The sequence below is a fragment of the Coregonus clupeaformis genome, chromosome 27 (genome assembly GCF_020615455.1).
Source record: "Coregonus clupeaformis isolate EN_2021a chromosome 27, ASM2061545v1, whole genome shotgun sequence".
NCBI lineage: Eukaryota > Metazoa > Chordata > Actinopteri > Salmoniformes > Salmonidae > Coregonus > Coregonus clupeaformis.
Window position 1 is genome coordinate 51,745,863 of NC_059218.1, and position 72,089 is coordinate 51,817,951.

The window sequence follows — 72,089 nt, forward strand, 5'->3', positions numbered from 1 at the left end:
TTCCCCACTGTATACAGGCCCGTCTGACGTTTGCCAATGAACATCTGAATGATTCAGAGGAGAACTGGGTGAAAGTGTTGTGGTCAGATGAGACCAAAATCGAGCTCTTTGGCATCAACTCAACTCGCCGTGTTTGGAGGAGGAGGAATGCTGCCTATGACCCCAAGAACACCATCCCCACCGTCAAACATGGAGGTGGAAACATTATGCTTTGGGGGTGTTTTTCTGCTAAGGGGACAGAACAACTTCACCGCATCAGAGGGGCGATGGACGGGGCCATGTACCGTCAAATCTTGGTTGAGAACATCCTTCCCTCAGCCAGGGCATTGAAAATGGGTCGTGGATGGGTATTCCAGCATGACAATGACCCAAAACACACGGTCAAGGCAACAAAGGAGTGGCTCAAGAAGAAGCACATTAAGGTCCTGGAGTGGCCTAGCCAGAGGCTGCCGGATTCTTCCGTGAAAACCGTCCAGGGCACATAGTCATATGACGCCACAGCCAACTAGCATGCCTGGCACAACCCCCCTGGCACAACCTACCCCACCTGCATAGTTTACCTTCCCCAAAACATTTACCAAGAAAAAAAACATACAAAATAATGTATCTTTCGTCTCTGTGTGGCTGAATCGATTCAGTGGCTAGCTTTGCACCTGGCTAGCTAACAGTAGCTGCTAGGGGTAAGTTATAACCTACATTTGTGTTTTGATTTTACATACTGGTAGCCAGAGTCGTTCAAGGGAATTCGGGACATGGGTGACTAGTTAACGTTAGCTTGGCTCTCTCTGTGTGTTCGTGCCGTGGGAGGACGAGTTTCTTCGTTGGCAGAAAGCAATGGCTAGCTAGTATGCAAACTATTCTAGCTAACTAACTGGCTGAATAAGTTGACGACGGACTTGCTCAAGCTGTCGGGACTAACCCACAATGTTAGACACGGACACGAATGATCTGCTTGGCATGTTGACACACTGGTGGTTTGTTGTGGCCAAGTATTGGTGCTAAACCGTGTTGTTAGAGCCAGGCATGCTAGTTGGCTGTGGCGTCATATGACTAGGTGCCCTGGACGGTTTTCACGGAAGAATACTGTACCAAGTTAGCTAGCTGAATAAACTAAGTTAGTCTATTCCTAGAAAACGTTGAACCGCTGTAGTTTACAACAATTATAGATTCTGACGTGGAAGTTGGAAGAGTTGTATTTGGGTGTTTAAGTGAAACGTAAGTGAGGGAGGCCCCGCTCTCTCACTTTCCCAGATGTTTAGTTAATTTCATTCCGATCTCCTTTGCATTATTGTAGCCATTTTCTGTAGCCTGTCAACTATGCCTCTGTCTATCCCTGTTCTCTCCTCTCCGCACAGGCTATACAAACGCCTCACACCGCGTGGCTGCTGCCTCTCTAACCTGGTGGTCCCTGCACGCATGACCCATGTGGAGTTCCAGGTCTCCGGCAGCCTCTGGAACTGCCATTCTGCGGCCAACAAGGCAGAGTTCATCTCAGCCTATGCTACCCTACAGTCCCTCGACTTCTTGGCGCTGACGGAAACATGGATTAACACTGAAAACACTGCTACTCCTACTGCTCTCTCCTCGTCTGACCATGTGTTCTCGCATACCCCGAGAGCATCTGGTCAGCGGGGTGGTGGCACAGGAATCCTCATCTCTCCCAAGTGGACATTCTCTCTTTTTCCCCTGACCCATCTGTCTATCTCCTCATTTGAATTCCATGCTGTCACAGTCACTAGCCGATTCAAGCTTAACATCCTTGTCATTTATCGCCCTCCAGGTTCCCTTGGAGAGTTCATCAATGAGCTTGACGCCTTGATAAGTTCCTTTCCTGAGGATGGCTCACCCCTCACAGTTCTGGGTGACTTCAACCTCCCTACGTCTACCTTTGAATCATTTCTCTCTGCCTCCTTCTTTCCACTCCTCTCCTCTTTTGACCTCACCCTCTCACCGTCCCCCCCTACTCACAAGGCAGGCAATACGCTTGACCTCATCTTTACTAGATGCTGTTCTTCTACTAATCTCACTGCAACTCCCCTCCAAGTCTCCGACCACTACTTTGTATCCTTTTCTCCCTCCAATCTCCTGATTCTGCCTCCTCAACCCCCCTCTCCTCCCTTTCTGCATCCTTTGACTCTCTATGTCCCCTATCCTCCCGGTCGGCTCCTGCTCCGTGGCTTGACGACTCATTGCGAGCTCACAGAACAGGGCTCCGGGCAGCCGAGCGGAAATGGAGGAAAACTAGACTCCCTGCGGACCTGGCATCTTTTCATTCCCTCCTCTCTACATTTTCTTCATCTGTTTCTGCTGCTTAAGCCACTTTCTACCACTCTAAATTCCAAGCATCTGCCTCTAACCCTAGGAAGCTCTTTGCCACCTTCTCCTCCCTGCTGAATCCTCCTCCCCCCCATGGATGGTGATAGGTATTTGGACTTGTGGGTTTATTTATTCTCCGTACTGGCCAATGATTATAATGCCGATTCTGTTTCAACCATAAATTCATACATTGTGCCCCTGCCCTGAGAGGATGGGAGTTCAACATGTAGCTAGATGTAGTAGGTTAATGTTAACTAGCTGAGTGCATAGTTCTGCATCAGTTCCCCCACACAGCAAAGTTCAAAGGTCAAACCTATTTACTGTAATGTGTTCCTATAATGACCAGCGGTTCAGTTAATGGCTAAATAACTACAACCATTCTCTCCTTTAATCTCTACTGTGTGTGTGTGTGCGACATCAAACACAGACTGACCCAAAGCCTGTGTGTATATTATTAGAGTATGGGAGCTACAGTATGGGAGAGCAATTAAACAACACACACACACACACACACACACACACACACACACACACACTGGAAACCAGCTATGTAATTTGAATGACTAATTCTAACTGTTTGGGGACTTGTTTTCCATTGACCGTGTGTGAGACCACAAGTTCTTCTTTTCATAGTTCTGAGTGGTTCTTCTGAGCCATTCTGTGTTCTAATTCATAAGTACCATGGTTTGTGGCTGCAGGCTGTATGTACAGACATTATTAGTCTGTTAGCAGCTCTGAGACAGACCCTCTCTGTTTCCCCTTTGTAATGCCTGAGGGAGACATGAAAAAAGAGAGGCCTGCTTGGCGCAGTGTGTCTGTGTGTGTTCGCCTGTGGGTGTGTGTGTGTATTTGTGTGTGTGTGTGTGCGTGCATGCAAGCATGCGCATGTTCGTGTGTATGCGTGTGTTAATTGTCCCATATTAAAACAGTAGATTTGACAGGGGTTAGGGGACAGAGCCCATGCACACACTACGCTAGTTTCCTGTGAGGGGTTTGTGGGGCCTGATCTGCAATAGCTATGGCTATAGATTAACCATGGCATAAAGGCAACTTAATCTGAGTGTTGCCAATAGTTTCTTTTAAATGGCTTTTTACAGTTTTGAAAAAAGTATGCAAACATAAAAAGGAATACTTTTTATTCAAAGATTACATTTTACTCAACAATATACAGTTTAACATTGAAATGACGTTACATCAGAGGAAATGGCTCATGTGAAAAGATCTGGAGACATTATACATTCTAGCTCCTTCATATGAACTTTGTGTGTTTGACGTATTAAACTACAAAAATACAATTTTTTTAGAATATTTGTTTTTACCCAAAATGAAAATGTGATGTATCTCATGCTTAAGATTGTTATATAAAAAAGTAAAGTAAAAGTAAAGTATTATACCACAAAAGACAATACAAAAATAAGTAGTAGTAGACCAAGAGTGTGGATCAAATTCTTGTTCTCATTATAACATTCTAAACTTACGTATTGTTGATGAATGAATATGTTGGATGTAAAGTGCATCGGTATCCAAAATAACATACAGTATATGACATTAATAGGCAGTCAAGCCAATCTATTCCACTAGATCTACTATTACTACTTCTACTATTACTATTACTATGCTGCTACTAACACTAGCACACTTAAACTGGTGATAGACTTCTGATTTGCTTTTCATAGTGTGTGGTTAGCTAAATATGATACTTTATAAATTCCATAATGTTTCATGACACATTGACATGGTAGTCTGTCTGACAACAAATGTAATTTTGTTAACCCACTGCATGCGTTGTCTGGGATTTTAGTTCATACGGTACGGGACTAGTCAATGTCAGAATTAAAGGGAAACCTGAACTACAAAGTTGGCAAGCCGTGGATTGTTAGTTATCTGACTGAACCTTCCCTTTATGGTAGTCTGGGTTAACTGTTTCTTTAATTAAATCTGGACGTACTACCTTTAATGTTTCCAGAACCGTGACGGGGCTATGGACCACTACTTTCCTATTGGTCGCTCAATAAGCAGAGTTCTGACTCCAAATGTTCTAGAATTCTCAGAAAGACCAAAATACAACATACCATTCCACATTCTCTGTCATTGACTGTGTTCCCCTAACATCTAACAGCTAACACACACACGCACATCCACAAACACACAGTTCTTAAAATACCTCAGAGTGGCCGGGTTGTACAGGGTCTCACTACCAGTCACAGTTCTACAGAGATAAACCAACTGTTGGCACCAAACTGGCAACCAGCGTTCCATGACAACAACATTGTAATTAGCATTTCAACTTGAGTCATTATCTTGGAACTTTCGTGCCAACGTGGCGCTGACTGAAATTCTATACCAAAGCTGCTCAGAGAATAACATCACAGACTATGTTTCACATTAAGACTGTTTATATAAAATACTTCAACATCCAACATGGCTGGATACAAAACAAAAAGTATTGGTTGATTAGGTACTAGACAGGGATGTCCATTCACTCCTGTGTGTTCTTAAGCAGACACAGTGTGTTCTAGTGGTGCTGCCCTGCACACGTGAACACCCCCATGCCTCTTGGATCTTTTTTTTTGTTGCATTGTTGAACCTTGTACACTCCCAGGACAAGCTGATAGAGTTGGATTGTGACGTGTGAATCCTGTCATGAATCCTCCCTCCCTCATTATCTCTTCCTTTCCTTCCTCTCCCAATCAATACCTACCTAAAGCACTGTCCTAATTCCTAAATGACAGAGAAGCAAAGGGCCAAAACAACTCCAAAAATAGCTCCTTACTAATCAAATAGGAAAGGAAAAAAGGTATATACACATCATAGATAAAAACATACACGCACAGATATAATTGCACTTGGCATTAACAGGGGTGGATTCTATAAGGGGTGCAGGTGGTTATGGTAACATAGGTAACAGAGATGGTGGTTTTGGCAAGCCGTGGGTTGGATGGTTCCGTGATGGACAGGATAAGTGCTGTTCAGCATGCGTGCCTGGAGAGTACATGTTACACGCTATTCGCCTCACGTTACACACAGCCGCTAGTGAAAGTCTACACACCCCTTCACAATTTGCTGCCTTAAAATTACATCTAAAAAGGGATTACATTAGATTTGTTTCCTATTGATCTACACAAACTACTCCACATTTTAAAAGTGAAAGAAAAATGATATAACATTTTCCAAATTACTGAGAAACACAAAATGAGGATGTATTGATGGCGTGTGTCTTCACACCTCAAAGTAAATACTTGGTGGAAGCACCTTTGGTAGCGATTACAGCTGTGAATAATTTTGAATAAGAATCTAGAAACATTTAACACCTCTTAGAAAGCCTGTGTCTTTGGCATAAATAAATGGTGTAATTATCCCACAGAAAAAGAAAACTATCCAAGGATTTGTTTTTCAGAAGACCGAGTCGGGTTTTCCTCTAACATTTTACCTGGGCTTTGCTCCTTTCATATTTCTTTAGATCCTGACAAGCTCTACAGTCCCTGCCGGTGACAAGCATACCCATAACACGATGCTGCCACCACAATACTTGAAAAGGGATCAACAGCATTGCATTCACTCCACATTACTGGCCTGTATGACAAAGTGAAAAGTAGGAATCCTGTGTTAAAAAATCCACTCCAAATCATTCATTCGGTTTGCAACAAGGCCGTTAAGTAATACTGCAAGACAACACAAAAAAAATGTATGCACGCATGACTGTAAGTCGCTTTGGATAAAAGCGTCTGCAAAATGGCATATCATATTATTATTATTATGAACACAGCAAAGCCATTAACTTTTTGGTCTAAATTAAAGACTACAGTTTTGGGTCAGATCCAATACAACACAACACAGAGTGAAACCCTCTGTATTTTCCAGTATTGTGGTGGCAACATCATGTTACGGTTATCCTTGTTACTGGCAAGGACTGGGGAGTTTATCAGGATCAAAACAAACATGAAAGGAGCAAACCCCAGGTAAAAAGTAAAAGGAAAACCCGCCTCAATCTTCTGAAAACCTAACCCTGGGATAGAGTTTTATTTTTCAGAAAGACAATTACAACTTATTTTATGGCAAAGACACACCAGAATTGCTTTCCAAATGGTGTTGAGTGTCCTGACTTTTGACATTTTCTTGAAAATCATAGACAATGTTTGAATATTGATGTCCATCAATGATTCACAACCAAATGTACTGAGTTAGAGCTATTTTGACAAAAACAATGGACATACAGTATGTTGTGCTACGAGTTGTGCAAACTTGGTAGAATATTATTCAATCTGATTCACAGCTGTAATAGCTTCCAAAGGCGCTTCCACCAAGTATCATCTCTGGGGTGTGAAGACATCTTCAATTTTTTTCTACAACTTTCTTTCACTTTGAAAATGAAGGTTGTGTAGATCTGTAGGGGAAAAAATCTAATATGATCCCTTTTTAGATCAAATATTAAGTAAAATGTGAAGACTGTGCAAGAGGTGTGTAGACTTTCACTAGACACTGTCTCTGTTGGGAGGTCTTCCTGAAGGCTCTCTAGTTGGTCTGCTTGGCTTTCTTCATCCTGAAACAGAGAAAAACACCCAGTATGAATATAAGACAGTTAACAGAGACATATGGATTCGTCCTTGTGTGTTCAGGTCAACCACTTGACTGTTGCGCCAGCAAAAAGTGCACTTAGATTAAACACCGTATTTAGATGAATGACTATTTGTTTTAGTCTGAGTCTCTGCCGCCCAGTTAGAGAACCAGGAAGGTACTACCTCTCTCTACCAAACCTCCTCTGTGATAACTACTGCTGCTGGGGTCCACAGCGAAACACTCCTCCCGTGTGTGTGTGTGTGTGTCCTGTATTAATACTCTCTGTATTCTCCAGACAGTTGTAGCTGTTAGTAACACAGGGGTCAATTAGACTAATGGTGCAGAACACATTCAACACAATGATTATCCCTCTTAAGTCTCTCTATCAGGACCAGTAGCGCGTATTCAGGGATGCCAAGGGAAGCGAGGTGACCCCTCGCAAGAGGCTGAATGTATCTCACCAGAGAAAGCATCCGAGCGAGCGAAACAGCGCCCCTCTGTCTCTGTATGTGTAGCCCATCTATCTGATGCTGTCTGGTCAAAAAGAGTATGACATTGTTGCCACCTGTAGCATTGAATGCAAGGGAAGCCAGTGAGTATTTGGCCTACCTTGATAATAAAATAAAATAGCAAAACAGTGTTGAGCAAAACTGAGTGAGCGAAACTGTGAATGGTCCTGGCGCACCCAAATACATTTACATTTTAGTCATTTAGCAGACACTCTTATCCAGAGCAACTTACAGTTAGTGAGTGCATACATGTTTAGTTTTTTTCATAAAGGCCCCCCGTGGGAAACGAACGCAAAACCCTGGCGTTGCAAGCGCCATGCTCTACCAACTGAGCTACACGGGACTAATAAATAAAGTGTGAAGGGAAGCCAGTTTGGATTTGGCTTCAAATCAAATCAAATCAAATCAAATCAAATTTTATTGGTCACATGCGCCGAATACAACAAGTGCAGACATTACAGTGAAATGCTTACTTACAGCCCTTAACCAACAGTGCGTTTATTTTAAACAAAAAAAGTAAGAATAAAACAACAACAACAAAAAAAAAGTGTTGAGAAAAACAAAGAGCAGAAGTAAAATAAAGTGACAGTAGGGAGGCTATATATACAGGGGGGTAACGGTGCAGAGTCAATGTGCGGGGGCACCGGCTAGTTGAGGTAGTTGAGGTAATATGTACATGTGGGTAGAGTTAAAGTGACTATGCATAAATACTTAACAGAGTAGCAGCAGCGTAAAAGGATGGGGTGGGGGGGCAGTGCAAATAGTCCGGGTAGCCATGATTAGCTGTTCAGGAGTCTTATGGCTTGTGGGTAGAAGCTGTTGAGAAGTCTTTTGGACCTAGACTTGGCACTCCGGTACCGCTTGCCGTGCGGTAGCAGAGAGAACAGTCTATGACTAGGGTGGCTGGAGTCTTTGACAATTTTGAGGGCCTTCCTCTGACACCGCCTGGTATAGAGGTCTTGGATGGCAGGGAGCTTTGCCCCAGTGATGTACTGGGCCGTACGCACTACCCTCTGTAGTGCCTTGCGGTCAGAGGCCAAGCAGTTGCCATACCAGGCGGTGATGCAACCAGTCAGGATGCTCTCGATGGTGCAGCTGTAGAATTTTTGAGGATCTGAGGACCCATGCCAAATCTTTTTAGTCTCCTGAGGGGGAATAGGCTTTGTCGTGCCCTCTTCACGACTGTCTTGGTGTGCTTGGACCATGATAGTTCGTTGGTGATGTGGACACCAAGGAACTTGAAGCTCTCAACCTGTTCCACTACAGCCCCGTCGATGAGAATGGGGGCGTGCTCAGTCCTCTTTTTTTTTCCTGTAGTCCACAATCATCTCCTTTGTCTTGGTCACGTTGAGGGAGAGGTTGTTGTCCTGGCACCACACGGCCAGATCTCTGACCTCCTCCCTATAGGCTGTCTCATCGTTGTCGGTGATCAGGCCTACCACTGTTGTGTCGTCGGCAAACTTAATGATGGTGTTGGAGTCGTGCCTGGCCATGCAGTCATGGGTGAACAGAGAGTACAGGAGGGGACTGAGCACGCACCCCTGAGGGGCCCCCGTGTTGAGGATCAGTGTGGCAGATGTGTTGTTACCTACCCTTACCACCTGGGGGCGGCCCGTCAGGAAGTCCAGGATCCAGTTGCAGAGGGAGGTGTTTAGTCCCAGGATCCTTAGCTTAGTGATGAGCTTAGAGGGCACTATGGTGTTGAATGCTGAGCTGTAGTCAATGAATAGCATTCTCACGTAGGTGTTCCTCTTGTCCAGGTGGGAAAGGGCAGTGTGGAGTGCGATAGAGATTGCATCATCTGTGGATCTGTTGGGGGCGGTATGCAAATTGGAGTGGGTCTAGGGTTTCTGGGATTATGCTGTTGATGTGAGCCATGACCAGTCTTTCAAAGCACTTCATGGCTACAGACGTCAGTGCCACGGGTCGGTAGTCATTTAGGCAGGTTATCTTAGAGTTCTTGGGCACGGGGACTATGGTGGTCTGCTTGAAACATGTTGGTATTACAGACTCGGTCAGGGACATGTTGAAAATGTCAGTGAAGACACTTGCCAGTTGGTCAGCACATGCTCGGAGTACACGCCCTGGTAATCCGTCTGGCCCAGCGGCCTTGTGAATGTTGACTTGCTTAAAAGTCTTACTCACATCGGCTACGGAGAGCGTGATCACATAGTCGTCCGGAACAGCTGGTGCTCTCATGCATGCTTCAGTGTTGCTTGCCTCGAAGCGAGCATAGAAGTGGTTTAGCTCGTCTGGTAGGCTTGTGTCACTGGGCAGCTCGCGGCTGTGCTTCCCTTTGTAGTCTGTAATAGTTTTCAAGCCCTGCCACATCCGACGAGCGTCAGAGCCAGTGTAGTATGATTCAATCTTAGACCTGTATTGACTCTTTGCCTGTTTGATGGTTCGTCGGAGGTCATAGCGGGATTTCTTATAAGCTTCCGGGTTAGAGTCCCGTTCCTTGAAAGCGGCAGCTCTACCCTTTAGCTCAGTGCGGATGTTGCCTGTAATCCATGGCTTCTGGTTGGGGTATGTACGTACGGTCACTGTGGGGACGACATCATCGATGCACTTATTGATGAAGCCAGTGACTGATGTGGTGTACTCCTCACACCAATCACATCACATATCGTTGTGTTGTTGTCATCAGGTGGCTAGCTAGCTAGCAAAAATTGTCCTTCTCCTATATTAGCCATGGATGGCGATACGGATTTGGACTTGTGGTTTTACTTAATTCTCCATACTGGCCAATGATTATAATGGCGATTCTGATCCAACCATAAATTCATACATTGTGCTCCTTGCCTGAGAGGATGGAAGTTCAATATGTAGCTAGATGTAGTAGGCTAATGTTAACTAGCTGGCTCATCGTTGCCCATGAAAGGAAGTTAGGCTAGCGACCAAGCATTTTAGCCAGGTAGCATAGGACAACAAAAACTAAAAGCGTGTACGGTATGGCAGAGTCATACACCGTTTCGGCAACATGAAAGAGAGGCGGATGGTATTGGCGGTTCTCTACAAGTAGGATGAGTCAACATGTTACTTGCACGCGCACACACAGAAATCAGTACCATGGACAGCCACATAATATTTAGCTTACGTTGATTGGACTAAATTGTTTTTGGCATCTTTTAGTTGTCACTGTATTAGACTAAGTAAAGCAGGGGTGTCAAACGTCCGGCCCGCGGGCCGGATCAGGCCCGCAAACGGGTTTAATCCGGCCCGCGAGATGATTTTGTAAAGTATAAAAATGAGCTGCAATTTTTCAATAAAAGAAACTGCTGTTCCAATTGTGTCCACTGGATGGCGCAATAGCAATTGTGTTAAGCAAGCAAACTGTTTATACCGGGGCAGAGCAAATAGGTCAAGCAAGTGCAGCCAGTCCGGATGAGCTACTTTGTTTTGCCCGCGATATTTATTACGGCTTCTACTTTTAACATTATGTGCTTTGGCACCCTCATTGCCCCAATATGTCTCTGTCAAAAAAGAGAAAAGTGGACGCAGAGTGCAGAGTGTTCCAAGACAAATTGTCATCCTTCTATTTATTCACGGAATTGAATGGGAAAGCTGTATGTTGCAGTGCTGAAAGAATATAACCTTCGTCGCCACTATGTGAGTCTTCATGCCGACAAATATGACAACTTTCAAGGACAGCGGAGAAGAGAGAAGGTGAATGAACTGTTGGTGGGTCTGAAGAAACAGCAGTCTGTGTTTACTCACAGCCGAGACATCAGTGACGCTGCAGTGAAAGCTAGCTACCTCATTGCTAATGAAATCGCAGTGGCTTCAAAACCATTTAGTGAGGGTGAATTTGTAAAAACATGCATGATGAAGGCAGCAGAGATTGTGTGCCCTGAAAAGCACCAGGCTTTTGCAAATATCAGCCTGACAAGAAACACAGTTACAGACAGGATTTCCGATCTTTCAGTGGATTTGGACAGCCAGTTGAAGCAAAAAGTAAAGTCATTTATTGCGTTTTTGGTTGCAATTGATGAAAGCACGGACATTACAGATGTTGCACAACTGGCCATTTTCATCCGTGGAGTTGATGACACATTGACCGTCACCGAGGAGTTCGTGGAGTTGGTGCCGATAACAGATACAACGACAGCAGCTGATATTTTCACTGCACTCGTCGGCGCGCTGGACAGGGTCGGAGTGGACTGGTCCCGCGCTGTCAGCCTGGCTACAGATGGTGCGCCCTCAATGATCGTGAAAAAAGCAGGCGTTGTGACAAAGTTCAGAGAGAAAGTGCAATCTGCAAATGGAGGATGTGATTTTTGGACTTTTCACTGTATTTTGCACCAGGAGGCTTTGTGTTGCAAGTCATTAAAGATGGATAACGTCATGAAGGTGGTCTTCCAAACTGTTAATTTCATCCGATCCAGAAGCCTGAATCACCGTCAGTTTGACAGCCTTCTCAGAGAGAAAGACCACATCTATGGCCTGCCATACCACACTGAGGTAAGATGGTTAAGCCGAGGTGCTGTGCTGAGGCGTTTCTTTGATTTACGAGAAGAAATTGAACAGTTCATGGAAGAAAAGGGCAAACCAGTGTTAGAATTTCATTCCGCAGAATGGATGCAGGACCTTGCATTTATGGTGGATGTTACAGAGCACCTGAATAACTTGAACAAACAGCTGCAAGGGCGCAACAAAGTTGCCACGCAGTATTATGACAGCATACGTTCTTTCAAGTTGAAGCTGTCATTGTGGGAGACGCAACTCGCCGGTGGTGATGCAGCTCACTTCCCCTGTCTGAAAAATGTGTGCGCGACCCAACATGTGGCAGACATGAAGCGGTTCAAAGATAAAATAACGGGACTGTTAAGGGAGTTTGAGCAACGCTTTCAGATTTTTGGTGAACTGGAGAAAGACTTCAAAGTTTTTTGTTCGCCATTCACCGTGAATCCCTCTGATCTGCCCGTCAGCATCCAACTTGAAATAATAGACTTGCAGTGTGACTCGGATTTGAAGGGCAAATTTGCCGCAGCTGGCTTGGACACATTTTATCAGAATCTCTTGCCAGGTTACCCCAACTTGACAGCCCTCGCTGCAAAACTGTTGTGCATGTTTGGAACCACATATCTTTGTGAGCAAGTTCTCTGTAATGAGCATAAATAAAACAAAGCTGCGCTCAAGGCTCACGCACAAGCACTTGAATCACATCCTGAAGTTGGCTGCCACTCAGGATGTGACGCCTGATATTGATGCGCTGGTGAAAGCTAAAAGATGCCAGGTATCAGGAGTCAAATAAACTATGCAACCCCACTTAAAGTGCTGCATGAGACACCCTGATATAGTTCTGTGATCTGTGATATACTTCTGTGAATCACTGAGGCATTGTGTGTTTGTGTGTTTGTCCTCAGAATTTCAAATAACTTGAGGTGTTTTATGATTAATAGTGATGTTGTGCTTTTGGACACACTGTCCTCAGGCTCCAGCTTTATGTTTATATGTTTTTATGTTGATGTGCTATTGTTTTTAATTGTTTTTATTTGTATATTTAACCTATTCTTGACTCTGTGGTTCTTGCACTTGTTTGGGGAACATGATTTCATTATTTGTATCTACATTTCTGCCTGAGAAATGACACCCTGATATAGTTCTGTGATCTGTGAAACAGTTCTGTGAATCACTGAGGCATTGTGTGTTTGTGTGTTCTTTTTCTTTAGAATTTTCAAATAAACTTGAGGTGTTTTATGATTAATAGTGATGTTGTGCTTGTACTATTTTGGACAGACTGTCCTCAGGCTCCAGTTTTATGTTTTATGTTGATAGTATTAAAACAAAGAAAACAATCTGAAGTTGTTGTTTTTAAGTTATATATACCATGATTTTACCGGTCCGGCCCACTTGGGAATAGATTTTCCTCCATGTGGCCCCTGAGCTAAAATGAGTTTGACACCCCTGAAGTAAAGGTAACATGATGTTGAAATGTTAAAGTTGAAATGGTGCTGGAATAGTGGAGGCAGCTCCTGTTTTCTTTGCGACTTGCGGTAACTCTCCGTGGTTCTAAATCAATAGTTGTTTAGTAGTCCGAAAATGTCGGAAACATTAACTTGCTTGACCATGCTGTTGGTCATGTAACTGTTTGTTACATGCAATATCCTTTGTAGACGTCACCGGACAGACGTTGCGTTCTGGTTTTGTGATGAAACATTGGTGTGGTTGAATTTATTCTGCCATTGAGTTTTCTTATTGGCTATGACATATGAACTAACAGGTTATAGAGCAAACAACGAAATTATCACCACATAGGTTGTAGTATGGCTCTTTTTTTCTGGTTTGGCTTCCCAGTGATTTTACCCATGCACCGTTACTGCTCAGGACCCAGTTAAATATCTCTCTCTGTAGCCAGTTAAAATCTATAGAATGACTACAGATACTCTGGACATATACTGTCACACCCTGGCTCTGGGGACTCTATATGTTGAGCCAAGTCTCAAGTCAGGATTCCTCTCTTAACCCGCTAGAGTCAATGTCGGCTCGCACGTGGGAATCTAATTAACATAATAACAAAATCCTCATCAACATTTGACTGTTTAAACTAGAGATACTGTATCTGTTTTTTGCATGGGCTGCGTCTCAATCCACCACATCCACCGATGTCGGCCTTCCACATCTGTGGTGGAAGGTGTCAGAGCTGTAGCTGTGTTTGGCAGACCAGGAGATATCCCAGAAATCGATCTTCTCACTAAAACCTCTGTAGCAAAGGTTACATGTCAGTTGTTTTTGCTCTATGACCCCCACAAGCTTCACTGGACTCGTCTGAAGTCGGTACCACTGATGTGTCAACTTCTGTCTGTAGTGAACGGTTTGGGCTATAAACTACTATGACCCCATCATTGAAAGCAGAGAGTCTCACGAACACACTCTATAACACCCACAAAACTCACAAGACTCGTCTGACGGTAACCTCATACCAGTTTTAAAAATGAATGGAAGGTTAGTGCCAACAAAAAAAGAGGGTAAATATGGGTAAAAACAAAGTATAATAATGATTTCCTGTGATTTCTTATATCTCTCAGACACTTCAAAACATACTTCCTTTTGACTTTTTTTTTTACAATCTGTTTTGCCATGTATGAATAAGTTATTTAATGCGTTTTTATGGGCTAATGGCAATAAGCAGTGCTTAATTTGTTAATAGGGAGGTGCCGGAACAAAAAGTGTGCGCTAGAGTGGGGTGACCTGGGGAGTTCTGAGGTATAGGAACAAAAAAATCACCTTTATAATAAAGCATTGCATGCATATCATCACATTTGTGTAGTGGCACAGAGTAGAGTAGAGACACTTACAGAAGATGCACACATTGGGAACATTTTTAGTAGCCTAGGGTCCGAAAAATGTTGGGCCTTTTATAAACGGATTTCATGCAAATCAAATCAAATTTTAAATGACTGGAGACTTTGGCAGAATCTTTTTTAATACCGCACAAATGATCGAAATGGCAGGCTACTTTGACACTGACAAATTGAGATCAATAAAAATAACCTTGTCTTGAATTCATTAATAGCCTAGGCCTAGGTGTGTGGAGACACATATTGTAGGCTACAATATTGGGAGGAAATGATAGTCCTAAAAATGCTTTCCAGTTTCACTGACTTACCCAATGATGCGCAGCTCACTCGCTGGTGATTGTCGATGTGCTCGTGCCAAAAGCCTATCTCTCTCTCTCTTTTGTAAAAACAATATTTGGAAATTGATCAAATATTTTGGTAGCCTACAGTATAGTCTTCTCTTTTCAGCAGGAGCCATTGCTTTCCAACCAGTGTTTTCCCTCGATTGTATTTGTCTGCGTGCTGTTTTTTCACTGACAGATTTACAGCGTGTTCCCGACTGTAGGCTATTCCTTGTTATTGGGCTACAATCCACAGCTAGGCTATTTTTAAAAAGAAGCTATTGATCCTCTGTGGCTAAATTATAGGCCTTCTCATGGTGTAGTAGGCTATTCTGAATGATTTCATTTATTTCTAAACAGACAGCAGTAATTCTATAACTTTGTATTTCAATTTATCAGGGGTGCTGCAGATCATCCAGAACCTTTCGCGTAGCTATGATTATATAAGGAAATAAATGATGAAGTGCAACGCTGGAGAGATGAGAGTTGCAGGCTCATGTCTATCAGAGCAGAGAGGGAGAGAGATCATAGAAAGTGAATCTCATTCTAGTTATGTGAGAGATATTGGCACACTTCTCACGCCCCGGTCACCCGTTGGTCTCAGACATACAGTAGGTTACAATGTAGCGCAAACCATAAACCCAGGCTTAAAATCTACTTTTTCACATTACATTTTTTTGTGGGGGCAGGAGAATTAATGAAGAGGTATCTCGAATGAACTTTGATCACTTTTATTAGAATTTTTACATTGCAAAAAGTGTCAATTATTTTTCATGCCAGGACAGGTATCGGATCTGGTCAAATAGGTTCCGGAACAAAACAGCGGGTCTCTCCAAAGCGGGTCAGACGCCGTTCACCAACCACACCAGGAATTCTCTTCAGGTATTCAACCTTAACATCCGTCATCACCCCTGAGATGACTCCTTTGACGGGTGCTCTACTCCAAAGTTCAAAACACAAAACTTCTGTTGTCCGGATTCTTTTGAGGCTCCTTACTCAACAACCGCATCCCAACAAGAAGCGATTCATTATCATTCATACACGTATCCTCCAATCCAATTTTAGACAATTTCCTTTTTGTTCCAGTTTTCGATACTACTGTTGTCCATTCAGAACATTCGTCTTCACCAACTTTGCTCGACGTGCTGCTTGATTCGAACTCTGCATCCACTTCCGCCATCTTTCCTTCCTTCTACAGCACGATGTAAATCTCAAAACATTTTTGACGTCGCCAAGACGCCATGTCATGATGTCATCACACTGCGTTACCAGACTTAAGCTGTGTTTAAGACACCTGGGAACTCGGAAATCTCCGACATCCGACTTCAGTGCTTTATGCTGCTTTCATAACCAAGTGGGAATGTGGTATTTCCCACATACGACTGGGAAAAATCCACTCGAAAGCCCCTCCAACTGGTAATTAATAGTGGGAAACTCATATCATCCCTGAGCGTCACCTACTAAGGAAATTACCTTGATAACAGCATTTCCGGCAGTTAAATGCAACAACAGAACATTGCTTATAAAAAACAATCTATTCATATGTTTTTTAACACTATAATTTGTTGACAAGCATGATAGCTGTATTTTTAGTTTATGGTTGATGCAGTTTGTTGGCCATTAGCCAATCAGCATTTCTCAATGAGTTCAAAGCACGTGAATGCATCCAACTGGTATTTACTACTTCACAACTGGTAATTACCACCTTCCCACTTGGTTATGAACGCAGCTTTCAAGACAACTGTGAAATCTGAAGGAAAAATATTAGCTCCGAAAATGCTTAACCTCCAGATGAGTATGAGGGGGGAGTTTAAGTACAATTCTTATAAGCTTGTTTGGCTGGTAGCTTATTCTTTAGATGTTTGGGGCTGCTGGTGAACCATGATGTGCAGGAATAATCAAAGTGACACTGGACTTGCACACTTGCCAGAGTCTTTAGGGTGTCTATAGCTAGGTTTCCACCCAATTGGTGACAGAATTTTATGTGAATATTCTAAAATCTTCATAAAAACAATATGCCATTTCAGAGTTTCCTTTGGGAAAATTTGGCACCGGACAACATGACAGGGGATTTTAGGCTACTTTCCTAAAACAATAATTGTCCACCTCACATTTCAGCTGTCAGAGATTTGAGCACTAAATGTATCAGGGCATTGCATGCAAAGACCTATAGGCTTAGGTGTCCACTGTATGATGATATTCATATATATAAAGGAACAGAAGCAAAATACCTAACCCCAGAGAGACAGAGATATCCCGGTGGCAAGCTACGACACCGACATGTATTTCTTTATGTCAGATGGCAACTGCGTCTGCTATACAGATACATACAGTGGGGGAAAAAAGTATTTAGTCAGCCACCAATTGTGCAAGTTCTCCCACTTAAAAAGATGAGAGAGGCCTGTAATTTTCATCATAGGTACACGTCAACTATGACAGACAAATTGAGAATTTTTTTTCCAGAAAATCACATTGTAGGATTTTTTATGAATTTATTTGCAAATTATGGTGGAAAATAAGTATTTGGTCACCTACAAACAAGCAAGATTTCTGGCTCTCACAGACCTGTATCTTCTTCTTTAAGAGGCTCCTCTGTCCTCCACTCATTACCTGTATTAATGGCACCTGTTTGAACTTGTTATCAGTATAAAAGACACCTGTCCACAACCTCAAACAGTCACACTCCAAACTCCACTATGGCCAAGACCAAAGAGCTGTCAAATGACACCAGAAACAAAATTGTAGACCTGCACCAGGCTGGGAAGACTGAATCTGCAATAGGTAAGCAGCTTGGTTTGAAGAAATCAACTGTGGGAGCAATTATTAGGAAATGGAAGACATACAAGACCACTGATAATCTCCCTCGATCTGGGGCTCCACGCAAGATCTCACCCCGTGGGGTCAAAATGATCACAAGAACGGTGAGCAAAAATCCCAGAACCACACGGGGGGACCTAGTGAATGACCTGCAGAGAGCTGGGACCAAAGTAACAAAGCCTACCATCAGTAACACACTACGCCGCCAGGGACTCAAATCCTGCAGTGCCAGACGTGTCCCCCTGCTTAAGCCAGTACATGTCCAGGCCCGTCTGAAGTTTGCTAGAGTGCATTTGGATGATCCAGAAGAGGATTGGGAGAATGTCATATGGTCAAAATAGAACTTTTTGGTAAAAACTCAACTCGTCGTGTTTGGAGGACAAAGAATGCTGAGTTGCATCCAAAGAACACCATACCTACTGTGAAGCATGGGGGTGGAAACATCATGCTTTGGGGCTATTTTTCTGCAAAGGGACCAGGACGACTGATCCGTGTAAAGGAAAGAATTAATGGGGCCATGTATCGTGAGATTTTGAGTGAAAACCTCCTTCCATCAGCAAGGGCATTGAAGACGAAACGTGGCTGGGTCTTTTGGCATGACAATGATCCCAAACACACCGCCCGGGCAACGAAGGAGTGGCTTCGTAAGAAGCATTTCAAGGTCCTGGAGTGGCCTAGCCAGTCTCCAGATCTCAACCCCATAGAAAATCTTTGGAGGGAGTTGAAAGTCCGTGTTGCCCAGCGACAGCCCCAAAACATCACTGCTCTAGAGGAGATCTGCATGGAGGAATGGCCAAAATACCAGCAACAGTGTGTGAAAACCTTGTGAAGACTTACAGAAAAAGTTTGACCTGTGTCATTGCCAACAAAGGGTATATAACAAAGTATTGAAAAACTTTTGTTATTGACCAAATACTTATTTTCCACCATAATTTGCAAATAAATTCATTAAAAATCCTACAATGTGATTTTCTGGATTTTTTTCCCTCATTTTGTCTGTCATGGTTGACGTGTACCTATGATGAAAATTACAGGCCTCTCTCATCTTTTTAAGTGGGAGAACTTGCACAATTGGTGGCTGACTAAATACTTTTTTTCCCCACTGTATATACGTAGAGAAGGAGGGTAACTCGTTCCATTTTCGATCTGAATATTTTGTATAAAGATAAGCATTATATTGTAAGATTATAGGAGTAATTCTGGTGGGCCTGAAACAGTCCTCCTCACCTCAAGTTCAACTGTGTCACGGTTTCGGCCGAGGCTGCCTCTCTCCCTTGCTCGGGCAGGCTTCGGCGTTCGTCGTCTCCGGAATACTAGCTGCCACCGTTGTATGTTTCTATGTTCGTTTGCTTTTGTCTGATTGTTGTACACCTGTTATCGTTTAGTGTAATTAGTGTCCTATAAGTTCTCGTTGTGTTTGTCTAGTGTTGTGTGTGATTGTTTTACTGTCGTGCCGGTAGGCTGGAATATTACTGTTTGCTCGGTTGAGCTATTTTGCTCCTTAGTTTTGGAGTATTTCGTCGCACCTGTTTGTGCGCTTGTGTTTTCGCCTACGTGCGGAGCTTTTGCCTCAGGGCAGTTATTTCGTGTTTGTTTTGCTGTGCATCACTAAAGTCTGTTGGACTAACGTACTGCGTCCTGCGCCTGATTCCACCCACACCCACCTACATCTACCTTGACAGAATCACACACCTTTCTCGATGGAATCAGCAGGAGCCGCAGCAGCACAGGCGACGTTGGAGGACAGGGTCCGTGAGCAGGATGACCAGATCCTGCGGATGGGGTCCGCACTGCAGGAGGTGATCACCACCATCCGAGGCTGGGAGACCCGAGGGACTCCTCCACCGCCATCCTCCCTAACCGCACCATCGGCCACTCAGCCCATTCCCGCTCCGGAACCCAGAGGAGTTCGACTCTCGCTCCCGAGGGCCTACGATGGGACCGCGGCCGGGTGTCAGGGATTCCTTCTCCAGGTGGAGCTTTACCTGGCCACCGTGCACCCGGCGCCCTCGGGACACGAGAGTGTGTCCGCCCTGATCTCCTGCCTTTCTGGGAAGGTGTTGGAATGGGCCAATGCAGAGTGGAGGAGGATCGACGCTAACACCATCACCTACGACGAGTTCTCCCGCCGCTTCAGGGCGGTGTTTGACCATCCCCCGGAGGGGAAAGCGGCGGGGGAGCGTCTGGTCGGCCTCAGGCAGGGGAAGAGGAGTGCCCAGGAGTTTGCCTTGGAGTTCCGTACCCTAGCGGCGGATGCAGGGTGGAATGAGCGGGCTCTCATTGATCACTACAGATGTAGTCTACGCGAGGACGTCCGTAGGGAGCTGGCCTGTAGGGACACCAGCCTCTCGTTCGACCAGTTGGTCGACATGTCCATCAGGCTGGATACCCTGCTAGCTACCCGCGGACGTTCCGGGGGGGGTCCGTCCATTTCACCCTCCAGCGCCTCCGAGCCGTGCCCCATGGAGCTCGGGGGCGCTGGCGCTAGAGAGAGGAGGGGTCGGCTTACGAGGGGGTCCATCTCCTGCACCAACTGTGGTCGGGGAGGACACACCGCGGCTAGGTGCTGGGGATGGCCTCCTCGGGGAGAGGACGACAGGTCCCGCACTGGGGAGTCCTTCCAGGTGAGTAGGCGCCCCACTCACCCAGAGCTCTCTGTTGCACATTTTTGTATATCTGTGCGTTTTCCACAGGTAGCACCTCATTCCCAGCATAAGGCGCTGGTAGATTCAGGCACGGCTGGGAATTTTGTTGATAAGAAGTTTTGTTTAGCCTTAGGGATTCCCCTTCTCCCTGTGGACGTTCCCTTCCCCGTTCATGCCCTAGATAGCCGTCCGTTGGGTGCGGGCTTGATCAGGGAGGTCACTGCGCCACTTAGGATGTGTGCGCAGGGGGGTCATCAGGAGATGATCCAGCTATTTCTGATCGACTCGCCTGCGTATCCGGTGGTGCTGGGCATGCCCTGGTTGAGTACCCATAACCCATCGATTTCGTGGCAGGAGAGGGCTCTGATGGAGTGGTCTGCCCAGTGTGTGGGTCGATGTTTAGGCATTTCCATAGGGGCTACCTCGGTGGAGAGTCCAAACCAGGTGCCCGCATTGCACGTTCCCCCTGAGTATGGGGATTTGGCTAATGTGTTCAGTAAGTCGAGGGCGACGCAGTTGCCTCCCCATAGGCAGGGAGATTGTGCGATAGACCTCCAGGCAGGAGCTGCGCTCCCACGGAGCCATGTGTATCCTCTGTCTCAGGAGGAGAAGAGAGCTATGGAGACGTACATAGACGAATCACTGAGACAAGGATACATACGGCCTTCCACTTCCCCTGCGTCCTCGAGTTTCTTTTTTGTGAAGAAAAAGGATGGAGGATTACGCCCGTGCATTGATTACCGTGGTCTCAATCAGATCACGGTGAAGTACAGTTATCCACTCCCGCTGATTGCGACCATGACGGAGTCATTGCACGGGGCGCGTTTCTTCACTAAATTAGATCTCAGGAGCGCGTACAACTTGGTGCGCATTAGGGGGGGCGATGAATGGAAGACGGCCTTTAGTACCACCTCGGGCCATTACGAGTATCTTGTCATGCCATACGGGTTGATGAACGCTCCTTCAGTTTTCCAATCATTTGTGGATGAGATCTTCAGGGACATGCAGGGGCAGGGGGTGGTCGTGTACATCGATGACATTCTCGTGTACTCACCTACCCGAGTCGAGCATGTGGCCCTGGTGCGCCGAGTGTTGCGGAGACTGTTGGAGCACGACTTGTATGTCAAGGCAGAGAAGTGTCTGTTCTTCCAGGAGTCGGTCTCCTTTTTGGGTTATCAGTTGTCTGCGTCAGGGGTGAAGATGGAGGTAGACCGGGTGTCAGCCGTGCGTAATTGGCAAACGCCAACTACTGTGAAGGAGGTGCAGCAGTTTTTGGGGTTTGCGAATTATTACCGGAGGTTTATCCGGGGTTTTGGACAGGTGGCAGCTCCCATAACGTCTCTTTTGAAGGGGGGTCCGGTGCGTCTGCAGTGGTCAGCCGAGGCGGACAGGGCGTTTGGGAGGCTGAAGGACCTGTTTACCTCGGCTCCGGTGCTGGCGCATCCGGATCCCTCTTTGCCATTTCAGGTAGAGGTGGACGCGTCAGAGGCCGGTATAGGAGCCGTGCTGTCGCAACGGTCCGGCGCGCCACCTAAGCTCCGCCCCTGTGCCTTTTATTCCAAGAAGCTCAGTCCGGCGGAGCGAAACTATGACGTGGGGGACAGGGAGTTGTTAGCCGTGGTACAGGCCCTAAAGGTGTGGAGGCACTGGCTTGAGGGGCTCAACACCCTTTCCTCATTTTGACGGACCACCGTAACCTGGAGTACATCCGGGCAGCGAGGAGGCTGAACCCTCGCCAGGCGAGGTGGAATATGTTTTTGACCCGTTTCACATTTAAGATCACGTACATCCCTGGGTCACAGAACGGTAAGGCAGACGCACTGTCTCGGCGGTATGACACGGAGGAGAGGTCCGTGGAGCCCACTCCCATACTGCCGGAGTCTTGTCTGGTGGCACCGGTAGTGTGGGAGGTCGATGCCGAACTCGAGCGGGCGTACGCACCGACCCTAGTCCACCTCAATGCCCGGAGGGTCGGAAGTACGTTCCGCTCGAGGTTCGGGATCGTTTGATCTATTGGGCTCACACGTCACCCTCCTCTGGACACCCTGGTATCGGCCGGACAGTGCACTGTCTTAGTACCAAGTACTGGTGGCCCACGTTGGCGAGGGATGTGAGGGTTTATGTTTCCTCCTGCTCGGTGTGCGCCCAGTGTAAGGCGCCTAGACATCTGCCTAGGGGTAAGTTACTACCCCTGCCCGTTCCACAACGACCATGGTCTCACCTCTCGGTGGATTTCCTCACTGACCTTCCTCCTTCACAGGGGAATACCACTATACTGGTCGTTGTGGACCGGTTTTCTAAGGCCTGTCGTTTGCTCCCTATGCCGGGCCGTCCTACTGCCCTGCAAACCGCCGAAGCACTATTCACCCATGTGTTCCGGCACTATGGGGTACCCGAGGATATTGTGTCTGATCGAGGTCCCCAATTTACCTCCAGAGTCTGGAGAGCTTTTATGGAGCGGTTGGGGGTCTCGGTGAGCCTCACATCGGGTTACCACCCGGAGAGTAATGGGCAGGTGGAAAGCGTGAACCAGGATGTGGGTAGGTTTCTTAGAACATACTGCCAGGACCGGCCGGAGGAGTGGGCAAGGTACGTTCCCTGGGCCGAGATGGCCCAGAATTCCCTACGCCATTCCTCCACTAACCTAACCCCTTTTCAATGTGTGTTAGGTTACCAGCCGGTTCTGGCACCTTGGCAGCAGAGCCAGATCGAGGCTCCTGCGGTGGATGAGTGGGCGCGGCGCTCGGAGGAGACATGGAACGCTGCACACGTCCACCTGCAGCGGGCTCTCCGACGTCATAAGGCGAGCGCCGATCTCCACCGCAGTGAGGGACCGGTGTACGCACCTGGTGATCGAGTCTGGCTCTCTACCAGAAACCTGCCCCTCCGCCTGCCCTGTCGGAAACTGGGTCGGCGGTTTGTAGGGCCATTTAAAGTCCTGAGAAGGTTGAACGAGGTGTGTTACAAATTACAACTACCTGTTGAGTATAAGAGTATTAACCCCTCGTTCCATGTGTCTCTTCTCAGGCCGGTGGTAGCTGGCCCACTCCAAGAAAGTGAGATCAGGGAGACTCCTCCGCCCCCATTGGACATCGAGGGGCACCGGCGTACTCCGTACGGTCCATCTTGGATTCGAGACGTCGGATGGGGGGTCTCCAATATCTAGTGGAGTGGGAGGGGTACGGCCCGGAGGAGCGGTGATGGGTGCCGAGGAGAGACATTTTGGACCCGTCTCTCCTGACGGAATTCCATCGTGGGCACCCGACGCACCCTGCTCCGCGTCCTCCTGGTCGTCCCCGAGGCCGGAGTCGGCGCACGTCTGGAGCCGCGCGTCAAGGGGGGGGGTACTGTCACGGTTTCGGCCGAGGCTGCCTCTCTCCCTTGCTCGGGCAGGCTTCGGCGTTCGTCGTCTCCGGAATACTAGCTGCCACCGTTGTATGTTTCTATGTTCGTTTGCTTTTGTCTGATTGTTGTACACCTGTTATCGTTTAGTGTAATTAGTGTCCTATAAGTTCTCGTTGTGTTTGTCTAGTGTTGTGTGTGATTGTTTTACTGTCGTGCCGGTAGGCTGGAATATTACTGTTTGCTCGGTTGAGCTATTTTGCTCCTTAGTTTTGGAGTATTTCGTCGCACCTGTTTGTGCGCTTGTGTTTTCGCCTACGTGCGGAGCTTTTGCCTCAGGGCAGTTATTTCGTGTTTGTTTTGCTGTGCATCACTAAAGTCTGTTGGACTAACGTACTGCGTCCTGCGCCTGATTCCACCCACACCCACCTACATCTACCTTGACAAACTGTCAGAGTCAGTTGGAGCACAGGGGGTACTGCTTTCATATCATAGGCCTGCAGTAGCTAAAGCTTAATAATAGTCACACCATACCAAACCTTCACAAACATTTCTAAACTTTATTAGGGTAATATCAAAAGTAAGCCATTGTTTATAGGGAAAATACGAGATGAAGAGAGTATGTAAACCAGGGAAAAAACACACTACCCTCCCTTGTGCCCCCCAAAAAACCACACAACCCTCCCCAAAGCAAAAAAAATGTTTGACAACCCTTGCCTATTTTGGACCACCCCTCCCCCAGTAAATTTTTATCTGTCCTTAACATGACGAAGCTAACTTGCTAGCAAGCTAAGTTTAGCACCTGGCTAACACATTTCAAAACTATGAAATAACACATTTGGAATCATAAAGTAACCAAAAAAGTGTTAAACAAATTAAAATAGATTTTATATTTGAGATTCTTCAAATAGCCACCCTTTGCCTTGATGACAGCTTTTCACACTCTTGGCATTCTCTCAATAAGCTTCACCTGGAATGCTTTTCCAACAGTCTTGAAGGTGTTCCCACATTTGCTGAGCACTTGTTGGCTGCTTTTCCTTCACTCTGCCGTCCGACTCATCCCAAACCATCTCAATTGTGTTGAGGTCGGGGGATTGTGGAGGCCAGGTCATCTGATGCAGCACTCCATCACTCTCCTTCTTGGTAAAATAGCCCTTAAACAGCCTGGAGGTGTGTTGGGTTATTGTCCTGTTAAAAAACAAATGATAGTCCCACTAAGCCCAAACCAGATGGGATGGCGTATCGCTGCAGAATGTTGTGGTAGCTATGCTGGTTAAGTGTGCCTTGAATTCTAAATAAATCACAGACAGTGTCACCAGGAAAGCACCCCCACACCATAATACCTCCTCCTCCATGCTTTATGGTGGGAACTACACATGCAGAGATCATCCGATCACCCACACCGCGTCTCAAAAAGACACACCGGTTGGAACCAAAAATCTCAAATTTCTTCTTTCTTCTTCTTCTTCTTCTTATTGGTGTCCTTTAGTAGTGGTTTCTTTGCAGGAATTCAACCATTAAGGCCTGATTCACACAGTCCCCTCTGAACAGTTGATGTTGAGATGTGTCTGTGACTTGAACTCTGTGAAGCATTTATTTGGGCTGCAATTTCTGAGGTTGGTAACTAATTAACGTACCCTCTGCAGCAGAGGTAACTCTGGGTCTTCCTTTCCTGTGGCGGTCCTCATGAGAGCCAGTTTCATCATAGCGCTTGATGGTTTTTGCGACTGCACTTGAAGAAACTTTCAAAGTTCTTGAAATGTTCCATATTGACTGACCTTCATGTCTTAAAGTAATGATGGACTGTCGTTTCTCTTTGCTTATTTGAGCTGTTCTTTCCATAATATGGACTTGTCTACCAAATAGGGCTATCTTCTTGTCACAACATAACTGATTGGCTCAAACGCATTAAGAAGGAAAGAAATTTCACAAATTAACTTTTAAGAAGGCACACTGTAAGGGTTGGTGTGAGGTGTGACCCAGGTGCGGTGCAGGTTAGACAGTAGGCAGTAGGCAGAGATGGCGAAACAAGGATCTTTACTGGTGGTCCCAAAACCAGGATACAAAACAACGAACTTTTCACTAAAAAGAAAGGCGGAGCAAATAAGACTCCAAAAAACAGGCTGACAGCCAAAATATGAATTACTAACTGTGACTGAAATAATTAATAAACAGGGAGAACACTTCTCACGTACCTGTCCATACGTCCCGCGATCAGACACTGATTAGTACTGCTAGGCATAGTGAAACTAGCAGAGAAAACTGAGCAAGGGAACACAGGGACGTGAGGGCATAAATACACAGGTGAACAGGTAGACACAGGTGACACCAATAGGATCATGATTAGTCCAGACTGTGAGTGAGGAGGTGCCTAAGGTTGTCGGAGGATGACACCTAGTGGGTCGCTCCGGAACTGCAACCCCCTCCTGTAACAGCACACCTGTTAATTGAAATGCATTCCAGGTGACTACCTCATGACGCTGGTTGAGAGAATGCCAAGAGTGTGCACAGCTGTCATCAAGGCAAAGGGTGGCTATTTGAATCTCATATATAAAATATATTTACATTTGTTTAACACTTTTTTGGTTACTACATGATTCCATATGTGTTATTTCATAGTTTTGATGTCTTCACTATTATTCTACAATGTAGAAAATAGTAAAAAATTAAGAAAAACCCTTGAATGAGTAGGTGTGTCCAAACTTTTAACTGGTAGTCTATGTTTTGATTATATTTTTTTATATTAAATGACCTAGACATTATTTGGGTTGAATGCTGTAACAACACAGAATAAAACAAATAATAAAAGTCCCATGATGGTAGTGACTGCCCATTCCTGCTTATCATTTATTAACCATAATTTATTCACATTAATTACTTTAATAGTTTATTACATTTGTTTTATTTGATGACTTTATTATTTCATTCCAAGTCATCATATCCTCTCTACAGAGCTGCTGCCTATGCTGTCTGACAAAATCACTATTTTAGTAGTTCTTCAAAGTAAATAAGGCATACTTTTATGACTGCTGAATACCAACTATCAATCACAGATCATGTATTTTCAGGTAAAGATACCTCGCAAAGCAACTGCTCTCTATCCCTCTCGATAGAGTGTTCTCCTGTCTCTTCTCTCTCTCTCTGTCTGCCCCACATAGACAGGACAAGTAGGCGCGCAATGGATTATGGTCATTGTAGTCAATTGCCACGTTTTCTGCGTTGAACCATGTAGAATATTGGCTTGTTGAAAACTACAACTCACTACTACATCGCACAGTTCGGGCTTGATCTGATTTATCTCTAGAGAAACTGGGCATTGAGCTCACTGAAAAAAAGAAAGAAATGCAATTCAAATAATTGAATCGACGTCAGTCAATTAGTTGTTTAAAAACTGAAAAATTACCGAAATGTCGTTAATCGCTCAGCACTATTCAACATTGGTGCCCTAATCTATTCTAATGTATACTTTAAAGGTATATTTTAATGTCTGTCATTATTGTATTGTTATTTATTCAAGCCTACACTGAGAATGTAGAAAGAGTGCTGTTATTAACTGAACAAGAGGGGAGGCACCGCTATGTACAGTATTGATGACGTCTAGCCCTGATGTCCCTTTTCCTTTTGCCAGATCCGAGAATAAAGCCAACCCTCAGCATGACTCTTTTTACAATCGCCAGAACACAACGCACACGACATCACACATAGGCGCAGCACACCGGCTACATGTGCATGGAGGAATATCGCTGGGTTGCGTAAAGACTGACGAGGACTAGCTACCAAGCCGAGTCTTGCCAGCAAAGCAATTGTTGGTTGGACAAGCACCTTCCATTCGCGAGTCACCAGGATCGACGGCCATCTTTACCGGCTAACGTCAGCTAGCTAGCTACAGTACAGTCAACTATAGCTAAATAATACACAGGCCCCATGTCTGGGCCTCATAGTATTGATGCAAACCAATGTGGATATCAATGTGTGGATTGCTTCGGCTGTAATGGGACTGTCCAGTAGCTGTCAACTGAAGCCATCATCAGGCTACTTACTTGCACCCATACTAACAGAGTCTTTTATTTATGTTTCTTGTGCTATGTAGAAACTATTAGCAAGTCATGGAAATAATCAACTGTATGCTGTTCCATTTATGAAAGTAGCTTAATTAATAGTGATTGTGGTGTTAATCTATCTGTGGAAATCTAAAGAAAGTAACCGTCATTTACACAGGAACAGGGAAACAGAGCATTGCTTTAGAATGCAGTTTCAAGACCCCGTAGGTACACTGAAACTATGCAGAAACTATACAGAAAGTAACAGTAAGGTACACAAACTATGGTCAAAGTCATAGTAATTTACACGGTAACATTGGAACAGAGCACTGCTTTAGAATACAGTGTAAAGGCCCCATTAGGTACACAGAAACTATGGTGAAAGTAGTAATTATAGTTATAGTAATTTACACAGTAACAGGGGAACAGAGCATTGCTTTAGAATACAGTGTCTATGTCCCGTAGGTACACTGAAAATATGGTGAAACTACACATGAAGTAACATGTAAGGTACATCATATTTATTTAAGCACAGTGCTGAAATAACTGGGTAACGACATGAAAGTAATCGGAAACAAGATGGAAACAAGATGGCAACTACCCAGCAACAAGCAAAGACCCAAAAGTGAAAGTTCCAAGTAATTCTTAATAAGTATAGCCTCTATTATTGATAGTTCTTCTTTATTAATAGTTGTTCCTACATAACCAGAATGGCGCAGAGGGGATGGCTGCCGTTTTACGGGTTCCTAACCATTTGTGCTATTTTGTGTTTTTTCGCGTTGTTTGTAACTTATTTTGTACATAATGTTTCTGCCTCTGTCTCTTATGACCGAAAAGAGCTTTGGGATATCAGAACAGCGATTACTCACCTCGAACTGGACAAAGATCTTTTCTTTAACGAGTCGGACGTGAAGGATTTACTGCTGCTCCCGGACCAGGCCCAAATCCCAGTCATTCGCATGAAGAGGAGACGCGATACAGGGGACGCAGATCCGGGTGCCTTGAGCGATTTTGTCCGTGAACGGGTAACCCGCCTCTACCATCCGTCCTATTGGCCAAAGTGCAATCATTGAAGAATATACTGGATGAGCTCAGTTTGAGACTATCCTACCAACGGGACATTAAAAACTGTAATATCTTATATTTTAAACCGAGTCGTGGCTGAACGACGACATGGATAATATACAGTTGGCTGGGTTTTCCGTGCATCGACAAGACAGAACAGCTACCTCCGGTAAGACGAGGGGTGGTCGTCTGTGTCTATTTGACAATAACAGTAGTGAGCTAAATCTAATATTAAAGAAGTCTTGAGGTTTTGCTCGCCTGAGGTAGAGTACCTCATGATAAGCTGTAGACCCCACTATTTACCAAGAGAGTTTTCATCTATATGTGGCAGGGCTTGCAAACTATTACGGACTACAAAAGGAAGCCCAGCCGTGAGCTGCCCAGTGACACGAACCTACCAGACGAGCTAAATTACATCTATGCGCGCTTCGAGGCAAGCAACATTGAAGCATGCATGAGCGCAACAGCTGTTCCGAACTACTGTGTGATCACGCTCTCCGTAGCCGATGTGAGTAAGACCTTTAAACAGGTCAACATTCGGACTACCAGGACGTGTACTAAGAGCATGTGTTGACCAACTGGCAAGTGTCTTCACTGACATTTTCAAACTGTCCCTGACCGAGTCTGTAATACCTACATGTTTCAAGCAGACAACCATAGTCCCTGTGCCCAAGAACGCCAAGGTAACCTGCCTAAATGATTACCGCCACGTAGCACTTACGTCGGTAGCCATGAAGTGCTTTGAAAGGCTGATCATGGCTCCCATCAACACCATCATCCTAGAAATCCTAGACCAACTCCAATTCGCATACCGCCCTAACAGATCCACAGATGACGCAATCTCTATTGCACTCCACACTGCCCTTTCCCACCTGGACAAAAGGAACAGCTAAGTGAGAATGCTGTTCATTGACTACAGCTCAGCGTTCAACACCATAGTGCCCTCAAAGCTCATCACTAAGCTAAGGACCCTGGGACTAAACAGCTCACTCTGCAACTGGATCCTGGACTTCCTGACGGGCCGCTCCCAGGTGGTAAGGGTAGGCAACAAGACATCTGCCACACTGATCCTCAACACGGGGGCCCCTCATGGGTGCATGCTTAGTACCCTCCTGTACTCCCTGTTTACCCACGACTGCATGGTCAAGCACGACGTGGCCAAGCACAACCCATTATTACGTTTGCCGACAACACAACGGTGGTAAGCCTGATCACCGACAACTATGAGACAGCCTATAGCGAGGAGGTCAGAAATATGGAAGTGTGCTGCCAGGACAACAACCTCTCCCTAAACGTGATCAAGACAAAGGACCTGATCATGGACTACAGGAAAAGGAGGGCCGAGCACGCCCCCATTCTCATCGACGGGGCTGTAGTGGAGCAGGTCGAGAGCTTCAGGTTCCTTGGTGTCCACATCACCAACAAACTATCATGGTCTAAACACACCAAGACAGTCGTGAAGAGGGCACGACAATGCCTATTCCCCTTCAGGAGACTAAAAAGATTTGGCATGGGTCCTCAGATCCTCAAAACGTTCTGCAGCTGCACTATCGAGAGCATATTGACTGGTTGCATCACCGCCTGGTATGGAAACTGCTCGTTATCTGACCGCAAGGCGCTACAGAGGGTAGTGCGTATGGCCCAGTACATCACTGGGGCCAAGCTTCCTGCCATCCAGGACCTCTATACCAGGCGGTGTCAGAAGAAGGCCCTAAAAATTGTCAAAGACTCCAGCCACCCTAGTCATAGACTGTTCTCTCTGCTACCGCATGGCAAGCGGTACCGAAGCGCCAAGTCTAGTTCCAAACGGCTCCTTAACAGCTTCTACCCCTAAGCCATAAGACTGCTGAACAGTTAATCACATGGCTACCCGGACTATTTGCATTTTCTTACGCTGCTGCTACTCACTGTTTATTATCTATGCATAGTGACTTTCCCCGTACCTGCAGTGCATTCGGAAAGTATTCAGACCCCTTGACTTTTTCTACATTTTGTTACATTACAGCCTTATTCTAAAATTGATTTTTCCTCATCAATCTACACACAATACCCCATATTGACAAAGCGAAAACAGGTTTTTATAAATTTAGGAAAATGTCTAAAAAAAAAAATTTTTACCGTATTTACAAAATATTCAGACCCTTTGCTATGAGACTCGAATTTGAGCTCAGGTGCATCCTGTTTCCATTGATCATCCTTGAGATGTTTCTACAACTTGATTGGAGTCCACCTGTGGTAAATTCAATTGATTGGACATGATTTGGAAAGGCACACATCTGTCTATGTAAGGTCCCACAGTTGACAGTGCATGTCAGAGCAAAAACCAAGCCATGAGGTCGAAGGAATTGTCCGTAGAGCGCAGTGACAAGATTGTGTCGAGGCACAGATCTGAGAAGGGTACCAAAAAATGTCTGCAGCATTGAAGGTCCCCAAGAACACAGTGGCCTCCATCATTCTTAAATGTAAGAAGTTTGGAACCACCAAGTATCTTCCTAGAGCTGGCCGCCCGGCCAAACTGAGCAATCGGGGGAGTAGGGCCCGATGGTCACTCTGACAGAGCTCCAGAATTCCTCTGTGGAGTTGGGAGAAACTTCCAGAAGGACCAACCATCTCTGCAGCACTCCACCAATCAGGCCTTAATGCACTGTACATGTAGATATTACCTCAATTACCTCGACTAACCTGTACCCCCGCACATTGACTCGGTACCGGTACCCCCTGTATATAGCCTCATTATTGTTATTTATTGTGTTACTTTTTATTTTTATTTTTTATTTTTACTTTAGTTTATTTAGTAAATATTTTCTTAACTGCATTGTTAGCAAGTAAGCATTTCACGGTAAGGTCTACACCTGTTGTGTTCGGCGCATGTGACAAATAAAATGTATATCAATACTTTGCAGCTACAAACAAACTATTAATGATTAATTACCGCGTTCTTACCTGGTTGCTTCCCTCTTATTTCGCTGTTGTTTCCTGGTACTTTCCGGACGTTATCCTCTTATTTCAGCACTGTAAACTAAAGTGCTACCCATAAATGTGATGTTACATCTGTGTTCAGGCTATCCTGAATATGACCAGTCCATCTGATTTAAATTCAACTTTTTCTGTAGAGCAATCCAGGCTTAGAGCCCAATCCTTATCCTTTAATTTCTGCACGCATAACCTTGGCTTTCCCCTAAATCATGTAGGTCTATGAATGTCATTGGCAGGCGTGCATTAAAAGTTACGCACGCATGCAGATCAAGATCCGATTCGGCCCTGAGAATGTACTACTTTACTACTGTCCTGATGAAGTGGAGCATAGAGAGAACGTCATTTTCTGAGGAGAATGTCATTTTCTGAGGAGATTGTATTTTTCTGAGGAAAATGTCATTTTCTGAGGAGAATGTCATTTTCTGAGGAGAATGTATTTTTCTGAGGAGAATGTCATTTTCTGTTACTCTCAGATACCATGTTTCTGTGTAGACATGAATGCGTTTTAGGTTGTAGGTTATCTTAAAGGGTCCCTTACTTGTTGAGGGCATTCTTCAGGTACTGCTGCAGCCACTTGGTCTCGGGGTTGATACACACCTCCTTGTGGTTCTTCAGCTTGGCACTACAAAGAGAGAAAAGAGAGGGATAAGATTAATTGAGAAAGAAGAAAGGGATGAGATTGATAGTTTCTGGTGCCCTGTTCCATTCCAGCACAGACTGCCTAATTTTCACCTCCATTCTATCATCATTTATGTGCAGTGATATGGAAAGCTGTGTATATGCACTGTTGAGGAGAGCTTTCAAGTAAGCATTTCACTGTGCCGTTTATCCTGTGCACATGATCAATTAACTTTGAGTTGATATCGAACATCTATAGGTGCTTATCTCTTAAACCAACCCTTGAGCATCTGAGCCCCATTCAGAGTTGGAGTTCTCCTCTAGTAACAACACAGGAGAAACTCTCTGGACAATATCTCACTCAGGCAGCTCACTAAGGCTGCGCTGGAGGGATGTCGCTCTAAAATTCGACAATATTCTCTAACTCCATTTACAGTCACAGCCTTAGTCAATAAAAGTTAGCGTTACATCACTTTCCTGAACTCTACATTGTCTCCATATCTTTACGGGCTTAAGCCGCGCTGCTCTGGCATCACCCCTTCTTGTTATATGTGCCACCAACCGCTATCCTCACCCACTATAATCATACTGTTATCACCTTAATATCTGTCCTAGGCTAGCAGATTAAATGACCACTAGCTTGTCAACTGTGCATTTGGCTGCTTGAATTAAGAGATCCAGTCACTTCTGTCTGTCACTCATGAAGCTATCAACTAGTTAATTCCTCATCCCTAGCCCAGTTTCTATTTTTTACCAGGTCAGTTGACTGAGAACACATTCTCATTTACAGTAATGACCCAGGGAATAGTTACAGGGGAGAGGAGGGGGGGTGAATGAGCAAATTGGAAGCTGGGGATGATTAGGTGGCAATGATGGTATGAGGGCCAGATTGGGAATTTAGCCAGGACACCAGGGTTAACACCCCTACTCTTATAATAAGTGCCATGGGATATTTTAGTGACCACAGAGAGTCAGGACACCTGTTTAACGTCCCTTCCGAAAGATGACACCCTACAAAGGGCAATGTCCCCAATCACAGCCCTGGGGCATTGGGATATGTTTTTACACCAGAGGTAAGAGTGCCTCCTACTGGCCCTCCAACACCACTTCTAGCAGCATCTGGTCTCCCATCCAGGGACCGACCAGGCTTAGCTTCAGTGGCAAGCCAGCAGTTGGATGCAGGGTGGTATGCTGCTGGCATGTTAAATAGTCCCCTTGGAGGAGATATGTTTCAGATGTAGCCAAATTATCTGCAGATACACACATTAGAGAAGTGGAGATTTACAAGTGTTACAGATTGGAATTCCTGGAGAGTTTTAAGCATTTAGCTGTATTGGTTTTAATGATAGACAGTTGAAGATTGGTAAGTAGAGGGATCCATGATCCATCCCATCTTGCCTTTTGACGGAATAACCCCAACCATGTAGCTATTGGATATGTCCAGAATAACCTGTGTGGCTATTGGCTTAGTCCAGAATAACTGTAACCTATTTGCAGACGGGGTATGGGTTAGATCACATGTCTCTATGTGGGGGTCAGTGCTTGAAGTGTGTAGTACACGTTATAAACATAACATGTTTAGCCTGTTAGTATACAGTGTATGTTAGTGCCTTGTACCGATGACCATATCACAGCTGTGCTAAAATCACAATGAAGCATGCCAAGCTCTCATCTATTATTGCTTAACATACACACCCCACCTCTCTCCACACACACACACACACAACAATCTCATAATGTTGAGCAGTATCAGACCCTATGAGTTAGGAGTTAGATGAAAGCCACAGTGTATGAGAAAACAGGCCAATTATTTAGAGCTGCTATTAATGTTTTCCTGTTGAAAATAAAACTTTATCCAATTCCCAACCCCCTCACGCACACTCTTTTTCACGATACACTTCCTATGGATGTGTCTAATTATGTGTGCATGGCTTACAGAATGGACAATGAGAAGGGCATCAGCAGTGTGTTTGTGTGTTTGTGTGTGCGCCTCAGGAGCTCCTTTCACTGGCCGTCAGCTCCATGGGATTGATGGTGTGAAATGTCTGACCAGAAGGATCGACCTGTCACCCCTTTTAGAGCCAGGAGATCTTGGGAGTGTGTGTGCATGAGCTTGCCTGTAACCTGTGTGTGTGTGTGTGTGTGTGTGTATTTGTGTATGTGTGTGTGTGAGAGAGAGAGAGAGAGAGAGAGAGAGAGAGAGAGAGAGAGAGAGAGAGAGAGAGAGAGAGAGAGAGAGAGAGAGAGAGAGAGAGGGTGTGTGTGTGTGCGCCTCAGGAGCTCCTTTCACTGGCCGTCAGCTCCATGAGATTGATGGTGTGAAATGTCCGACCAGAAGGAGAGACCTATCACCCCTTTTAGCGCATGATCTTGCCTATAACCTGTGCATGTGTGTGTTGGCGAGGTACTCACATCACTTGGAAGGGGCAGTTGGGTGTGTGTAGGAACTTCAGTTCTCTGATGTTGCGCTGGGGGACGGTGTTAACTGTAGAACGACACCAGCACCTCTCGATCATACTGAAGGGCTTAGCTGAAGAGGGGGTAGAACAGAGAACATTAATATAATATACAGTAATATTAAGAGATAAGTGGAGAACATGAAAACACCACCTCATTGTCTCAGAAACCATGAGAGAACACAAGGCCTATTGGAAAATACTGACAGAGAGGAGCAAGGCCCCCACTGTCAAGTGGATCATGGAGAACATTAATATTATCCTACACTGTAAGACTTTTCGGTAATTTCAACAGTAAAACACTGTGGAATGCACTGTAAAATATCTTAAATGTGTTTTACAGAATTTATGCTGTATATTGCACTGCATTATGGGTAAAATGCTGAGAAATACTGTTATTAACTGTAATTGAAAGCCTCCTGTAAAAATTACTTTAACATACTGTATTTCTTTACAGGAATAGCTTATGCCTACCGTATATTAAAATGTTCAGTTTCAGACGCCAACCTGCTGTCGGGTGAGACGCATGAAGCTCAGACATTTTAAATTTTTATTTTTTAAAGATATTAATTGTTGTAATGATTATGCTTCTCTGTACCGCAGCCTCTGGGTGTCATAGTGAATCAACTGACTCGTGACCATTATGTTTGCACCATTACTACAGAGAAAACGGCTTGTTTCCAGCCCAAACAGTTCAAACGGGCGGCAGGTAGCTTAGTGGTGAAGAGCGTTGTGCCAGTAACCGAAAGGTCGCTGGTTCTAATCCCCGAGCCGACTAGGTGAAAAATCTGTCGCTGTGCCCTTGAGCAAGGCACTTAACCCTAATTGCTCATGTAAGTCGCTCTGGATAAGAGCGTCTGCTAAATGACTAAAATGTAAATGTAAATGATATTACCCATATTACCGGTGCAACGTTTTTTTCTTTCTATATGTTTGCTGTTAAAAAATCATGTTGTTTTTACAGCATTATACAATAAAACTAAAAGCAATGTACCGTATTAATTATTTATAGTAAATTGAATACAGTACCCTACTTTATCTTTGGAGCTCCAAAAACCTTTTAACCACTACTGGGGGCAGGGTATTGTTGTTTCTGGCTCATTAACATATTTTGAACTGTGCCTAGAAAGAGGCTCAATTTGTTGCACCCATGAGTGAGAGTGCTGTACCAATTTAACTGATAAGTGGTAGCAGTGTCCCCACAAATGTTTATAGGGGACAGATTGGAGTGGCAGCAAGTATCAAACCCTTAATGGTTGAATATTTACCATGACCTTGGTCTGTTTTGCCCTGTGCTCACTGCAAGTTTGGAATCCTTTAAACTCAGCTACTGCTCTGGTTAACCGTTGGGCATCATTTGAGTTCAATATCATTACATTATAAAAAAAATGTACGTCAATATTTTTCTGAGAAAGCCATGTATGCATTAATGAATCGATTATACAATCATGCAATCAATTTGACTTTGTTTTTACCAATCTAACTACATAATAACAATGGTAAGTATTTATTAGAATAGTAAATCTCTATTGATTAAACTGGGTAAATCAAGATATAGCCTAGGCCTATTCACAACAGGTGATTGCGTAATCAATAGGAGTGTGAGCATGCATTGAGTTATTGATCTTGTTTTGGCTGATTTCATGGGGCTACAGATGACAAACAATCTGTTTCCCTTCCATTTGGGACTTGTTTTATTGTACTGATCAACAATATTTGCATAGAAGTAGCATTTTTTATAAAAATGTGTGCTGTCTCTTTAACCAGTAATGATGTCATTCAAGAGGCAAGAGGGGTTCGCTGAAGCAATCGATAATCTTTGGGAGAGACGTGAGAGCAAGACCGATTTAAGTGAATTAATACAGTTTTGGGGTCAATCAGTTTGAAATCAGCATATTTTGCGTTATGGTTTGCATATTATCACAAACAAAGTACTAGGGGTAGTGAATTGATGTTGGCTTCAGCTGTAAGCAAGCAAAGAAAGTTAGCATACCAAGCTGGAAGCTACCGGTATCTTCTTGCATTATAAAGTGTTCTAGCCTGTATGGATTTGTTTTTGGCAAACAGTAATGATAAGTTTCAATATTTCTACATGTCGTGTCACATTATGCAAGTGTGTTAACTTCTGTGCAGGTGCAGCATGAATGGGGAGCTAACATGATGCAGCCCAGACACCCAGTGCAGGCTAAGTGGAGCATGCACGGTGCGCTCGCGCTATAAGGGGGACATAGACTGTGCTGATGAACTTGATCCGTGAGACACATTTGGCAGAAGTACAGAAAGTAACAAAAATTCTAGCACATAACCGTTTTACATGTTCTATATAGAAAAAGTACAGATGCGTCGGTATGCCGTGCAATACTATTTGTTAAAGGAACGTGCCTGACATTTTTTACCTCAAAATCATTGTCCTGATCACGTTACGAACATGTAGGTCTGTGAAAACAGCTTCAAAATGCATTCTGTAGACCTAAAGCTAGGTATGGATATTTTCCAGATTTTACCCTCAGTGACGTATTTGGGGGTAATCACGTGTTTGTTTTTTTACTACAACAAGCTTTAGGGATGAGTGAGGTTGATTTCCTGGTCTCTGCTTGTCCCATCCCCGAATGCGGGGAATTTGAAATAGTGGGCGTTTCATAGTTAAACAGCCATGAAACTGTAGTTCTGTGTGAGTCAGAGAGCTTCTATCATTACTACTGTCAGAGAACCTAGAGTGTGTAGAATGGATGCAGCAAACGATGAGCCCCCCCCCCCCTACGATTATAACTTTTATCAAGTGTTGTTGAATGATAATATCCAACCGTATTTGAACCAGAATACAGTGAGGAGTAAATAAGACGACGACAAGAGGAATATCTGGTGAGTCAAGCAGCAGCGGCTGCTGCCGAAGATGTAGCTGGGGGTCTCGCACGAACACTGACTGGTGGTGCCTATGTGGAAACTGCCCAGTAATGGCTACAGAGACATAGAGTGTTTGTTGTAATGACTGGGACCGGGCACAGTTTTTGTTGCCCACCATTGCCACCTACAGCCAAGGTGACAACTTTGTGTGATCGATCATCCAAGTTTCAACCCTCACATGGACCGAGGTGTGTTGGAGACATTCTTCAGTATCCAAGTTTCACGTTTTATTTATCACATGCACATGTACAGTGAAATGTTTAAGATGCAAGCCCTTCCCAACAATGCAGTCTTCAATATCAAAATAGTATAACTAATTTTGTATTAAAGAAACACGAGAAATAAGACAGGAAGAAAAGAAACAGGAGAGTGTAAGACCCCTTGACCTTTTCCACATTTTGTTACGTTACAGCCTTATTAAAAAATGGATTTAAAAAAATGTCCTCATCAATCTACACACAATACCCCATAACAGGTTTTTAGAATGTTTTGCACATGTATTAAACATAAAAAACAGAAATACCTTATTTATATAAGTATTCAGACCCTTTGCTATGAGACTCGAAATTGAACTCAGGTGCATCCTGTTTCATCCTTGAGCTGTTTCTACAACTTGATTGGAATCCACCTGTGGTAAATTCAATTGATTGGACATGATTTGGAAAGGCACACACCTGTCTAGATATGGTCCTACAGTTGACAGTGCATGTCTGAGCAAAAGCAAAGCCATGAGGTCAAAGGAATTGTCCGTAGACCTCCGAGACAGAATTGTGTCGAGGCACAAATCTGGGGAAGGGTACAAAAAAATTTCTGCAGCATTGAAGGTCCCCAAGAACACAGTGGCCTCAATCATTCTTCAATGGAAGAAGTTTAGAACCACCAACACTCTTCCTAGAGCTGGCCAAACTGAGCAAACTGAGAAGGGCCTTGGTCAGGGAGGTGACCAAGAACCCGATGGGCACTCTGACAGAGCTCCAGAGTCCCTCTGTGGAGATGGGAGAACCTTCCAGAAGGACAACCATCTCTGCAGCACTCCACCAATCAGGCCTTTATGATAGAGTGGCCAGATGGAAGCCACTCCTCAGTAAAAGGCACATGACAGCACACTTGGAGCTTGCCAAAAGGCACCTAAAGGACTCTCAAACCATCGGAAACAAGATTCTCAGGTCTGATGAAACCAAGATTTAACTATTTTGCCTGAATGCCAAGCGTCATGTCTGGAGGAAACCTGGCACCATCCCTACAGTGCAAAGCATGGTGGTGGCAGCATCATGCTGTGGGGATGTTTGTCAGCGGCAGGGACTGGGAGACTATTCAGGATCGAGGCAAAGATGAACGGACCAAAGTACAGAGAGATCCTTGATGAAAACCTGCTCCAGAGTGCTCAGGACCTCTGAATGGGGTGAAGGTTAATCTTCCAACAGGACAACGACCCTAAGCACACAGCCAAGACGACGCAGGAGTGGCTTCGGGACAAGTCTCTGAATGTCCTTGAGTGGCCCTGCCAGAGCCCGGACTTGAACCTGATCAAACATCTCTGGAGACACCTGCAAATAGCTGTGCAGCGACACTCCCCATCCAACCTGACAGAGCTTGAGAGGATCTGCAGAAAAGAATGGGAGAAACTCCCCAAATACAGGTGTGCCAAGCTTGTAGCGTCATACCCAAGAAGACTCAAGGCTGTAATCGCTGGCGAAGGTGGTTCAACAAAGTACTGAGTAAAGGGTCTGTATACTTAAGTAAATGGGTTATTTCCTTTTTTAGCAAAAATTTCGACAAACCTGTTTTTGTTTTGTCATTATGGGGTATTGTGTGTAGATTGACGCGGGGGGGGAAACAATTTAATCAATTTTAGAATAAGGCTGTAACGTAACAAAATGTGGAAAAGTCAAGGGGTCTGAATATTTTCCGAATGCACTGTATATACATGGTCAGTGCCAGTACCAAATGTACTGTGTGCAGGGATACTGGATTAGTTGAGGTAGATATGTACATGTTTGCCCTCAGAACAGCCTCAATTAGTTGGGGCATTAACTCTACAAGGTGTCGAAAGCATTCCACAGGGATGCTGGCCCATGTTGACTCCAATGCTTCCCACAGTTGTGTCATGTTGGCTGGATGTCCTTCGGGTGGTTGACCATTCTTGATACACACAGGAAACTGTTGAGCGTGAAAAACCCAGCAACGTTGCAGTTCTTGACACACTCAAACTGGTACACCTGGCACCTACTACCATACCCCGTTCAAAGGCACTTAAATATTTTGTCTTGCCCATTTAGCCTTTGAATGGCACACATACACAATCCATGTCTCAAGGCTTAAAAATCCTTATTTAACCTGTCTCCTCCCATTCATCTACACTGATTGAAGTGGATTTAACAGGTGACATCAATAAGGGATCATAGCTTTCATCTGGATTCACCTGGTCAGTCTATGTCATGGAAAGAGAAGTTCACTCAGTGTATATACAGGTAAAAGTCAGTAAATTAGAATATTTTGAAAAACTTGATTTATTTCAGTAATTGCATTCAAAAGGTGTAACTTGTACATTATATTTATTCATTGCACACAGACTGATGCATTCAAATGTTTATTTCATTTAATTTTGATGATTTGAAGTGGCAACAAATGAAAATCCAAAATTCCGTGTGTCACAAAATTAGAATATTGTGTAAGGGTTACATTTTGAAGACACCTGGTGCCACAAACTAATCAGCTGATTAACTCAAAACACCTGCAAAGGGCTTTAAATGGTCTCTCAGTCCAGTTCTGAAGCCTACACAAACATGGGGAAGACTTCAGATTTGACAGCTGTCCAAAAGGCGACCATCGACACATTGCACAAGGAGGGAAAGACACAAAAGGTTATTGCAGAAGAGGCTGGCTGTTCTCAGAGCTCTGTGTCCAAACACATTAATAGAGAGGCAAAGGGAAGGAAAAACTGTGGTCAGAAAAAGTGTACAAGCGATAGGGATCACCGCGCCTAGTCAAGATTGTGAAAAAAACCCATTCAAAAATGTGGGGAGATTCACAAGGAGTGGACAGCTGCTGGAGTCAGGGCTTCAAGATCCACCACCAAGAGACGCTTGAAAGACATGGGTTTCAACTGCCGCATACCTCGTGTCAAGCCACTGTTGACCAAGAAACAGCGCGAAAAGCGTCTCACCTGGGCTAAGGAAAAAAAAGAGCTGGACTGCTGCTGAGTGGTCTAAAGTCATGTTTTCTGACGAAAGCAAATTTTGCATTTCCTTTGGAAATCGAGGTCCCAGAGTCTGGAGGAAGACAGGAGAGGCACAGGATCCACGTTGCCTGAAGTCTAGTGTAAAGTTTCCACCATCAGTGATGGTTTGGGGTGCCATGTCATCTGCTGGTGTCGGTCCACTCTGTTTCCTGAGATCCAGGGTCAACGCAGCCGTCTACCAGCAAGTTTTAGAGCACTTCATGCTTCCTGCTGCTGACCTGCTCTATGGAGATGGAGATTTCAGGTTCCAACAGGACTTGGCGCCTGCACACAGCGCAAAATCTACCCGTGCCTGGTTTACGGACCATGGTATTTCTGTTCTAAATTGGCCAGCCAACTCCCCTGACCTTAGCCCCATAGAAAATCTGTGGGGTATTGTGAAAAAGGAAGATGCAGAATGCCAGACCCAACAACGCAGAAGAGTTGAAGGCCACTATCAGAGCAACCTGGGCTCTCATAACACCTGAGCAGTGCCAGAAACTCATCGACTCCATGCCACGCCGCATTAATGCAGTAATTGAGGCAAAAGGAGCTCCAACCAAGTATTGAGTATTGTACATGCTCATATTTTTCATTTTCATACTTTTCAGTTGGCCAACATTTCTAAAAATCCCTTTTTTGTATTAGCCTTAAGTAATATTCTAATTTTGTGACACACGGAATTTTGGATTTTCATTTGTTGCCACTTCAAATCATCAAAATTAAATGAAATAAACATTTGAATGCATCAGTCTGTGTGCAATGAATAAATATAATGTACAAGTTACACCTTTTGAATGCAATTACTGAAATAAATCAAGTTTTTCAAAATATTCTAATTTACTGACTTTTACCTGTATATTCTGGACTCTGACATTACTCGTTCTAATATTTCTATATTTCTTCATATTTTATTTATATTTTTTAGATTTGTGTGTATTGTTTTGTATTGTTAGGTATTACTGCACTGTTGGACTGAGGAATTTGAAGCTTTTCACCCTCTCCACTGCGGCCCTGTAGGCTGTCTCGTCGTTGTTGGTAATCAGGCCTACCAATGTTGTGTCGTCTGCAAATTGAGGATTGAGTTCAAGACGTGCGTGGCCATGCAGTCATGGGTGAACAGGGAGTACAGGAGGGGGCTGAGCACGTGTTGAGGATCAGCATAGAGAAGGTGTTGTTGCCTACCTTCACATCAGGAAGTTCAGGACACAGTTGCACAGAGCGGGGCTCAGACCCAGGGCCCCTTAGTGATGAGCTTGGAAGGCACTATGGTGAAGGTTGCGCTGTAGTCGATGAACAGTATTCTTACATAGGTATTCCTCTTGTCCAGATGGTATAGGGCAGGGTGCAGTGCGATGGCGATTGCGTCATCCGTGGATCTGTTGAGGCGGTATGCAAATTGTAGTGGGTCTAGGGTGTCGTGTAAGGCGGAGGTGATATGAGCCTTAACTAGCCTCTCAAAGAACTTCATGATGACAGAAGTGACTGCTATGGGGCGACAGTCATTTAGTTCAATTACCTTCGCTTTCTTGGGTACAGGAACAATGGTGGACATCTTTAAGCAAGTGGGGACAACAGACTGGGATAGGGAGAGATTGAATATGTCCGTAAACACTACAGCCAGCTGCTCTGCACATGATCTGAGGACGCGGCCAGGGATGTCGTCTGGGCCGGTAGCCTTGTGAGGGTTAACACGCTTAAATATTTTACTCACATCGGCCATGGAGAATGAGAGCTCATGGTCCTCATGTGCGGCAGTGGCCGGCGTCGGTGGCACTGTGTTTTCCTCGAAGCGGGTGAAGAAGGTGTTTAGGTTGTCTGGGAGCAGACGTCGGCTTGGGGGGGAGAGGGGGATATACACAGCCATGACGATGACCAAAGGAAAATTATCTCAGGAGGTAATGCGGTCTGCATTTGAGGGTAAGGTATTCCAGATTGGGAGAACAAAAAAAAGGACTTGAGTTCCTGTAACTTACCACAATCACACCATGAGTAGTAAATCATGAAACATACACCTCCACATTTGTTTTTCCCGGAGTGTTCTTTCTTCCTGTCCGCGGGATGGACGGAGAACCCCGCTGGCTGAATGGATGGGGACAGTATATCCAGAGAGCCATGATTCCCTAAAACAGAGTATGTTACGGTCCCTGATGTCTCTCTGGAAGGAGATCCTCGCCCTGAGCTTGCCTACTTTTTTGTCCTGGGACTAAACGTTAATGAGTAAAATATTCGGAAGCGGTAGATGGTATGCACGCCTCCTGAGTCTGATGAAGAGCCCACTCCTTGTTAATTTTTCTTGCAAAGGAGACTTGGAGTAGCCCCCGGGATGAATGGAATTGCCTCAGGGAGTTCAAACAAAGGATCCAATTTAGGGATTTCAAATTTTTGGTCGAAATGCTGGTGAGTGATTGCCGATCTAATATCCCAAAGTTGCTTTCGGCTGTAGGTAATGAAAGAAATGTTCTGAGCAAATAATGTAAAAAATAACACCAAAAAATATAAATAAAATACTCGCTAGGGATTTTAGATCCAACGTGGAGCCAGGCACAACTGTCTTCACCGGCGTAACGAATGAGACCAAAATATTCTGGACATTCCTCGCGAACACCTTTTTTTCCAGCAATTGGGCTGTAATGCATCGCATGCGCTATCACAACAGCTGTTCGTCACTTGACTGTCACTCAGATAATTCCTTCCTGGATCAGACGATGATGTGTGAAAATATCACAGAGTAACTAACCAAATGCGCATCCAACAAGTATTATGCAAATTATTGAAGAACCACATTAAAGACAGTATTGATTTAGGTTTTAAGCATCAAGGTAAGGTGACTCTTTTGGTTATAAGCATTCCATTTTGCAATCACATTTATTATTTTGGATTTGTGTGCCCATGAAAACTGTTTTCACCCCATAACATAAGGAGACATGAAATGTTACGTAGTTACACTGCATTTCTGAGAGCGCTATACAAAAAACTGTCCGACAGCTAGATCTAGGATTCTTACAGGGTTCAAGTTCAATGTCAAATATAACTGATTAATGCTTAATATATGATATAACGACAACTTACACTTTTTATGCCACACGATTTTAGACAAATCCGTCAAGATACCAACCATAATAAAGGGTTAAACAGGTTTTTAATCAACTTGTGAATTTTATTGTACTATAGCTATGACCCCCCCTTATATCATAATGTAATTACATGAAAAAAATGGCAATTATCAATTACTTATCAACAGCTGTAACAAGTTGTCCAGTGTAGGAAATCCTCACTGGTTACCTAGTTTATAGAAAGACCCACATGCACGCACTGTTGGAGGTGTTGTATTTTACACTAGGCTATGAATGCTTTATAAATGTCTAGGCTACTTGTTATTGCTGCTCATGGGGAATATGACACTAAAGGAAAATTCAAAGGGCCATTCATTTGAACAGTTTAGTTGAAAATAAAATGATTTTCATAGGCTATATGAAAGTGAACGTGGAACTAGATAATGAATCATCAAAATAAAGCATGTTTAACCCAGAGCACTCTTTCAATGATTCAAACTAGATGTAATACATAACATAAAATAGTTTACGTTCTATAATTAATTTCGATCAGGAAAAAATAATTATGCTAGGGCCACTACAAATCAAATACATGCTAGGGTGTCTAATCAAAAACGCATCTTTTGACCAATGGGTAAATTATGTTAATTGTGCAGATAAAAGTTATTTTAGTTTTTCCCCTTTTAGGATGGCCAAAATTAGGGTGACTAAATCAATGGAGGCCAGAGAAAAAAAGTGGTCACAGATTTGGAAAATTGCACAGCATCATGTCAGCTAGGCTGGAGGTAGGGCTGCATGATTAATTTCATTCAGATCGAAATTGCGATATTGACATGAGCAATATCCATATTGCAAAATGCTGCCAATTTCTAATTTCTTTGACACTCGTTAATAAAACAAAAACTAGACTGCAGTAACTCCTCCAATGAGATGCCCTAGACACTGTTCATTCACTCTCTACATGCACAGAGGATGCTGACCAATCACATGCGGGCTCTCTCACTCTGCATGGCATGCACATGCTGGCCAATCACAAGCGTCCCCGCTTAGAGCGCGCAGTTAGATGCTGGTGAGGAGAGAAAGGGCTTTACCAAAGACTGTACCATATGAGGTTTACATGCTGACAACACGCGAGCGTTGCAAAATAAATGTACACATAGATGTTATTCAGTCATTTCATCCAAACTGCTCGTGCTTCAACAAACGTCTGCGTAGCCAGGCGCTAAAATAGAACTCGGTTCTATTTTTCATGCATGAAACGGTGCAAGTCCTGCCTCTCCCATCTCCTCATTGGTTTTTAGGAGCATATACCCACGTTGGTGATTGAAAGATGAACTGAGGTCCACACTCCAGTCCAGTTGGTGGTGGTAATGCACCTTAAAGTTGGTTGCCAACCACCATATAAAGTCCAAAGAAGAAGAAATTGCGATGAATGTTTAATGCTTTTCGACCTGTCCCCAAATTAATATAGTTGGTTCAGAGTTTGTTTTGATATTTCAACCTGCATGTCCCTGATCGCGTCTGGTGTGGATGTACAAAATCAACATGCGCGCGATGGCGCACTCGGACGCACGCTCGCACCCGGTCTGTCAGCATGTTAGACCTCAAGAGTGTGTGTAGGAAACATGAGTGCTGCTAGTGCTAACGAGAACTTTGATTTGGTCTCAATGAAGGGCACATCTTCAGTGGTATGGCAGTATTTCGGCTACAGGCAAACCGATCACAACCAGTGTCGTGTAAAAAGTGCGTAAGAGAGGCAACAAGACAAAAAACGCCAGACAGCAGCAAAGTCCCTCTGCCACAACCAACCACCTACCTTTAACAGGCATTGATTGCCGAAGCGTTTTCAAGTGTAAGGTATGGAAAAACATCCCACAGACGCATAGAAATCACAAAGGCTATCACATAGCCAAAGATATGGTTCCTATTTACACAGTCTGCAAAGACGGCTTCAAAGGGATGATAAACAAGCTGGACAGGAGATACAAGATTCCATCTCGCACATATTTCTCCCAAATAGCCATCCCAACACTGTATAACAAAATTAAGGGTGAAGTTGAATGACTGGACCAGCCTCCAATGTTTTGGCCACAGGCTGCACCTTGCAATTGGTAGGCTACGTGTTACATGTTTTTAAGGCACTTTGACTTATAATTACCATTATAATAACGATTGTGATTACATAATTACACAATCATAAGCTTCCTATTCCGTCTGCAGCCTATGGCTGCTTGAATAAATAATTAACTTAGGTTATTTAAGAACTCATAATGGTAAAATAGGAAATAGGAACTAATTAATTAATGAATAAGTGCTGCTGCGCTTATAGCACACTATATTTTGATGATCATGTTAAAAATGTATGGCTCACTTTCCTGTTGAACTCGTCATCTTTCTTCTCGAATCCGCAGGACATAAAACAATATAGAGGTAAGATAGATATCGATTTTGAGACATGACATGTAGTATTTTCATATTTTAGTATATGCTTTTGATGTTCTTTTTTGAAGATCTCTCACAAAAACAAGCATATCTCTGTGAAATGTCAACGGAGAATTGAGCATACAGCAAGCTTTTTATTTTCAAAGAATTTTACATTTAATTCAGCTCATGTCATGCTAATTTAGCTTTTTGCGACAGGTGAAAACAACTTTCAATGACAACCACCACAACATGTAAAAAGTTGCTGCGAGAAAGTAGCACCGCTCTTTCAACAGAGCTCGGTTGTATTAGGTTACGATACAGAGTGGGTGGACACCCCATAACATGCATTATCGAATTCGATGTAGCTCAAGCATGGTGTAAACTAGGCAGACCGAATGAACAACGTATTATTATTATTATTATAAGTGACTAATTTAGGGGATAAACAGTAGAAAGACAAAAATCAACAGCTGCACGTCTCACTAAAACAGCCGCAGAACATGCAGCGCCTCGGGGACACACATAACCACTGCGCGAGGGTGTAGAAAACCTCCACACAATGCTTTATTTGAATAACGAAATACAGATATAATAGCTAGGATCATCCAAAGTAGCCTACCTTGTGAGAAAGGAGCGTATGTCGCCACAGCAAGCACAGACATAACCGCCAAGAGTTTCAAATCCATGATGAACGATAACGATACCGGTAATCTGTTCAGTGTAGAGTCCAGAGCGCACTGTGACAGTCGGATAGTGTGTCGGATTGTTGAAGTTATGCATGGTGCAAGGGGGAGAAAGGGGAAGTGGGAGTGTCTGAGGATGAAGAAATTAAGTGGGAGTGTGTGTGGATTTGATTTATGACCCCCTGGCAAGCTGAGTTTCCTCTGGATCTCTGGACCTAAATCAAGGTGGTACGGAAATCTGTGCAAACTTCCCCTGCTTTAACCCCAGGCTGGTGGCATAATGGCACATTCTGTATCTTTGGCTTTGGGAACTGGAATTGATAGCGTTTAGTGGGACAGTGCATTTGTTATGCCTAGGGTGGTACAGAGGGAAGAAAAGTTACTCATAAATTAGCTATGCATTCTGCTCTGACTTTTATATGGTCGCTGCATTCATAGCAATGGCAGGATAAATTTTTACACATGTACAGTGGGGAAAAAAAGTATTTAGTCAGCCACCAATTGTGCAAGTTCTCCCACTTAAAAAGATGAGAGAGGCCTGTAATTTTCACCATAGGTACACGTCAACTATGACAGATAAAATGAGGAAAGAAATTCCAGAAAATCACATTGTAGGATTTTTAATGAATTTATTTGCAAATTATGGTGGAAAATAAGTATTTGGTCAATAACAAAAGTTTCTCAATACTTTGTTATATACCCTTTGTTGGCAATGACTGTCAGGGCGTGTTGTAGGTGTAGTGTAGGAATCAAACGCAGGACGCAGACTGAATGTTCCAAAGGCTGTATTTCTGGCCCAACACAGGCAACAGGACAACTAAGCCCGACAGCAAAACCCGCACGAAGGCGAAAGGTAAATGCGCACTAACAGGTGCGACAAAATGTAACGGTGCACACACAAGTGCAAAAATAAGCTCCAGCACAGTGGAGACAATACGCTCAACCGAGCAAAACACAACACTGACGGAAACAATCACACACAACACTAGACAAACACAACGAGAAACTTATAGGACACTAATTACGTCAAAACAGAAACAGGTGTGTAAACAAACAGACAAAAGCAAACGAACATGAAACATCTAGCGGTGGCAGCTAGAATTCCGGAGACGACGAACGCCGAAGCCTGCCCGAACAAGGGAGAGAGGCAGCCTCGGCCGAAACCGTGACAGTACCCCCCCCTTGACGCGCGGCTCCAGACGTGCGCCGACTCCGGCCTCGGGGACGACCAGGGGGACGCGGCGCAGGGCGCGTCGGATGCCTCCGATGGAACTCCGTCAGAGCGACGGGTCCAACACGTCTCTCCTCGGCACCCAGCACCGCTCCTCCGGACCGTACCCCTCCCACTCCACTAGATACTGGAGACCCCCATCCGACGTCTCGAATCCAATATGGATCTCACGGAGTACGCCGGTGCCCCCTCGATGTCCAACGGGGGGCGGAGGAGTCTCCAAGATCTCATCTTCTTGGAGTGGGCCCGCTACCACCGGCCTGAGAAGGGACACATGGAACGAGGGGTTAATACACTTATACTCCACAGGTAGCTGTAATCTATAACATACCTCGTTCAACCTTCTCAGGACTTTAAATGGCCCTACAAACCGCCGACCCAGTTTCCGACAGGGCAGGCGGAGGGGCAGGTTTCTGGTAGAGAGCCAGACTCGATCACCAGGTGCGTACACCGGTGCCTCACTGCGGTGGAGATCAGCGCTCGCCTTCTGACGTCGGAGGGCCCGCTGCAGGTGGACGTGTGCAGCGTTCCAAGTCTCCTCCGAGCGCCGCGCCCACTCATCCACCGCAGGAGCCTCGATCTGGCTCTGCTGCCAGGGTGCCAGAACCGGCTGGTAACCTAACACACATTGAAATGGAGTTAGGTTAGTAGAGGAATGGCGTAGGGAATTCTGGGCCATCTCGGCCCAGGGAACGTACCTTGACCACTCCTCCGGCCGGTCCTGGCAGTATGTTCTGAGAAACCTACCCACATCCTGGTTTACGCGTTCCACCTGCCCATTGCTCTCCGGGTGGTAACCCGAGGTGAGGCTCACCGAGACCCCCAACCGCTCCATAAACGCTCTCCAGACTCTGGAGGTGAATTGGGGACCCCGATCAGCCACAATGTCCTCGGGTACCCCGTAGTGCCGGAACACATGGGTAAACAGTGCCTCGGCAGTTTGCAGGGCCGTAGGAAGACCCGGCATGGGGAGCAAACGACAGGCCTTAGAGAACCGGTCCACAACGACCAGGATGGTAGTATTCCCTTGGGAGAGGGGAAGGTCTGTTATAAAGTCCACTGATAGGTGGGACCATGGCCGTTGTGGAACGGGCAGGGGTAGCAACTTACCCCTAGGTAGATGTCTAGGCGCCTTACACTGGGCGCACACCGAGCAGGAGGAAACATAAACCCTCACATCCCTTGCCAACGTGGGCCACCAGTACTTGGCACTAAGACAGTGCACTGTCCGGCCGATACCCGGATGTCCAGAGGAGGGTGACGTGTGAGCCCAATAGATCAATCGATCCCGAACCTCGAGCGGAACGTACTTCCGACCCTCCGGGCACTGTGGTGGACTAGGGTCGGTGCGTAACGCCCGCTCGAGTTCAGCATCGACCTCCCACACTACCGGTGCCACCAGACACGACTCAGGCAGTATGGGAGTGGGCTCCACGGACCTCTCCTCCGTGTCATACCGCCGAGACAGCGCATCTGCCTTGCCATTCTGTGACCCAGGGATGTACGTGATCTTAAAAGTAAACCTGGTCAAGAACATACTCCATCTTGCCTGGCGAGGGTTCAGCCTCCTCGCCGCCCGGATGTACTCCAGGTTACGGTGGTCCGTCAAAATGAGGAAAGGGTGTTGAGCCCCCTCAAGCCAGTGCCTCCACACCTTTAGAGCCTGTACCACGGCTAACAGCTCCCTGTCCCCTACGTCATAGTTCCGCTCCGCCGGACTGAGCTTCTTAGAATAAAAAAGCACAGGGGCGGAGTTTAGGTGGCGCGCCAGACCGTTGTGAAAGCACGGCTCCTAAACCGGCCTCCGACGCGTCCACCTCTACTTGGAACGGCAAAGAGGGATCCGGATGCGCCAGCACCGGGGCCGAGGTAAACAGGTCCTTCAGCCTCCCAAACGCCCTGTCCGCCTCGGCCGACCACTGCAGACGCACCGGACCCCCCTTCAACAGAGACGTGATGGGAGCTGCCACCTGTCCAAAACCCCGGATAAACCTCCTGTAGTAATTTGCAAACCCCAAAAACTGCTGCACCTCCTTCACAGTGGTTGGTGTTTGCCAATTACGCACGGCCGACACCCGGTCTACCTCCATCTTCACCCCTGACGCAGACAAATGATAACCCAAAAAGGAGACAGACTCCTGGAAAAACAGACACTTCTCTGCCTTCACATACAGGTCGTGCTCCACCAGCCTCCGCAACACCCTGCGCACCAGGGCCACATGCTCGACACGGGTAGGTGAGTACACGAGAATGTCATCAATGTACACCACCACCCCCTGCCCCTGCATGTCCCTGAAGATCTCATCCACAAATGATTGGAAAACTGATGGAGCGTTCATCAACCCGTATGGCATGACCAGATACTCGTAATGGCCCGAGGTGGTACTAAAGGCTGTTTTCCATTCATCACCCTCCCTGATGCGCACCAAGTTGTACGCGCTCCTGAGATCTAATTTCGTGAAGAAACGCGCCCCCATGCAACGACTCAGTCATGGTCGCAATCAGCGGGAGTGGATAACTATACTTCACCGTAATCTGATTGAGACCACGGTAATCGATGCACGGACGCAAACCACCATCCTTTTTCTTCACGAAAAAGAAACTTCGATGACGCGGGGGAAGTGGACGGCCGTATGTATCCTTGTCTCAGCGATTCGTCTATGTAAATCTCCATAGCTTTCTTCTCCTCCTGAGACAGAGGATACACATGGCTCCGTGGGAGCGCAGCTCCTGCCTGGAGGTTTATCGCACAATCCCCCTGCCTATGGGGTGGCAACCGCGTCGCCCTCGCCTTACTAAACGCAATAGCCAAATCCCCATACTCAGGTGGAACGTGCAATGCGGGCACCTGGTTTGGACTCTCCACCGAGGTAGCCCCCTACGGAAACGCCCAAACACCTACCCACACACTGAGCAGACCACTCCATCAGAGCCCTCTCCTGCCACGAAATCGCTGGGTTATGGGTACTCAACCAGGGCATGCCCAGCACCACCGGATACGCAGGAGAGTCAATCAGGAACAGCTGAATCATCTCCTGATGATCCCCCTGCGCACACATCCTAAGTGGCGCCGTGACCTCCCTGATTAAGCCCGTACCCAACGGACGACTATCTAGGGCGTGAACGGGAAAAGGAACATCAACAGGAATGAGGGGAATCCCTAACGCTAAACAAAACTTTTTATCAATAAAATTCCCAGCTGCGCCTGAATCTACCAGCGCCTTATGCTGGGAATGAGGTGCTACCTGTGGAAAACGTACAGGCATACAAAAATGGGCAACAGTGAGCTCTGGGTGAGTGGGGCGCCTACTCACCTGGAGGGAATCTCCAGTGCGGGACCTGTCGTCATCTCCCCTAGGAGGCCATCCCCAGCACCTAGCTGCGGTGTGTCCTCCCCGACCACAGTTGGTGCAGTGGATGGACCCCCTAGCCTGCCGACCCCTCCTCTCTCTAGCGCCAGCGCCCCCGAGCTCCATAGGACAAGGCTCGGAGACGCTGGAGGGTGGAATGGACGGACCCTCCGCAGGACGTCCGCGGGTAGCCAGCAAGGTATCCAGCCTGATGGACATATCAACCAGCTGGTCGAAAGTGAGGCTGGTGTCCCTACAAGCCAGCTCCCGACGGACGTCCTCTCGTAGGCTGCATTGGTATAGATCGATGAGGGCCCGATCATTCCACCCTGCATCTGCCGCTAGAGTACGGAATTCGAGCGCGAATTCCTGGGCACTTCTCCTCCCCTGCCGGAGGAAGACCAGACGCTCCCCGCCGCTTTCCCCTCCGGGGATGGTCAAACACCGCCCTGAAGCGGCGGGAGAACTCGGTGTACGTAATCGTCGTGGCGTCGATCTTCCTCCACTCCGCGTTGGCCCACTCCAACGCTTTTCCGGCCAGGCAGGAGATCAGGGCGGACACGCTCTCATGCCCTGAAGGTGCCGGGTGCACTGTGGCCAGGTATAGCTCTACCTGGAGCAGGAATCCCTGACACCCAGCCGCGGTCCCGTCGTAGGCCCTCGGGAGAGATAGTCGGACTCCTCGAGGTTCCGGCGCTGGAATGGGCGGGCTGGCCGATGGTGCTGGCAGGGCGGGCGGCGGTGGAGGCGAACCCCAGCCTCGGAGTGTGGTAATCACCTCCTGCAGGGCGGTCCCCATCTGCAGGAGCTGCTCTTGCTGGTCCCGAACCTGGGCTTCCAGTCTCGTCTGGGCTGCTTCGGCTCCTGCTGATTCCATTGTTGGGGTGTGTGATTCTGTCAGGGCGTGTTGTAGGTGTAGTGTAGGAATCAAACGCAGGACGCAAACTGAATGTTCCAAAGGCTGTATTTCTGGCCCAACACAGGCAACAGGACAACTAAGCCCGACAGCAAAACCCGCACGAAGGCGAAAGGTAAATGCGCACTAACAGGTGCAACAAAATGTAACGGTGCACACACAAGTGCAAAAATAAGCTCCAGCACAGTGGAGACAATACGCTCAACCGAGCAAAACACAACACTGACGGAAACAATCACACACAACACTAGACAAACACAACGAGAAACTTATAGGACACTAATTACGTCAAAACAGAAACAGGTGTGTAAACAAACAGACAAAAGCAAACGAACATGAAACATCTAGCGGTGGCAGCTAGAATTCCGGAGATGACGAACGCCGAAGCCTGCCCGAACAAGGGAGAGAGGCAGCCTCGGCCGAAACCGTGACAATGACACAGGTCAAACGTTTTCTGTAAGTCTTCACAAGGTTTTCACACACTGTTGCTGGTATTTTGGCCCATTCCTCCATGCAGATCTCCTCTAGAGCAGTGATGTTTTGGGGCTGTCGCTGGGCAACACAGACTTTCAACTCCCTCCAAAGATTTTCTATGGGGTTGAGATCTGGAGACTGGCTAGGCCACTCCAGGACCTTGAAATGCTTCTTACGAAGCCACTCCTTCGTTGCCCGGGCGGTGTGTTGGGATTATTGTCATGCTGAAAGACCCAGCCACGTTTCATCTTCAATGCCCTTGCTGATGGAAGGAGGTTTTCACTCAAAATCTCACGATACATGGCCCCATTAATTCTTTCCTTTACACGGATCAGTCGTCCTGGTCCCTTTGCAGAAAAACAGCCCCAAAGCATGATGTTTCCACCCCCATGCTTCACAGTAGGTATGGTGTTCTTTGGATGCAACTCAGCATTCTTTGTCCTCCAAACACGAAGAGTTGAGTTTTTACCAAAAAGTTCTATTTTGGTTTCATCTGACCATATGACATTCTCCCAATCCTCTTCTGGATCATCCAAATGCACTCTAGCAAACTTCAGACGGGCCTGGACATGTACTGGCTTAAGCAGGGGGACATGTCTGGCACTGCAGGATTTGAGACCCTGGCGGCGTAGTGTGTTACTGATGGTAGGCTTTGTTACTTTGGTCCCAGCTCTCAGCAGGTCATTAACTAGGTCCCCCCGTGTGGTTCTGGGATTTTTGCTCACCGTTCTTGTGATCATTTTGACCCCACGGGGTGAGATCTTGCGTGGAGCCCCAGATCGAGGGAGATTATCAGTGGTCTTGTATGTCTTCCATTTCCTAATAATTGCTCCCACAGTTGATTTCTTCAAACCAAGCTGCTTACCTATTGCAGATTCAGTCTTCCCAGCCTGGTGCAGGTCTACAATTTTGTTTCTGGTGTCCTTTGACAGCTCTTTGGTCTTGGCCATAGTGGGGTTTGGAGTGTGACTGTTTGAGGTTGTGGACAGGTGTCTTTTATACTGATAACATGTTCAAACAGGTGCCATTAATACAGGTAACGAGTGGAGAACAGAGGACCCTCTTAAAGAAGAAGTTACAGGTCTGTGAGAGCCAGAAATCTTGCTTGTTTGTAGTTGACCAAATACTTATTTTCCACCATAATTTGAAAATAAATTCATTAAAAATCCTACAATGTGATTTTATGGATTTTATTTCCTCAATTTGTCTGTCATTGTTGACGTGTACCTATGAGGAAAATTACAGGCCTCTCTCATATTTTTAAGTGGGAGAACTTGCACAATTGGTGGCTGACTAAATACTTTTTTTCCCCACTGTATATATTTAGTCAAGGTGTGTTAACTTCTCCCAGAAGCCTGCATTACCCCAAATTAACTAAGAGACAAAACATGGAGATGGCATTAGAGTAAAAACACACCAAGCTACAGACTTATATTACAACACGTGTGCCAGTGACTAGACAGAGAATATATAGTAACCACAGAAAGAACATATGATCATGTTAGAAAGGAAATATCTGGGCTATTCTCAGTTTAAGTGAATCCCTAAACAATTGTCTTTACCTGGGCCTGGGACTTTCCAGTTAGGGTTGGGGTGAGAATGTGTGTGTGTGTGTGTGGTTCTAGTGTTGGGTTTGGAGGTGGGTTATTAGTGAGTTTAACAGGATGCAGATGTGAAGTCTACTTCCAGACGTTTGGCTTTAGCCCACCAGAGCAAATGTGTGTGTGTGTGTGTGTGTGTGTGTGTGTGCGTGCACATGTGTTTGTGTGTTTGAGTTCCCTGAACCCCAGAACTGTCAGTGGTACCATGGAGACAACAGTATGTATGTGAGTGTGGAGGTTCAGACAGGAAACACCATGTATTAGTTTAACCATTTATTAGAAAAATATTACAATACATGCAATACATTAGTCTCTGCAGTAGGCTCTGCTCCTTCGTGCATCATATTTACAAGCAGTTAGCAAGGTACGCTGTACAAATCCCCCTGACCAAAACAAAAGCAGAGCCCAAACAGGTGAAGGCTGGGGTGGGTGGTGGTAAAACAGAAAACAGACATGTATGATGAGTGGCGCATGTTACAGCAATTTCATGCCACCAGGAACACCAGCGCATAGCTTGCGCGCGGCAGCCATGAGAGAATGTGCGTTCAGAACCTGATTGACTAAATAGACTGCCATAGTGATTGATGATGATGATGAAGAGTTGGTCCACTATCAGCTGATGCCAATACTCGGGTTTCCTGTCTGAATCGGCACTGAAATTGAACCAGAGAGGCCATGGAGCACTGAGATCTGAACAGAGAAAGAGGAAAATCACACAGACTCATGTTGACTTATCTCACACGGATGGACACTGAGCAAGAGAGAGAATGAGAGAGAGAGAGGGAGAGAGTATGTCTATTTAATGTGGGTTGTCTGTGAGTTTTGGGTGGAGAAGAAAAGAGAAGAGCTGAGCAAGAGGGACTGTGATATGTGTGAAAGACAGTAGGGGGCAGTGTGCGAGGTGTATTGTGTGAAGATGCTGTGTGTGCAGTTAGTGCCTATGTGTGTGTGATGTCTTTGTGTCTTGACCGCTTTTTCGTTTTTATGTCTGACCACTGATGAAACAGTCATTAGAGGAGCAATTGATGGCTTCTAACTAGACCTGAACACTTACGTGATGTCAGATAGGGACTAGCTTTATCTGTCCTGAGTCCATGGGTTGTTGTTGTGTCTCTTTGGAGTGATTGTGTTTATCACATAATGACAAGTGTCTGTAAGTGACCTAACAGCTCTCTCTGAATACATGAACATGTATTGTCATTCTAAGCAAATACACACATTTACACACACACACACACTAAGCTAAGCTGACACATGCCACTCAACCCAATCCGTCTGGTTCTGAAGTCTAAAACCTTGACACGTTCATTAAATTATGAGGAGGAAATATGAAAACATTTCCCAATGGCACATCTTCCAGCAATTATTATTATTATTTATTTATTTTTACCTTTATTTAACTAGGCAAGTCAGTTAAGAACAAATTCTTATTTCCAATGATGGCCTAACCAAAAGGCAAAAGGCCTCCTGCGGGGACGTGGGATAAAAAAATATATATAGGACAAAACACACATCACGACAAGAGAGACACAACAACACTACATAAAGAGAGACCGAAGACAACAACATAGAATGGCAGCAACACATGACAACACAGTATGGTAGCAACACAACATGACAACTCCATGGTAACAACACAACATGGCAGCAGCAAAACATGGTAGCAGCACAAAACATGGTACAAACATTATTGGGCACAGACAACAGCACAAAGGACAAGAAGGTACAATACATCAATTAGAATTTAGTGTAATACTAAAGGTGAATGGACTTCTGTCTAAATATATTTGGTATAGGTTACGTAATCAACGTTGGCACTGTCTCCTAACTTGATTGTTACAGAGCATTCTTTCTGTGCTGTAACTAGAGGTAAAACACTTCCCAAAACAAAACATTCAGTAGGGTGTCTAATAAAAAATGCATATTTTGACCAGTGGGTAAAATTAAATGTTAATTGTGATGATACTCCTCTTCGAAAACCAACGGTCCAAACCTCATGTCTCTATCATAATCCATTCAAAAGTAATTGGAGTGTTTACCCTTGTAGGATGGCCAGAATTAGGGTGACTAAATCAGAGAAAAGGCCAGAGAAAAAAAGTGGTCAAAAATCTGGAAAATAGCATTACGTCAGCTAGGCTTGATGCTGTGCGAGAATTAAGGCTAACTGACATGCTCACCGTTGAACTCATCTTTAACAATGTCTGATGGAATTACCAAGTTTTACCCAAGTGTTTGAAAATCGCAATTCCTAATTGCAATTGCAATATCTGGCCAAACAATCGCAATTAGATATTTTGTCCAAATATCTGGAGGACATAAAACAATATAGAGGTAAGATAGATATCGATTTTGAGACGTAGTATTTCCATATTTTAGTATACGCTTCTTTTTCGACAATCTCTCACAAAAACAAGTGTATCTCTGTGAAATATCAACAGAGCACTGAGGATACCGCAATATAAGTATTTTAAATGTAATTAAGCTCGTGTCATTATAGTTTAGTTTTTGGTTTTTGCGACCCTCGGAAACAACTTTGCAGACGACTGCTACAACATGTAAAATCCTCAAAAGTCGTGCGAGAAAGCGGCACGGTTCTGTCAACAAAGCTCAGTAATTATTATTGGATGTATTAGGTTACAAAATCGGACTTTTTGGATATAATGTTAATGATATGTTAGATAAGACCTCACTGAACGATTCAGTACTTGAAGAATCATATTTGTCTTGGTAAAATGTATTTTATAGCACAAAGAAGTGAAATTTCATCACCAAAGCTTGTTTTCACCCACTCTGGGCAGAATGGGTGGACACCCTACTCAATGCCAGGAAATCATGCTGGCATTGTCTAATGTGACACACACCCTAATGTGAGACCAGTGCCCTAAGGTTCTGTGGGAATGTTGATAAATTATGCATTCACACATTACATTTACATTTTAGCAGACGCTCTTATCCAGAGCAATTTACAGGAGCAATTAGGGTTAAGTGCCTTGCTCAAGGGCACATTGACAGATTTTTCACCTAGTCGGCTCGGGGATTAGAACCAGCGACCTTTTGGTTACTGGCACAACGCTCTTAACCACTAAGCTACCTGCCGCCTCACAACAGAAGTAGAGAGGGATGAACAGAAAACGGGAGACGAGGGAAAGGAAAGGAGAGAGTGATGAAAGCTGGAACAAGAGCTCATCATTACGCTTTTAAACTCATGGACAGGATATATTTGTACATATTTTTATTACTAGTGAGGACAGATGTTTCCATGAGGCGTGTGTGTGTGTGTGTGTGTGTGTGTGTGCATGTGTTTGCCACACTGTGCTTAACTCTGAGCAGATGAGTAATGCTACAGGTTGGTGTTTTATCTTCACCCTGTGTCGGTGTGTCTTTCGGTTGGTATGTGTGTTCTGTGGTGTTTCTCACTCCAGGGGTTCAACTCTTCCTCTTAGTGTGAGTTGTTAGTTACAGTGCTTTCAAATTACATGACAGCCGCTTCTCTTTTGTGTGTGTGTGGACGTGTTTAACTATACTTGTGGGGACCAGAAGACCCCACAAGAATTGTAAGCAAACAAAAAATTGACCAACTGGGGACATGTTGTGGGGACACAAGGTCAAATGATATTTCTAGGGGGTTTAGGGTTAAGGAAAATAGGATTTTGAATGGGACTGAATTATGTGTCCCCACATGGTTAGGTATACAAGACTGTGTGTGAGTGTGTGTGTGTGTGTTTGTGTGTGTGTGTGTGTGTGTGTGTGTGTGTGTGTGTGTGTGTGTGTGTGTGTGTGTGTGTGTGTGTGTGTGTGTGTGTGTGTGTGTGTGTGTGTGTGTGTGTGTGTGTGTGTGTGCATCAGATGGAAGTAAATCTCTGTATGTTTGACAGCGGGGCAGAGGCACAGCATCTGTCATGTCTTTGGAGAAAACTGTAACAATTGACTTAGCAGACACACACACACACACACAGATTTACTGCCCTCTTTTAGCGTTAAATACTGCCGACCAATCCGTAATCTACAGACAAATGACACAAACCAAAACACACACACACACACACACACATCAAACAGACATTTGGGTTCCTTTTATTTCATCTCAGAAATGACTGCTTCCCTAAATATTTGAAACATCCATTGAGGCCAACACCTCCTTTGGCCGCCATTCCTTCCAGTTCTCTGTTGCCAATGACTGGAACGAACTGCAAAAATCTCTGAAGCTGGAGACTCTTATCTCCCTCACTAACTTTAAGCATCAGTTGTCAGAGCAGCTTACCGATCACTGCACCTGTACACAGCCCATCTGAAATTAGCCCACTCAACTACCTCATCCCCATATTGTTATTTATTTTGCTCATTTGCACCCCAGTATCTCTATTTGCACATCATCTCTTGCACATCTATCATTCCAGTGTTAATACTAAATTGTAATTATTTTGCACTATGGCCTATTTATTGCCTTACCTCCATAACTTGCTACATGCACACACTGTATATATATTTTTCTGTTGTATTTTTTACTTTATGTTTTGTTTATTCCATATGTAACTCTGTGTTGTTGTTGTTTTTATCGCACTGCTTTGCTTTATCTTGGCCAGGTCGCAGTTGTAAATGAGAACTTGTTCTCAACTGGCCTACCTGGTTAAATAAAGGTCTTACCACATGTACTTCATATCACATCAAAACATAAAGGATTTCCTGACAAATAAAGAGAGAATGTCTCATGCTTAACCATTCCAAACCATTCCTTATCATTCCTTTAGGTATTTTCTTCATTAAAGGGCCCATGTGATTCAGATGGCTGATGTACGGATGACTGCACATATTATAGCAGAGAGGCCAGTTTCCATAGAGCAGCCCTGTGTTAGGGAGCACACAGGCAACTGGCCCAGTGGGAGCTCTACAGGGCTCCATAGTGGCTCTGCTGTATTGAGGGCCTGCTAGCTGTGTCTTTGTCTCTCTTCCTCTCTACATCCTCTGGAAAGTAATGTTCCCTAACCTTACAGACCAATACACAAACACACACACCACCATATGGACCACCACTACACTGGTCAGAGGCATTGTTTAGGCTCAGTAAGTGTTGCAGTGGTTTTACAGGACCCTGGTGTTCTGGTGTTTAGTGTGGCACAGGAACACAACCCTGTGTTTATCAGCTGTTGCTCTGATGTGACTATAGAAGACACCGAAAGTTAATCTGGTCCGTCATGACGCGTTAGCTAAACTGGTATACAGTGTTTTCCCAAGCCCTGTTGAAAGAAAGTGCATATCAAACAATGATGCAAATGTTGAAATGTGTATCCTTTCATTTCCCGATGTTTCAGAGCTACTCTGTCTTTTGGCTAAATGTTTCTCAGTCTGTGTGGGTTGTGTCTATCTATTTGGTAGAGATATATTTAGATTTCCTGGAAAGGCGTAGGAGTCTGGCAGAGAGCGACAGTAATGTTCTTCTCAGGAAGACCGACGTGTGAGAGTATTATTTTTCATGATTCTTTGCATCTGGATGAATGGAGAGTTTTATGGTGAACTTTATAGTGAACATCCAATAAAGTTGTAATAACAGAAGTAGGGACATTACACACACACACACACACACACACACTTGCATGCATGCATCCACACACACACAAACACACACACACATTCTCCCAATCAAGCACGAATAAACAACAAACTGCTAAGAGAAGTTTATTTTGTCACTGAAACTTAAAACCTCAACACAAACAATAACAAACAATCCCTCTAGCCTCTCTCTGTCTCTCTCTGTCTCTCTCTCTCTCTCTCTCTCTCTCTCTCTCTCTCTCTCTCTCTCTCTCTCTCTCTCTCTCTCTCTCTCTCTCTCAACCTCTCATTCTTTCTCAGATCAGCTCTAGCAGACAGAAAGTGAGTGGAGGTAGATTCCCTCCTCATGACCCATAGCTGGTCTGAGATCAGCAGTAACCAGCTCCCTCCTCTGGTTTATTGGGAGGTTTAATCTGATTGACATGTTCATGTTTTGGGGTTTGATCAAAACAGATAAAGAGGCCTCAGAAAGACAAACTAGCTGTGCAGACTATATTGCTGAGTCTGACATATTATTTTCAAGAATCTATTCATAAGATGGCGTGTAATATTGTATAATATGGCCAGCCAATGACTGATTTATTGTGTAACCAAATCTGTTGTATAATTTGTCCAACTTCCACATGATTTGTCATATTCAGATATGCCAGATATTCTTGGATTTTCCCCACAATGTAGAAATGGGGAAGTAACCTACTGTAAACAAACTCTACACTATATTATCCTGTATTCAGTATATCACATTGCGTTGCGTTGCCTATGGGTGTAGATAGATACTATATTGGATAGTTATTGAGGTTTACATCCCTTTTGCCCATCTTCGTCCCCTCTCTGACACTCAGCTCTTCACTACAGCCATAATAACATCACAGCTGCCTATGCTTTACTGGGTTCAAGTCACCATTAAATACTTAAAGAGCCTTTAAACTGAACCACATAACCCCTGAGTGACAGGTGCTTCATACTCAGGACAGCAGCTGTCAGTCGTTCCCACAGCTGTTAGGACTGGGGTTGAAGATGCATGTTGTCTTGTTTAGTGTGATTGACCGTGTATCAAACCTGCATGATCGGCACGATTTGAGACTGTGTTAACCCATTGAGCTAAAGCCTTTGAGTGGAAGCTAACATGAGTCTTGAGGTCTCAGGCAAGGTTACTTCAACACATGGATAGCGGCTGTCTTATGAGCTCCTGACCAATTCTGCTATTTTGTGTGGGTTTTTTACGCTGATCGTCACTTTTTCTTTAAATAATGTCTCCGCCATCATTTCCTATGACGGAAAACAGCTTCTGGACATCAGAACAGCGATCACTAACCTCGATTTGGACGAAAATGTCTACTTCAAAGAGTCGGGAGCTCTGGACGTTCTCCATACTTCGGACCAGGCCCGAATCCCCGTGACTCAAAAGAGGTAGCTGCGGCGAAAGAGGCAGGCGAACCGGCATCCTGACGACACTACGTTGGCAAGCATATAGACCGCCATTGCCCTCTGTTCTATTGATGAACGTGCAATCACTGGAGAACAAACTGGATTGAGCTCTGTTAGATCCTATGTTTTTTTTTTTGTCGTAGCTGAACGAGGACATGGATATACACTATATATACAAAAGTATGTGGACACCACTTCAAATTAGTGGATTCGGCTATTTCAGCCACACCCGTTGCTGACAGGTGTATAACATAGAGCACATAGCCATGCAATCTCCATAGACAAACATTGGCAGTAGAATGGCCTTACTGAAGAGCTCAGTGACTTTCAACGTGGCACCGTCATAGGATGCCACCTTGCCAACAAGTCAGTTCGTTAAATTTCTGCCCTGCTAGAGCTACCCTGGTCAACTGTAAGTGCTGTTATTGTGAAGTGGAAACGTCTATGAGCAACAACGGCTCTGCCGTGAAGTGGTAGGCCACACAAGCTCACAAAACGCTGAGTGCTGATGCGCATAGTTGCAACGATCACTACCTAGTTCCAAACTGCCTCTGGAAGCAACGTCAGCACAAGAACTGTTCGTCGGGAGCTTCATTAAATGGTTTTCCATGGCTGAGCAGCCACACACAAGCCTAAGATCACCATGCGCAATCACGCTTCACCATCTGGCAGTCCGAAGGACGAATCTGGGTTTGGCGGATGCCAGGAGAATGCTACCTGCCCCAATGCATAGTGCCAAATATGTTTGGTGGAGGAGGAATAATGGTCTGGGGCTGTTTTTCATGGTTCGGGCTAGGCCCCTACAGCATACAATGACATTCTAGATGATTCTGTGCTTCCAACGTTGTGGCAACAGTTTGGGGAAGGCCCTTTCCTGTTTCAGCATGGCAATGCCCCCATGCACAAAGTGAGGTCCGTACAGAAATGGTTTGTCGAGATCGGTGTGGAAGAACTTGACTGGCCTGCACAGAGCCCTGACCTCAACCCCATTGAACACCTTAGGGATGAATTGGAACTCTGACTTCGAGCCAGGCCTAATCGCCCAACATCAGTGCACGACTTCACTAATGCTCTTATGGCTGAATGGAAGTAAGTCCCCACAGCAATGTTCCAACATCTAGTGGAAAGCCTTCCCAGAAGAGTGGATGCTGTTATAGCAGCAAAGGGGGGACCAACTCCATATTAATGCCCATGATTTTGGAATGAGATGTTCGACGAGCCGGTGTCCACATACTTTTGGTCATGTACTGTACATCTTGTTGGATTTTCTATGCATCGTCAAGACCGGACTGCAGACTCAGGTAAGACGAAGGGAGGAGGGGTGTGTGTCTTTGTTAACAACATCTGGCGTGCAATCTCTAATGTTAAGGAACTCTGAAGTTTTTGCTTGCCTGAGTTAGATTACAGTGCCTCGCAAAAGTATTCATCCCCCTTGGCGTTTTTCCTATTTTGTTGCATAACAACCTGTAATTTAAATTGATTTTTATTTGGATTTCATGTAATGGACATACACAAAATAGTCAAAATTGGTGAAGTGAAATGAAAAAAATTACTTGTTAAAAAATTCTTTAAAATAAATAACGGAAAAGTGGTGCGTGCATATGTATTCACCCCCTTTGCTATGAAGCCCCTAAATAAGATCTGGTGCAACCAATTACCTTCAGAAGTCACATAATTAGTTAGATTGCACACAGGTGGACTTTATTTAAGTGTTACATGAGCTGTCACATGATCTCAGTATATATACACTTGTTCTGAAAGGCCCCAGAGTCTGCAACACCACTAAGCAAGGGGCACCACCAAGCAAGCGGCACCATGAAGACCAAGGAGCTCTCCAAACAGGTCAGGGACAAAGTTGTGGAGAAGTACAGATCAGGGTTGGGTTCTAAAAAAATATCAAAAACTTTGAACATCCCACAGAGCACCATTAAATCCATAATAAAAAAAATTGAAAGAATATGGCACCACAACAAACCTGCCAAGAGAGGGCCGCCCACCAAAACTCACGGACCAGGCAAGGAGGGCATTAATTAGAGAGGCAACAAAGAGACCAAAGATAACCCTGAAGGAGCTGCAAAGCTCCACAGCGAAGATTGGAGTATCTGTCCATAGGACCACTTTAAGCCGTACACTCCACAGAGCTGGGCTTTATGGAAGAGTGGCCAGAAAAAAAGCCATTGCTTAAAGAAAAAAATAAGCAAACACGTTTGGTGTTCGCCAAAAGGCATGTGGGAGACTCCCCAAACAAATGGAAGAAGGTACTCTGGTCAGATGAGACTAAAATTGAGCTTTTTGGCCATCAAGGAAAACGCTATGTCTGACGCAATCCCAACAACTCTCATCACCCCGAGAACACCATCCCCACAGTGAAGCATGGTGGTGGCATCTTCATGCTGTGGGGATGTTTTTCATCGGCAGGGACTGGGAAACTGGTCAGAATTGAAGGAATGATGGATGGCGCTAAATACAGGGAAATTCTTGAGGGAAACCTTCCAGAGATGTGAGACTGGGACGGAGGCTCACCTTCCAGCAGGACAATGACCTAAAGCATACTGCTAAAGCAACACTCGAGTGGTTTTGGAATGGCGTAGTCAAAGCCCAGACCTCAATCCAATTGAGAATCTGTGGTATGACTTAAAGATTGCTGTACACCAGCGGAACCCATCCAACATGAAGGAGCTGGAGCAGTTTTGCCTTGAGGAATGGGCAAAAATCCCAGTGGCTAGATGTGCCAAGCTTATAGAGACATACCCCAAGAGACTTGCAGCTGTAATTGCTGCAAAAGGTGGCTCTACAAAGTATTGACTTTGGGGGGGTGAATAGTTATGCACGCTCAAGTTTTCTGTTTTTTTGTCTTATTTCTTGTTTGTTTCACAATCCAAAATATTTTGCATCTTCAAAGTGGTAGGCATGTTGTGTAAATCAAATGATACAAACCCCCCAAAAATCCACTAATTCCAGGTTGTAAGGCAACAAAATAGGAAAAATGCCAAGGGATGTGAATACTTTCGCAAGCCGCTGTAGCCATGTTATTTTTACTTGTTGTTGTTATTCGTTATTCACTTTGGATTTGATTTTTTAAATTGGTTTAATCTTTATCTTTAACTCTGCATTGTTGGAAAAGGACCTGTAAGTAAGCATTTCACTGTTAGTCTACACCTGTTGTTTACGAAGCATGTGACAAATACAATTTAATTGGATTTACATATTGATTTGAGCTTGTAGTTCATCTTGACTCTATCTAGCCTACAAAGTATGATGGTAATCAAACTGCTATTAGTCAAAGAGAGAACACAATACCTTATCCCCTTACACTCGTGGGAATTGGCTTAAATGAATAGGGCTGAATTGAAATGTTTCTTACAGAAGATATATGGAATGCATAACCATGGTAGCAATTTAAAGGGAACAGTTTGGATATAACGGGAAAATTATTAGACTAAATGTGAGGACATAACAGTTCACCTGACACAAGACTGAATCCAAACATTACAGAGTTGAATTTATGTGCATTTTACATTTAATGTACTTTTTGCAGCATTTGTTAACAAAATCTGAAAATACTCTGGATACATTCAGTAACATGATACAAATATTATTGGAATATTTGGGGTAGGTGCAACATAAGACCAAAACAATTACAAGGGTTTGAGTGAGAGGACTAACTGGTGTTTCCAAGTGGCCACACACCTCTCCAAAGTGTGCACAGTTCCTAAGTAATTTAAATTCACTTTTATGACTCAAACAACAGTCTTCAACTATAAGGTCCTTTTTTAGCTCTCCTAGCTGTGCCATTGAGGAACTTTTTGGAACACATCCCTGCATCCTGCCTTTACACAGTTACTGTTGTTTACGCAATACAAAGATGCGTGGTCAACGGCAATTGCTTTCCACAATACAACAAACAGGCTCATTCTGTTCAGGATAACCCAGGGTATGACACCATGTCATCTTGTAACTGTACATCAAACATAATGATCATAAACGTTTACACTTTATTTTATGAGTTTGCTGACATGGAAATGTGAAGTGGGTATTTGGCATGCTTGTATGGCATCAAAGCGGTATTTATTATAATCCTCAACGTCTCATCTTTCCAAATCCTCGTAATTTAAAGTATTTCCCTCACTCAAACAACAAAACATTTACAAAAGTTGCCCAATTAGCGGGAGGGATGGGGGCAACTTCTTATCGCACGCAGTTCTCAAGTTCAAAACCGCTATCAGTCAAAACCCATGCAGAGCTGTGAAGCGGAGACACTGAGCTCTGACGTTATGTACAGCATGTTACTGTACAGCCACTGCGTTACAATTTAGTCTCTTATCAGTGTCCAAATCTGCCATTTTCAACCCATATATGGGCACTTGTGTAAAGGGCTACAAGAGGCCAAGACAGAGTATCTAGTGTTATTTCATATGAACTAGTATCAGATGTAGTTACTGTCTGATTTGCTCAGTCAGACTGCTTTGAACAACTGTTGTTTCTCTGTTGGATGACTGAAGGGGATTTTTCATAGAGCAGTAACAGAGAGAAACAACAAAGGGTAATTTATTAAAGTGAGAAATTGAGGATAGTTCATGGTAGAAGGAAAGTCTCGCAGGGGTACACACACGCACAGCACACACTGGGTAATTTATAAAAGAGGGAAAGGCCTCACATGCTGATTATAAAGCCTCAGTGTGTGTCTGAGCGACCACAGCGAGCAGACTGAATTAAGGAAGCAGAGATGGCTCCGTTGGGTGCTCTGGCTGTGCTGCTGTTGCTCTAAATGAGCCATGTTATTCATACACCCACCTACGGCCTCCTATGGCTCGCCCACCGGTCGTTATTGTTTACCCGATACGTCTTTTCTGCTTGGATCACTGACTGTGTGTGATGAAGGAGAGGGTAGGAGAGAGAAGAGTGGATAGGAGAGTGAAGAGCGGAGAAGGCGAGGAACAGAAGAAAGGGAAAGGGAAAGTGAGTTTGAGCTAGAGTAGAGCTATGCGTGTCCAGCCCAAAGTGTGTTTCCAGAGCTGGCTTTGATTAGTGACTGCAGCCACGCTCTGTTACTCATTCAACACAAACACACACACAACCCCGAACCCTCCGCTCTGGGTGGGTAGAGTGTTGACTCTACCCTCAGCCGCCCATCTCTGTTCCTCTCAGAGTCTCAGAGGAGAATGTTTGTCATCCTGGCTGGTGATAATCTCACTCTTAGTCACCTCTCATTATCAGCCCACTCACATACTTCAACACCAGTATCCTTCAGTATTACGGATGTACTTAAAAAAAAACTATAAGTGTAGATGCTGCGTTACATGAAACAGGCATTTTTTTGTTTCAACTAAACCCAGTAGCTTGTGTGTGTGCATGTGTACTGTGTTTTCTAGATTCCCTCCAAGAGAAGCTCACCATGATGTAGAGGGCTGCTCCACAGGAGGCCCATTCCTCACAAACACATACTCTTTGAAGAAGCTACATCAGGCACAGGAAAGGGGTCATAAATAAGTTTACCTTTTGTCACACACACAACACAAGCACACACACACACACAAACACACACTATAAACTGTAAAAACAGATTTGTTGAGTCAACTTAAAAAAGTTTGTAACCTTGCTGTCTTAACATTTTAAGTCAAGTCCAATATGGATTTTGTATTGAGTTAACTTCATCTAAAGTTACTTAAACCTAGTAAAGTAAGTGGAACTAACTCATTTGGATTTAATAATTTGTTGAGTGAACTTGATACTTTTAGTCAAATCAATGAGTTTCAGCTGATTTTGTTAGTTGTGTTAACAAATCTACTTAAAAGGACAAGTATTTAATACACAGAAAAACTAAACTATTGTAACCTTGCTGCCTTAAAATGTTAACTTGTGTCAACTTCCTATACAGTTGAAATAACTACTTTGAAAATTACACATTTCTGAACAGTCTTTCAAATGTCCTTGAATGAACACAACAACAAATACTTCAAAACCAATTTAATTTAAATACAAAAATACAACATTTAACAGATATAAAAATTCACTTTGGAGACACTGTGTGTGTGTGTGTGCAGTGCTGGAAAAAGTATCCAATTGTCATCCTTGAATAAAAGTTAAGATACTGTACCTTAATAGAAAATGACTCAAGTAAAAGTGAATGTCAGTAAAATATTACTTGAGTAAAAGTCTAAAAGTATTTGCTTTTAAATATACTTAAGTATCAAAAGTAAATGTAATTGCTAAACTGTACTTAAGTATCAAAAGTCAAAGTAAAAATAATGTATTGTTTTCATTTTTTTAACGGATAGCCAGGGGCACACTCATACATCATTTACAAATGAAGCATGTGTGTTTAGTGAGTCCGCCAGATCAGAGGCAGTAGGGATGACCAGGGATGTTCTCTTGATAAGTCCGTGAATTGGCCCATTTTCCTGTCCTGCTGAGCATTCAAAATGTAACAAGTACTTTTGGGTGTCAGGGAAAATGTATGGAGTAAAAATTACATTATTTTCTTTAGGAATGTAGTGAAGTAAAAGTAGTCAAAAATGTAAAGTAAAGATACCAACAACAACAAAAAATTAAGTAGTATTTTACTTTACACCACTGTGTGTGTAATAATGTCTAATACTATTTGAGCCCAGGTCTGGTGTGTGTGTGTGTAATAATTTAAACGTGTGAGTGAGTGAGTGAGAAAGAGAGAGAGACGTACTGTGCTGGCTTGATTATTCTTACACAACAGTTGCTGGATCTGTGTTGGAAAACATCATGTGAAAAGAAAAGCATGAGCACAGTGCTGTTTGGCACAACAGTGTGAAAAGGGTACAGTGGGGGAAAAAAGTATTTAGTCAGCCACCAATTGTGCAAGTTCTCCCACTTAAAAAGATGAGAGAGGCCTGTAATTTTCATCATAGGTACACGTCAACTATGACAGACAAATTGAGAAAAGAAATTCCAGAAAATCACATTGTAGGATTTTTAATGAATTTATTTGCAAATTATGGTGGAAAATAAGTATTTGGTCAATAACAAAAAAGTTTCTCAATACTTTGTTATATACCCTTTGTTGGCAATGACACAGGTCAAACGTTTTCTGTAAGTCTTCACAAGGTTTTCACACACTGTTGCTGGTATTTTGGCCCATTCCTCCATGCAGATCTCCTCTAGAGCAGTGATGTTTTGGGGCTGTCGCTGGGCAACACGGATTTTCAACTCCCTCCAAAGATTTTCTATGGGGTTGAGATCTGGAGACTGGCTAGGCCACTCCAGGACCTTGAAATGCTTCTACGAAGCCACTCCTTCGTTGCCCGGGCGGTGTGTTTGGGATCATTGTCATGCTGAAAGACCCAGCCACGTTTCATCTTCAATGCCCTTGCTGATGGAAGGAGGTTTTCACTCAAAATCTCACGATACATGGCCCCATTCATTCTTTCCTTTACACGGATCAGTCGTCCTGGTCCGTTGGCAGAAAAAACAGCCCCAAAGCATGATGTTTCCACCCCATGCTTCACAGTAGGTATGGTGTTCTTTGGATGCAACTCAGCATTCTTTGTACTCCAAACACGACGAGTTGAGTTTTTACCAAAAAGTTATATTTTGGTTTCATCTGACCATATGACATTCTCCCAATCCTCTTCTGGATCATCCAAATGCACTCTAGCAAACTTCAGACGGGCCTGGACATGTACTGGCTTAAGCAGGGGGGACACAGCAGGATTTGAGTCCCTGGCGGCGTAATGTGTTACTGATGGTAGGCTTTGTTACTTTGGTCCCAGCTCTCTGCAGGTCATTCACTAGGTCCCCCCCGTGTGGTTCTGGGATTTTTGCTCACCGTTCTTGTGATCATTTTGACCCCACGGGGTGAGATCTTGCGTGGAGCCCCAGATCGAGGGAGATTATCAGTGGTGTTGTAATAATTTCCTAATAATTGATCCCACAGTTGATTTCTTCAAACCAAGCTGCTTACCTATTGCAGATTCAGTCTTCCCAGCCTGGTGCAGGTCTACAATTTTGTTTCTGGTGTCCTTTGACAGCTCTTTGGTCTTGGCCATAGTGGAGTTTGGAGTGTGACTGTTTGAGGTTGTGGACAGGTGTATTTTATACTGATAACAAGTTCAAACAGGTGCCATTAATACAGGAAACGAGGGGAGGACAGAGGAGCCTCTTAAAGAAGAAGTTACAGTTCTGTGAGAGCCAGAAATCTTGCTTGTTTGTAGGTGACCAAATACTTATTTTCCACCATAATTTGCAAATAAATTCATTAAAAATCCTACAACGTGATTTTCTGGATTTTTTTTCCTCAATTTGTCTGTCATAGTTGACGTGTACCTATGATGAAAATTACAGGCATCTCTCATCTTTTTAAGTGGGAGAACTTGCACAATTGGTGGCTGACTAAATACTTTTTTTCCCCACTGTATATGTGACAGCATACCCCAATGAATGACAGCACACATTTGGATATCCTTACTGTAAAACATATTACAGCATCTCTGCTGTACAGCTGAGCTGAAAATTTACAGCAGAGATGCTGTAAATGCTGTAATGTTTTACAGTTAGGAATGTAGTACTGTTAAACATATTACAGCATCTCTGCTGCAAAGGAAAATGACAGTGTTAAGCTGGCAACTGGGAATCTGTACAGCCATATATCCCATATAGTTTATGAAATCAATTGAAGCATAGAACAAATACAAATAAGACAGATAGATACACCTACTTAAAACACTAGCTAAACTAATAAAACATTGCTATAGCCTACACAAAACCACTGATTATTTGACCAGACTCACAACATTTTCCTTTATTTCTGTGCCACGAAATGTTTGCATACTACTGGTAAAGTGAACAGGTTTAGCTAATACTGTAACATTATGGGACAATGTTGTTTACATTAAACATATAGTTAGTGGGGAGAGGCTATACGGACACTCCTGGCCTGCAAAACGATTACGTAGCAGAAAGTCGAGTGAACCGAATCACCAGTGGCGATTTTAGAATTTTTTTATCTTGGTGGGCCTAACAAAAAAATATATTTTTAGATCCATGACTGCAAAGCAACTTCACAACACGAAACAATACATTAATTGCACTATAACGGTGACAATCGTATTACGCTACTCTCATCACCCCACTGGGGAACCATGGATACGGCTGGCTAGCCTATCTTCAAAGAAGCGTCTTCAAGAGTGAATGGAAGGAAAATCAACTCTGTAGTTCTATTCAGGACTACACGACAAGTCACCGGATACCAGACAACTAGGAAGAAGGACAACAGGAGAAGAGTTGTTGGAACCATTTTGGACCATCAAAGCCTTACAAGCCTGCCGCGAAAGGGCCCAACCCCCTTTCCAAGGCTGCCCCGTTCACCGAGAGATCCCTGGCGAAACCAGGCATTTCACGTAAATTTCATGTAAAATGTAAAATGCCTATGCAAAGCCCTCACTCGGTCATTCAGAAAATTATTCCAGTGTCTGCCTGCCAGCCGTAAATCTTTGCCAGTCTGTGTGCGTGTGTAGGCAACCTGCCTCCAAAGCATAGGCTAGTAGCCAACTGATGTTACAAGTGTGATTCAGAAATTAGGGAGAGAGATTTTTAATTAGAGTAGAATGGATTAACCTTTTCAATGCTAGTTAAGGATACTATAGTTATCATGTTTCACATTGGATTTATTAACTACAAAAAGGTAAGATGTATTTTTATTTAAATTCTGGTATTGCTCTGACCACACAAGCTTGTTAGCTAGCGAGCTAGCTGGCCCAATGTTAAGCCAACTCGGTCTTAACCATACGGTCAAGCTGCTCCCACAACAGCTCAATAGGGTTGAGATCCGGTGACTGTGCTGGCCACTCCATTAGAGACAGAATACCAGCTGACTGCTTCTTCCCTAAATAGTTATTGCATAGTTTGGAGCTGTGTTTTGGGTCATTGTCCTGTTGTAGGAGGACATTGGTTCCAATCAAGCGCCGTCCACAGAGTATGGCATGGCGTTGCAAAATGGAGTGATAGCCTTCCTTCTTCAAGATCCCTTTTACCCTGTACAATTCTCCCAATTTACCACCACCAAAGCACCCCCAGACCATCACATTGCCTCCACCATGCTTGACAGATGGCATCAAGCACTCCTCCAGCATCTTTTCATTTGGTCTGCATCTCACAAATGTTCTTCTTTGTGATCCGAACACCTCAATCTTTGGTTCATCTGTCCGTAGCACTTTTTTCAAATGATCAATTAGCCTTTTAAAATGATAAACTTGGATTAGCAAACACAACGTGCCATTGGAACACAGGACTGATGGTTGCTGATAATGGGCCTCTGTACGCCTA

At 44.5% G+C, this 72,089-nt stretch overlaps 1 protein-coding gene across 1 annotated transcript; it reads right to left on the minus strand.

The window, feature by feature from the left end:
• Positions 1 to 3,435: 3,435 nt before the first annotated feature.
• Positions 3,436 to 47,329, minus strand: LOC121553219 (stromal cell-derived factor 1). Its single transcript, XM_041866227.1, has 4 exons — positions 47,186 to 47,329; positions 34,919 to 35,036; positions 32,427 to 32,510; positions 3,436 to 6,856 (listed from the first exon to the last, which is right to left on the minus strand). The coding sequence occupies exons 1-4, from the start codon at positions 47,250 to 47,252 to the stop codon at positions 6,829 to 6,831; spliced, it is 297 nt and encodes a 98-aa protein (XP_041722161.1). The 5' UTR covers positions 47,253 to 47,329; the 3' UTR covers positions 3,436 to 6,828.
• Positions 47,330 to 72,089: the final 24,760 nt, after the last annotated feature.

Bases quoted from the DNA above. Each gene is read 5' to 3' on its own strand.
- LOC121553219 (XM_041866227.1), bottom strand. From the start codon at position 47,252: ATGGATTTGAAACTCTTGGCGGTTATGTCTGTGCTTGCTGTGGCGACA. The intron at 35,037-47,185 runs GTAGGCTACTTT...CCCCCTCTTCAG, and splicing joins ATACGCTCCTTTCTCACAAG to CTAAGCCCTTCAGTATGATC. The intron at 6,857-32,426 runs GTAAGGGACCCT...TCTCTGTTTCAG, and splicing joins CTGAAGAATGCCCTCAACAA to GATGAAGAAAGCCAAGCAGA.